Below are 72,089 nucleotides of genomic sequence, written 5' to 3' on the forward strand. Positions count from 1 at the left end.
TTTCTCACAACATGTTATTGATTTGTTTACGTTATTTCATATGATCCAAACTTTATCTTTTTTATTTCTTGAATAGTCTTCGTACAAATTTGAAACTTCAATGGATTTATTTAACAAAGAATTGCTAATAGAGAGAGAGAGAGAGAGAGAGAGAGAGAGAGAGAGAGAGAGAGAGAGAGAGAGAGAGAGAATTCTACACCAAATAAAACAAATAAAACAAATATTGAGAGAGAGACAACGAGATTATAGAGAAAAACCATATAGAAAGCAAAAAAATAATATAGGTAAGATTGAATTGTTGGCATATATATACTTGATTATTTGTCATGGGGTGATGAAGAACTTTAATTAGTTATGGAAGTGTGCTATTTTTTGTTTGAGAAGGTGAGGGAACTGAAGGAGTTTAAGTGTTTAACACTACTTTAACGTGATTTTATGGTTTCCAATTTGCCAATGTAAAAACGTTTATCCAACAGTTAAAAATAAATAAAAAACAATAGTGGGTTTTGGTTTTAATTTTTCTCTTTATTTCAATGGCTGGATTATATTGTGGGGGGCCTTAGGCTACGGGGCCCTAAGCGGAGGCCTACTTTGCTATATGGTTGAGTCGGCCCTGAAAGGCCTATGGTCATTAGCTGCTATCACGTGCCTGGTATTTATTTGGAATGCAAGGAACAAGGTTTTATATGACAATGGTCCGCTAAATGCGGGGAATGTTAGAGCGCAAACAAAAAAGTCCCTTTTGAGAGCTCATCAGAGAACAAAATATGGATAACACCATAGCTGCTTTGGTAACCCTACATGCCTTAGGGCTACAGCCTAAAATCAGAAGAGCACCAAGAAAGAAACATTGAATGCTACTGGTCAGCACCACCAGTGAGGCAGTGAATATTGTCGAAGTCAATGCAGATAGATGTGCACTAGGAAATCCTGGTCCGGCTGGATGGGGTGTTCTGCTTAGAACACACTTTGGAGAAGTGGTATGTACTGGCATTAGGGGGCTTGGTGTAACTACTTGCTATGTCGCTGAGTCAAAAGCAATAGTAGAAGGCATAAACAAGGCTATTGATCAGTTGGGTTGGACGATGAATATAATCTGACTCCACTACAGCAGTAAAAGCGTTCCAAACCAACAACGTGCATTGTAGGGTTCAGGCAGATTGGAAGAGGATCGAGACTAAAGCTACCATCACCTTCATGTACAAGTACGTGGAGGGAAGTGAATTTGGGGTAGACACATGTGCTAAAATTGGAGCTTCTTTACCTAATGGTGTGACGCAATGGTGGGGTGACAGACCAAGTTTTTTGCATCGAGTAGAGAATCAGTGCTTTACTTATTTTAGATTTAATTCTTAATGATATAAGAGAGGATCCTAGATATGATCAAGGTCCTTATGAAAGAAACTAACTGTAAAAAAAATTCACTTTTTGCTATTTTTTTTATACCAATTACCCTTTAGCAAAAAAACAAACAAAGAAGATTATTGAAAAAAAAAAAAAAGAATTGAAAAAAAAGAAAAAGAATGTGGTGGGGTCTTTCCTAGGTTAGAGTTGTAAATAAGTTTTGTTGCTTTCAACATTTTGTCTCTCAGAGACATCCGACATCTTGATAGCACGGCCATGTAAATATATAGTGTTTGGAATTGGTTTAATTTTCTTTCCTTTACCTTTTGCTCTACACTTTTGTGGTTGAATACTTGAATGGGTAGCAATTATCACTACATATACCTGATACATCAAAACTTCTGTGGGGAGTTGAAACCACCATTGCGATGATTCCTACTTGCTCAAAATAATTTCCAAATTAGTGAAATGTGCTTGACATTTTTATTTCCAGTTTTGTTAACCAAGAAATACTCTAATGATGTGAATTAGCAGTGTTGGTTTGAAACCTCACCAGTGTGGTTTGTCTGGTATTCTGGTGAAAGACGGGTATGATCCTACATTCTCAGTTATAAACAAATTACTCCAACCGAAGAAAAGCGTGAACAAGGAGGCCCTGTTTTGCTCTTATATACAGTGGCTTGAGAGTAGGAACTCTTGAGTTTCTTGAAACACATGATTTGCAATGCATGTAAGATTCCAACTTGGATTAGTGAGCAGTTCACTTTCCCTAGAGATGGTTGAAGTGTTGCATGTGTTTCATGGAGAAACTCTACCTGCCAATTGCTGTGATGAAATTTATTCCATACTCAATGCAAGCTGTCAAACAAGGATTCCAAGATCTTGGTGTGCCCCCCGTTGAATCAGCTCGCAAGCTTTTATAGTCAAGTGTACTACGGCTGGAGGTATGTTCCATTAATTGTTTATTATTTTCTTGCCTTCTTTTTGTGGTATCAAAATTGGTTTTATGCTTTTATTTCGCATCCTACAATCTCATCGACATGGTATACCTTGATGTACTGAGTAAAATAACCTTAAATCTACTTGTATGCACAGGTCGAGTTCCTTTCCTTTTAATTGATAAGCTATTGAGAATTGTACTTCTTTGATTGCAAAAAAAAAAAAAAATAGTAGTTCTTAGTTGCTTGCAAAAGAAAAAAAAAGGCAACTTATAGCAATATGCTACATTTTTTTTTTTTTTTTTTGACAAACTATCTACTATATTAACTTTTTACGTACTTAATAGGCCATTCGTTTGGAATACATGGTAGGATAGAGCACAAAATCCTACCAAGGAATACTATCCTTCTTCTTTGTAATACTTTTTGTGGGCATGCTAAGCCGTTTGTTTGTAGAATAAATTCTATACGGGGTTAGGGAGTTTATATTAAATTGTCCTACCATAAAAAATAAACGTATAAGCAGAATGGTTGCCAATGTCTGTAATGTTGTTTCACCCCATATGAAATGAAGATTTAGTTGAGTAGTAGGATTAGGCATTTGGAGGATGGTGCATGTAGTTCACCTTCATTTTGTTGCTGACTGCGTGAATCATATTACTATTGTAATAAAGCAAGGTGTGTAGCACATTTCCAGACCTTGTTGTTCCAAGTTGAACCGTTGAGAGGTATGTGGCTTGAGACAATGATAACTCCTTTCCTAGTGTAAATAGTCCGTGGTAAAAATTCGGTGTTCAAGTGTAATTTCTTCTCATTTCACAACACACAAGAATAACATTTAGGCACAATTAAAAGCCATGAAAGTGTTACATCATTTTTTATTTCTTTGTTCATGCATTCATTTGAATAATTACTGTGATGTCACTTTCTTACATATATTGCACTTGCCACCCAAAAGATTTCTTTCTTCAAGGGTTGATGAAAATTTTACCACCACTTCCCAAAGAAGAGGAAGAGAAACCACTGCCTTATTGCTTTGGCCACAGAAGAGGAAGAACAAGAATCTGGTTTCATCAACGCTTTATTCAATTTGATTCATATGTATACCTTTAACTGAGTGACTCTTATTTCGGATATTATTTTCGCTCTGGTTTTCTCCAGGATCTTTTGTCAATAGCCACTTTTGCCGAACAATGTACAACATGAAGTATGAGAGCGCTTCATCAAAGGTGAGTATCTTAATTATGTTATATATATATATGTGTGTGTGTGTGTGTGTGTGTGTGTGTGTGTGTGTGTGTGTGTGTTTTTTTCAATGTAAGAATTATTCTATGGGGAAAATCTACCTCAGTCATGAAGTCAATGACAGGTGTGACTTTCTTTCTGATTTTTTTTTTATACTTCATTAACCTCTATCTTCCCATTATTGTGATTATCCAACTTATATCATGTCCATCATTGTAACGAGGTATTGTGAAGGGAAGAGCTAACATGCCAGTGCTAAGATTTTCATTATATATAGTAGCTAGAGCCTATGATGGTCTCACCTAGAAAATACTTAGGTAGCCGGGGATTCATTTATCTTGCTCATTTTTTAAAATTATTATGTTTCTCGAGAGCACTAATATATAAGAATATTTGGTGCTAGAATTGCTGAATTCTCAGAATATTTGGTGGCCTTTGCCTGCCTAAATGCTAATTTACGGAGACTTTCAAGACGATATATGAGAGAATAATGAATGATATATGAGTACTTATCCTTTAGACAATAATTTATGATGTACGCTGAATTTTGAGATACCATTCTTAGTTTTCAATCACATTACTGGAGCTTTCTTCAGTTAAATCAAGCTCCTTGGGCTATTAAAAGCAAGAAAGCGAGCAAGAAGCACTTAACACTGAAATGGCTAGCCTTCACATCTAGGTCAATCATCTCCCACCATTTTCTCTCATTTTGAAAAAGGACGACGCTTCTATTGCAAGATTTATCAACTCTCTCCATGTTGTAAAGACGTAGTCGAAGTGTTTGAAACTTAACTACCATTACGCTCTCATCTAGCTCTCAATGCGAATTGCTAGATTTTGAAGCGTGTTTTTGTAAAGCGTTGGGACAAGTTCTTGATGTATATGGACAATGCAACATATCAGCTGATCCATCATCACTTGAGGGGTAGATGGTTACGAGTAGATGGTTGTAACATATAAGCTATTATGGTAGAGGACAAGTCAGAATGACCTACTTCTTTTTGTTATTGGTGTACTTTAATTTTTATATTGATGTAATATCCTATGTAGATTGAGTATGCCACTGTGCCTCATATGCCACTGCAACTACTCCATTTTGGATGAATGATTAACAAACCAAATGACTAAGCTTTAGAGGTTATGTCCCATTCTTCCAAGTCAATACCTACGGTTGTATATTACCTATTTACCTAAGGTTTGTATACTGATTTCAGTGAATGACGTTACAGAGATGCTTTTGATGCACTAACGTTTTATCTTTGTCATCTGCAACGTGCACTTGCTAGGATGAGAGGCTCAAAGTTCGTGTGATTTGGAGATAAACTTATTAGTTTATTGCTTACATATGTCTATGAAATCAAATAGAATTGGAGTTTCCTTTAAGTCAAATTTTAAACGGCATAATGTGAATTGTAAGTATGCTCGCCCAAATCAATAATGAGAGTGTTTGGAATTTCATAGTGGAGATACTATGGAACTTTATTGTGCTTTTATAGAATGCAACATGGAAATATGCAAGGGGATGTTGGGAATGACACCGCTATTGCGAATTGGAGGAGAGTATGGGCACTTTCCCATATTCTAACACTCAACTCTTCCATCATTCTTTTTACAATTGGCAACATTCAAGATTTTTAGAAGGACAAAGTTCATAGTTGGCGCATGATAATTTTGGTAATCGATCTTTATAATTATAGGAATTGTAATAATAATTAGTGCACTAGAGATTCTAGTTCATGCCTGGATTGCCCATAATATTAATATTGATTTTGGGAGTGCAAGGTATGCCATTCTTGGCTACTCAATAGTTAAGTCCATCTTTGACTTCACATTTTCAATTGGAGTTAGATATTTAATTAGTAGTCTCAATCCAAACATTGAACTTAGGAGACTTGAGAGTAGTTTCTCTACTTTCACTCCATCTTTCAATTTTATGTCGTATTGCATTTGTAACCAATAAAGGTTATATGTATCTCCTCATAGATCTTGGAGCAAACCTAAATCTTTATTTGGGATTTATAATTTCCCATAAAGATTACACACCTTTTTAGGAACTAATGGGGTCATATTTGGTGGTTTTAATTGCTACTATATGGGGTTGCATATTCATGGAGACTCATGTCAATGCTTTGTTTCAAGTAGTACGTGTAGATTGAAGTGTTTTGCAGTGTTGGAAAAATTTACGTTTTTTAGTTTAGTGTGGTGCTATTTGGGAGAGTGTTTGGAATTTCATAGTGGAGATACTATGGAACTTCATTGTGTTTTTATGGAATGCAACACGGAAATATGCGGGGGGATGTTAGGAATAACACCGCTATTGCGAATTGGAGGAGAGTATGGGCACTTTCCTATATTCTAACACTCAACTCTTTTGTTATTCTTTTTACAATTGGCAACATTCAAGATTTTTAGAAGGACAAAGTTCATGGTTGGTGCATGATAATTTTGGTAATCGATCTTTATAATTATAGGAATTGTAATAATAATTAGTGCACTAGAGATTCTAGTTCATGCTTGGATTGCCCATAATATTAATATTGATTTTGGGAGTACAAGGTATGTCATTCTTGGCTACTCAATAGTTAAGTCCATGGTTGACTTAACATTTTCAATTGGAGTTAGGTCTTTAATTAGTAGTCTCAATCCAAACATTGAACTTAGGAGACTTGAGAGTAGTTTCTTTACCTTTCACTCCATCTTTCAATTTTATGTCTTATTGCATTTGTAACCAATAAAGGTTATATGTATCTCCTCATATAAAGGTTATATGTATCTCCTCATAGCTCTTGGAGCAAAACTAAATCTTTATTTGGGATTTATAATCTCCCATAAAGATTACACTCCCTTTTGGAAACTAATGAGGTCATATTTGGTGGTTTTAATTGCTACTATATGGGGTTACATATTCATGGAGACTCATGCCAATGATTTGGTTCAAGTAGTATGTGTAGATTGAAGTGTTTTGCAATGTTGGGAAAGTTTAAGTTTTTTTAGTTTAGTGTGGTGCTATTTGGGAGAGTGTTTAGAATTTTATAGTGGAGATACTATGGAGCTTCATTATGTTTTTATGGTATGCAACATGGAAATATGGGGGTTGATAAGTGCTCAAAAAGTGCAATTTAACCCTCGATTATGTCTCTTGTTTAGCCATCTTAGTAGACTAATAGTGTTTATAAGTTATGTTTTATGATTCTACAGGTCAAAGAGAGAGTTTTGTAGAATATTAGAGAAAAAGGGGTAAAATGGAGTAATTCGGAGCATTAAGGATCACATGGGAAGCCCGTGGACAATCATGGAGAAGGCCAAGGAATTGGAGCTATTAAAGATGCGACTTGGACCTATTTTAAAGCCTATTTGGAAGCCCAAGGCCAAAGGATTCGTTGCTTGGACCAAAGCCCGCAAAAGAGGATAGAAGGATAGAGCAGAAGAGACAAAATAGGCTTACGCGTCTGGGACGCATGGATCGAGCGTCCAGACGCATTAATTGCATCTGAGATGCATGAATCGACACTATAGCCAATTCCTTCTCAATTTTGGAGACGAAGTTGGACTCTGAAGAAGTCTATTTGTATTAGGAAACAAATGACGGTTTGGAATGCTTCTAGAGCTCATTGTAACCTCTATAAATAGAGGACCTAAGTGCCTCATGTAATTTGCTAATTCACTTATATTATTGTCTCCAGAACTTGAGGCAGAGAGAGATTAATAATAAAATATCGGTTTTAACTAGCTGAGTCTTAATAAATTAGTCTTTCTACTCTTATGTTCTTCAACTCTTCTTCTTCTCGTTTTTCGTATTCTTCCTTCTTTATGGAAGGCTAATTTTCTCCTTCAAGGGAGAAGATGAAGCCGGTGCTTAAGGTTTAATGATTCTTTTGGTTCATGGTGTTCTTCAATCAGGTTAGTTCTTTATGTTTTTAGTTATTAGTTCCATTGCCTAGACCAGGCGATGGAAGTATAGATTAAGGTTTTTATTTATTGCAATCAAATATCATGCTAGTTTAGGGTTTTATTTATTGCAATTGAATATTTGCTAGTAACATGTTTTTATTTATTGCAATCGAATATCATGCTAGAATAGGGTTTTATTTATTGTAATTGAATATTATACTATTATTCTCTACTTTTCTTCTAGTTGTGTAGTGTTTTAGAGGAAGGGAAGTATTCCTTGTGTTTGCCTTAGATGGTGATTCATTGAATAGCTGCCCAAACTCACATAAAAGGAAAGAAGATACTAGTAACATGAACATAGGAACAACCTTAAGTAGAGTTATTAGTTAACGATGTTTAGATCGAAGAGGCATCGACTTTCGCTCGATTACCTAATTGTAGTCTACTTGTGAGAACAACCATGAAGCAAAAGGTCATTGAATCAAAAGTATTGGTGGATTCTAATCTTTTGAATTCTCTTTCTTATAAATTCTCAATAGTTTAGTTTAGTTTAGCATTAGAATCTAAAATATATAATAATAGTTTTTAATCCCTCAAACCCCCTTTCCAGTCCTGTCCTTCATATAAACATACACTTAAAAGTGGAACGATACCCTACTCATCCTTTACTTATTGAGGGATAATTAGGTTTTGATACGCTTCTATTTTGTTCAACGACCATCATCTATCTACATCATCTATATACCATCTCACACACAAAAAAGAGGCAAGGTCAAATGGCGCCGCTGCCGTTTTAAGTTGTTTATGTTTAACGTTTTCTTTCAAGATTAGAACTTTGGATCTTGAGGTAATTTTAGCCGCATCATCCATCCTTTTAAGAAAGAGAGAAGCCTGAAGGACATCTCAAAGACAAGATCTACCATCCAGGTTAGTCAAATCTTCATTCTTTTTATTTCATTCTTAGTATAGTTGCATCGTAGTTTAGTTTTATTGCTTTCTTAGTATAGTTGTATCATAGTTTAGTTTTATTGCTTTCTTAGTATATTTGCATCATAGTTTAGTTTTATTGCTTTTTTAGTATAGTTGCATCATAGTTTAGTTTTATTGCTTTCTAGTATAATTGCATTTAGGGCCTTTTCAACAATTGAAGTTGTAAGCCAACACAGTGAAATATCAAACTCTAGTGTTTCTTGTCTGAATCTTGACAAACGGATTATCGTCTGTGGGACGTGGTACTTAAGTAATCCAAGTGATTCCCCATAACCTTAGAAGAGACAGCTTTAGACAACGGGCGAGATACTAGCTGCAAAGCCCAACCCAGTTGAAGGAAAGTAGTTTTGCATATTAGTATAATTTAGAATAGTTGCATATTAGTTTAATTGCATTCAAGCATAGTAGGATAGTTTTCATCATCTTCATATAGCAAGAATACTAGATAGGATTGATACAATGGCCGCACGTAATGATGGAGGTGTTATGGACATCAATAATCCTGAAGATATCCCACCCATGCAAGCACAGCAGAGGAAGAAGCTGAGAGCGATTTCTATTCGCCAATCATTGGAGACCCACCCAGCAGTATTGTTTTTCCAGAGATAGAATCTAACCAATTTGAGCTTAGAGCATCAGTAATCTCTATGCTTCCAAAGTTCAATAGTTCAAACAATGTTCAGCCATATGTTCACATGAACAAATTTCTATCAGTCCTCAGAACTTTCAAGAACCAGAATATCAAAGATGAGAGTATCAAGTTGATTCTTTTTCCGCTCTCACTAGAAGGTAAAGCCTCTGAATGGTTAACTGCACAACCGATCAATTCAATCAACAACTGGGAGAAGTTGAGAACAAAGTTTATGAACAAGTTCTACCCACCCCAGAAGACAGATGTCATGCAGTAAGCCATCAGCAATTTCAAAGGGAAGGTGACTGAAGAATATCATCAAAGCTGGGAGAAAGTCAATAATCTGCTAGTCTCATGTCTACATCATGGATAAGACAAGAGCACACTGGCTCATTTTTTCTATCGATGACTCTCGATGATGAACAAGCAGATGATACAGTCAATGCACAAAGGCAAGTTTACATCGATGGATAGAGAGGAAGCTTACAACTTTCTCGAGAATTTAGCTGAAGAAACACAATAGTGGACTACTAGCAACGAGGATGTCGCTAGCATGGAGGGGGAGCCAAAGCAATTTGGTTACCAAGCATATGAACAATCATATCAATAACTGAAGTCTACATTGGCCAGCCTGGCCACCAGCATTGAAACTTTGAGTAAGAAATTCAATCAGTTCTCCATGAATCCCTCCAAGATCAACAAGTCTCAAGCTAAATCTCTCCCAATCATACAAGCTAGCCAATACTGCGAAGTTTGTTCGGACACTTCCCATGCAACTCTAGAATGTCCTGGTTACTATCAACATGCATCAGTTGGAAAGTACAATATAAACTCATTTCAGAGGCCTAACCAAGGTGGTATTAACTTTCAAGGTAATTATTGGAGACAGAACGCTGGACCCCTAGGTTCTCAAGATCAAAGTTATATTTTACAGACAAGTCAAGATTCACAGTTGGTTCCTCAACAACAATTATACTCTCAGCAGAATTCCAATACAAGTGGAGAGTTAGTGCCTGATTCTAGGAGAAATTATGCCACACCTGCCAACCTGGAGAATGCAATTACTTTGTTATCACAGAAAAATCAAAAGTTTGAAAGTGTTCTAGAGCTTCTTGCACAGTCTTAGCTCAATCTTCAGCAATCTCAGGCAAGTCAATGTTCTAGAATGGAGTCTCTAGAGGCCAAGGTCGACCAACTCACTACTGCTTTGTCTGTAAAGGCACAAGCCACTCAACCAAGCTTATTGGAACCGATATTGAGGAGCGAAGATGTATGCCACATTGGGATAACTTCTAATACTTATCACCTCCATGATCAGGTTAGCTCAGTTACTACTCTCTAATCAGGATTGAAAATAGACAACAAGGTTGACTTACCTTCTCATGATGACATTGCTACAGAGCAATCGGTCAAGATTTCAAATGAAGTTCGAAAGGAAGTAGGAGAAATCCTTTCAACTCCCATTTGTCAAGATAACCAAGACAAGATATGCAAGAATGCCTAAGAGAAAGAAGAGCAGACACATGCTGATGTGTTTGTACCAAAGGCACATTTTCCTATGTTTTTTGCTCAAAGCAAAAAGGACAAACAATTTTTAGAGATGAAGGAGGAATTTGAGAAAGATAACATCAATATCCCATTTCTCAAAGCGATCAAGCAGTTGCCATCATATGCCAAATTCTTGAAAGATGCATGCAACATAAAGAGAAGTACTCATGTTCCAAAGCGAGCGTTTCTAGCTGGACAAACAACATCTATTATCCATCAGTAAGCTCCAGTCAAGCTCAAAGATCCAGGAAGTCCTACAATATCATGCAAGATATGAGAAAAATTCACGGGTAATGCTCTTTTAGACCTTGGTGCTAGTGTTAATCTCTTGCCACATCATGTGTACCAAGCATTGGGCCTGGAGAACCTAAAGCCTACACAAGTCAAATTGAAGTTAGCTGACCGCTCTACCAAGATTCCCAGAGGCATAGTTGAGGATGTTCTTGTTCAAGTAGCCGATTTCTACTATCCAGTGGATTTCATTGTGATAGACACCCAAGAGGCCTTTGATAAAATTCCAATTATTCTAGGCCGACCTTTTCTCGCTATCGCAAAAGCTTTGATAAATTGTCACAACAGTGAAATGAATATCAACTTTGGTAAGATGTCAATGGACATAAATATCTTTCACCTGTTGCATAAAGATTGTGATGACGCCAAAGGTGAAGAGGTGTACTTCCTTGATAGCATGATACAAGAATTCCTCCCATTCGAAGATACAATTGAAAGTGCTCAATCTACAGAAAATTGTGATGAACCTGAGAACCCCACCACAGAGGCGTTGCTAGCCATGTTCTTGGAATCTCTGCAGAAAATTCAGGATTTAAGTGAGCATAATGGAAAATTGGTAGAGAGAGTCATCACCTTGAGAAGATGAACTCTACATTTCGGGATGAACAACGGACTTACGCCCGAAAAAATCGGGTTACTAGAGAATCGGCTTAAAAAGAAGTTTTGGAAAAACAACAAAATCTAGAAACTGAAATGAGTCTTCTGAAGCAGAAAGTGGACCATATTGATAAGAAGCATTGCACTGTTGAAGCCTCTTCTACATCATCATTGTCTGAACGAGAGAAGTATATGAACCAGTCTACCGCCCACCTTGAACGCAGTCAGCCAGACATCCATTATCATCACTGTGGTGGTAAATGGCACATCAGATACTATTGTCCTATTAAAAAGAAAGATTTTCGTCAATCTTCTACACAGAGGAATCACAAGGCCTATCACACAATCATCAGACCTGAAATAGTTCAAGATAGAGAAGCAACTTCACTAGCAACCTTTCCAGCATATCAAGGAGTATTTTTGACAACCTACAAGGTGAGACATCCTCGTCCTCCAAACATTCGTCAGATTTGGGTAAGAAAATCTTATCTCCTCACTCCAAATTGATAATGCATGATATATAGTCTTAGGGATCTGACTTAAAAAGACCTAAAAAAAAAAAAAAAAAAAAAAAAAAAATCTTGGTAAAAGGAAGTGTTCTTATTTTTGGGATTAATTTTGATATTAGGCATCAATGGTAACATCTTCCCTTTTTCTCATTCATTTCATTTACTTAATTTCTATACATTGAGGACAATGCATATGTTAAGTTGGGGGAGAGTGTACTTGAGAAATGAATTTCGAAAATTAGTTTTCAAAAATAAAAATATTTTTGTTTCTATATCAATAGCATGAGAAAAATGAATTTTAATGATGAGTCTGGGATATAGATTCTATACTGCTTAGTGTTGAGTTTGATAGATAGTTGATATTATTGATTTCATTACCGATTAGACTATTTATTATGCTCGGACATAGTTCTTGTTGATAGAATTCTTTATCAAGGCACCACCACCATAATACTTGGTCAGTTTTGTGTACTTTTGCTGGAAGAGAGATTTAAACCTCTAGTAAACTGGAAGTAGAATTTTTAGACTTAGCTCGTGAGACTTGAGCTTTATACCCATTCTTTAGAGAGTTCTTACGAAAAATCCGAGTCTTAGTGACTCAACATATTTCAGTTCTTTATGTCGTTGTAATATAGTCTCATTATTTGTTGATTTGGTTAATCACGAAGTGACATCAACTGGGGAGATAGCCATTAGGTCTTGTAGTCTATTCAAAACAGAGTATCATACTAATAAGTCAAGTAGTGAACCCATTCAACCTTTATCCCACCTAGTAGGACCATCATGTTAAACCCTTTTGAGCCTTACAATAAGCCATTTTCTTTCATAAAACCCTTTACCCTTTACCCTTTACCCTTTACCCAACTCCAGACAAGGAGTATAGCCAAAATCTTTATCAGCCATACCTATATATTTCTGAGAATACGAGGGGCACAAAGACAAAGAAATAGCACAAAAGGAAGATTACAAGGAAATACCATATAGATACAATGAAGAACATCATTCTGTTCTAAGTGAAAGAAGTTAGTGGAAAACAAGCATATCCAGTACTAATCAAGGATATACCACAGAGCTAAAAAAAAAAAAATAGTTGAACAGAATGGATGGAAAAGCTAAGACAAAGGAATAATTTTCTCTGCAATACAGAATTTGAAGAAATCTTCTAAAGAATGAAGCAAAACCCTTAGTGTTTTTTAGAAACAACATTTGAATCATTTTTACCTTTCCTTCATAAACCAATACCTAAGCCAAGTTACAACCCATGACTTATCACTACAGTATGGTACAAAGTCTAAAATAGGTGAGAGGATGCTAAAGTGAAGGACCCGACACTTCATATGTGATTGACATTCTTTCCATGAGACTACTTTCATCCAAAAGTCCATTTTTCAAGGTAATATGTGGGATGTTCGTATTCATTATTCTTTTCCCCACATACATGAGGTAAAATAGTAGACCATCTTCTGAGAGATTCTTTTCTGAGAGTATGACCAGTGAAGATTGAAAGTCGAGATTATCTATCCAAAGGCAAATTAGGGATTCCGTTTCTTGGATAGGAGAGTATAGGAGATTGACTGAGTACACACATAAGCCTTGATTGAGAATTTTGTCAATTTTTACTATCTCCCATCATAATCTATGAGTCTTTGCAGTAATGGAGACCGTCTATTGGAGTAAGCACTAAGTGGGTAAGGAATTTCTCTCTCTGAAAAATACTATCATTCTTGAACATGCTATTGATTGATTTTGTGGGTATATCACCTGAAAACCCTCACGAGACTATAACTCGTCCTTTTTGGGGAACTTAAAGGTTTAAAGCCTTATTGCATATGGTAAATGCAATCGCTATGCCTGCGAAAGTGAGTTAGGATTTTATTTTTGTTATTAGGATGTGATTTTAATCACTTATCTATTTTTTTATCATATTTGCTAAGAGACTAGCAAAAGGCTAGTTGGTAGTTGTGATAAGTGCTCAAAAAGTGCAATTAAACTCTCGATTATGCCTCTTGTTTAGTCATCTTAGTCGACTAATAGTGTTTGTAAGTTATGTTTTATGATTCTACAGGTCAAAGAGAGAGTTTTGTGGAATATAAGAGAAAAAGGGGTAAAACGGAGCAATTCGGAGTATTAAGGATCACATGAGAAACCCGTGGACAATCATAAAGAAGGCCAAGGAATTGGAGCTATTAAAGATGCGACTTGGACCTATTTTAAAGCCTATTTGGAAGCCCAAGGCCAAAGGATTCGTTGCTTGGACCAAAGCCCGCAAAAGAGGATAGAAGGATAGAGCAGAAAAGACAAAATAGGCTTACGCTGCGTCTGGGGCCGATGGATCGAAAGCGTCCCGACGCATTAATTGCGTCGAGGCGATGAATAGTCGTCGGGGCATGAATCGACTAATTGTAGCCAATTCCTTCTCGGTTTTGGAGACGAAGTTGGACTCTGAAAGAAGTCTATTTGTATTAGGAAACAAATGACGGTTTGGAATGCTTCTAGAGCTCATTGTAACCTCTATAAATAGAGGACCTAAATGCCTCATGTAATTTGCCAATTCACTTATATTCTTGTCTCCAGAACTTGAGGCAGAGATAGATTAATAATAAAATATCGGTTTTAACTAGCTGAGTCTTAATAAATTAGTCTTTCTAGTCTTATGTTCTTCAACTTTTCTTCTTCTCATTCTTCGTGTTCTTCTTTCTTTATGGAAGGCTAATCTTCTCCTTCAAAGGAGAAGATGAAGCCGGTGCTTAAGGTTTAATGATTCTTCTGGTTCATAGTGTTCTTCAATCAAGTTAGTTCTTTATGTTTTTAGTTATTAGTTCCATTGCCCAGACTAGGCGATGGAAGTATAGATTAAGGTTTTTATTTATTGCAATCGAATATCATGCTAGTTTAGGGTTTTATTTATTGCAATTGAATATTTGCTAGTGACATGCTTTTATTTATTGTAATCAAATATCATGCTAGAATAGGGTTTTATTTATTGTAATTGAATATTATACTATTATTCTCTACTTTTCTTCTAGTTGTGTAGTGTTTTAGAGTAAGGGAAGTATTCCTTGTGTTTGTCTTAGATGGTGATTCATTGAATATCTGCCCAAACTCACATAAAAGGAAAGAAGATACTAGTAACATAAACATAGGAATAACCTTAAGTAGAGTTATTCGTTAACGATGTTTCGTCCAAGAGGGCATCGGCACTCGCTCGATTACCTAATTGTAGTCTACTTGTGAGAACAACTATGAAGCAAAAGGTCATTGAATCAAAAGTATTGGTGGATTCTAATATCTTGAATTCTCTTTCTTATAAATTCTCAATAGTTTAGTTTAGTTTAATTTAGCATTAGAATCTAAAATATAATAATAGTTTTTAATCCCTCAAACCCCCTTTCCAGTCATGTCCTTCATATAAATATACACTTAAAAGTGGAACGATACCCTACTCATCCTTTACTTATTGAGGGATAATTAGGTTTTGATATGCTTCTATTTTGTTCAACGACCATCATCTATCTACATCATCCATATACCATCTCACACACAAAAAAGAGGCAACGTCAGGGGTGTTGGGAATGACACCGCTATGTGAATTGAAGGAAAGTATGGGCACTTGCCCATATTCTAACACTCAACTCTTCCATCATTCTTTTTACAATTGGCAACATTCAAGAGTTTTAGAAGGACACATTTCATGGTTGGCGCATGATAATTTTGGTAATTGATCTTTATAATTATAGGAATTGTAATAATAATTAGTACACTAGAGATTCTAGTTCATGTTTGGATTGCCCATAATATTAATATTGATTTTGGGAGTGCAAGGTATGTCATGCTTAGCTACTCAATAGTTAAGTCCATGGTTGACTTAACATTTTCAATTGGAGTTAGGTCTTTAATTAGTAGTCTCAATCCAAACATTGAACTTAGGAGACTTGAGAGTAGTTTCTTTACTTTCACTCCATCTTTCAATTTTATGTCTTATTGCATTTGTAACCAATAAAGGTTATATGTATCTCTTCATAGCTCTTGGAGCAAACCTAAATCTTTATTTGGGATTTTTAATCTCCCATAAATATTACACTCCTTTTTGGGAACTAATGGGGTCATATTTGGTGGTTTTAATTGCTACTATATGGGGTTGCATATTCATGGAGACTCATGCCAATGCTTTGGTTCAAGTATAGTACGTGTAGATTGAAGTGTTTTGCAATGTTGGGAAAGTTTATGTTTTTTTAGTTTAGTTGTTTTGTTGTAGAGGTGAAAACTAGGAGTGGTACTAGTTAATGGTATTTTAAATGTAATGTTATGTGACAATATAATTCATGATAAGAATTTAATGAGAAGGATTTAATGTTTTCAAGTAGTGTTTGCCATTGTTTTTTATACTGTATTATTTTGCATTCTGAAACTAAAGCCTTGACTTGCCAACTTACATCACCAACAAAAACAGTACATCTAGAGCATTTTTAAGATTTTAGATCCATAGATTTCAGTTAGAAGCGAGAAACAATATGTGGTAATAGTGACTAGTGATATTATTATCTACATGATATCAATATGATAGGTATTTTAAAGATTACAACTATAAATTTAAATTTGACATAATGACCTAAAAATAAAACGTACTTTGCTGTTTATTACATTAAATGCAATGTATTTTTTGGGGGGAATTAGCGATACCCCCCACATGCGATACCCCTTACATTTGAAAATCATTTGTGATACCCCCCAAATTTTCAACTTCCATCAGTCAACAGTTAGTTGACTGAGTCAAACCGTTAGAAAAAAAAAAAAACCTAATTAAATAGTGGAGGTTACCAAAATATCCCTCCACTAAAAGAAAAACAAACAAAAAAAAAGGAAAAAGACTGGTCGTGAGTTTACTACTATTGAAAAATTGACCTAATTAAGTAGTGGAGGGGTATTTTGGTAACCTCCACTATTTAATTAGGTCGTATTTTTTTTAACAAACAAAAAAAAAAAGGAAAAAGAGTGGTCGTGATCGAGTTTACTGCTATTGAAAAATCGACCTAATTAAATAGTGGAGAGGTATTTTGGTAACCTCCACTATTTTCTGAGGTGATAAAAAAAAGGGTATTTGAGTTTGTGTCTAAGTTTCAAGATCATGGTGATCAAAATGCCGATTTTCAAAGCTAAGCAAAAGATGTTGATTAATGTGTTTTGGTTTCAAAACAATCAATGTTCATACATCAACATAATATATGATCAATAAGAACATATATTGGAGTATGAACAATCATTGTTTATACCTCAACATGAGTTATGAACAATCATTGTTCATACCTCAACATATTGTATGAGATACATTAACCTATTTGGGTATGAATAATAAATGTTCATACATCAACATATATAAGATATAAGCACTCATTGTTCATAGCAAAACGACTGAAAGGGTAAAATTGGAAAATATTTATTTCAAATCTGGACTATTTGTCCTTACAAGTTATTTTCATTCAAAAATTGGTCTTTCGGGTTATTTACACCAAAAAATTGTCTGATTAAAACAAAAAACTGATTCTGTGAATCATTTTCACTCCCTAATGGGCCTTGGGACCAATTTTTTGTTTGGTGCAAACACAAAATCTGCCATTCCACACTTACTTCCTTCCTGACCCAATCTGTACTAGGACAACTAATTCTATCAGGTTTTGGTCAGGGGCTTTGGTCCGACCCATATTTGGCATCTGTCACTTACTCACTCCCAAAGTTTAATCCCTTCCTAAACCATTCTGTAACACTCCCATTCGTCATTGTACGAACTGCGAAGTGCGTCATTATTGAGAAATCGGGTTCGATATGTTGGTTAAATTGGCACGCTGAACATTTGAATATGGACATGATGCTTAACACAACTAAGTAACTAAGTTTGAGATGCGTTCGACATTAGGTTGGGTATTAGTTACGACAGATTTGAAGAGGACCATTTATCGTCAACACAATTAGCTAGCCAAATCAATATATCTAGGATCATTTAATAAAAGTCCGGAAAAGTATGAAGGAAGGCGTCTTGTGGTCGTAATTCATGAAAGCAATCAGGTCATGAGGGAGGATACGGTGAGAGATTATATGAATGACATGACACCGTCACCAATTTTTTTGAAATTAGCTCCGCAGTCCCTAGCTCAAAGAAAAAAAAAATTGCTAAGTTAGTTCCTAGCTCAATTGTATGCTCAGATGCCCTTCATATTAGATTTAAGGACTTGTTTCCATTGTGGCTTGAACCTCCACAATAACCACCGTAGGGAGACCAAGCCAATTCATCCCTCCAGTCGATTGCTACTTTTTGTTGCACACTACCTAAACTAGATTTAAGACCACTATCAACATCCGCCTACCTTTTTTTTGTACACTGTTTCAGGATGAATAAAAAAGTTTCATTAACGAAAAATAGATATAAAGTGTAGAGCCTCCACGTTCAATGTTCTCCTAGGGAATCATGAAGCCCTTAAGCCCTAATAGTAGATGCAGCAATTGAGTGGACCATTGAAAGCCATCTCATGCACATCAGAACGATATACGCATTAAGCCTAAACTTGCTCATTACAAAATATTGAGGTCTAGAATATTTACATACAGGCAACCTGGTTGTAACGTCTAAATTTCAACTACGCAGGTTTGATCACTTGACATAAAAGGGGAGGATGCATACTTGACAAACAGTGTTAAGGCATATTCAATACAGATCGAGTATTGTGGAAGATCAAACTGTCAAACAATATCAGACATTCACAACAAAAATTTGGAATAGTATCTGTGTTATTGAGCAAGAAAAACTCAAGCGATCTAAATTTGTCATTTTTTTAAATTCAAATTCTTAGGAAATCATACGGAAAAAGAAACAGTGATTGAAATGCCTTTGAAGAAAGAAAATGCACGGTAGAATTGGATTGAGGTTATGCCTGCTAATTCCAAAAGTTTTCCGCATAACCTCAAAAGGGATTCTCATAAATAATTCAGAAAATAGTGAAAGAATAAATCAACAAACAAAAAAATCATTATTCCCATTTAATTGAGCTTACTTGACAGATAATCCCACAAAGAATTGGATTTCAATTTCGCTAAACAACTGAAGAGGGGTCTGAAAGAGATGAAGACAAATCTATGAATTAAAATATAACAGTGTCTCACCTCTTCCATAGCGTGTGATGGAGTGATGGATGCGAAGAGATTGCAGAGTGAGCAAACAAAAAATAGTTGGGTTTCAATGACAAGAATGGTTGGGCAAGACGAGAAGAAAATAATATTTGGGTTCCATCCCTTCACATTCTCTCTCTAGACTTTTCATTTTCTTTAACATCTAATTAAATTACCCAATTATTATTAATTAAATGTCATTTATGGTGGTGTATACAATTCAAAATGGCGTGGATTTGGTTTTTTAATTCACCACCACATGAAAGGACCGATTACTCCTATTCAAAGGTGTTAAACAACACTTTAATTTAAGGACAATATCGGTACCAAGAATTTACAAAGGCGTAAAAAAACCAAGTAGCCATCGTTAATAAATATCTAGGTATTTGATTTAATTATTCATCTAGGGGTATTATGTGTAAGGAAAATATTGGATGAATTTAATAGGCAGGATCATTATAGGAGATACTACTAATTGAGATAACAAAAAAGGGAAGTGTGGGACCAACCACCCCCCTAACTTTTGGATTTTGTTTATGATGTAGAGCATCCAAGAGTGCTAATGGGGTTCTAATAGAGGTGTGTTGTAGTGCTCAACAAGTGCGGCTGGGCTTTTTTGGAACTGGGCTTTGGTGGGTTTCTGTTGGGTTTTTGTGAGACTGGGCTTCAATTGCAATTTTTTGAAAATCAACGCCGTATCGACTAGGCTTTTCCTTGCCGTACAGCTAGGGCAATATACTAGCTAGTACACTACAAAGCATCGACAAAAGTAAAAACAATATATGAATGCCAAATTATAACAGAACCTTCTGTCCTTTCCTATATCTTAGGGTGTTAACATATCTTCTAGATTTTTAGTTTCTAGACATTATGAATAAATACATAAAGTAACAACAGTCATAAACTTTAAGTTATGAGAGAAAACCTAGAACAGTCATAAATACAATGAATGCCATGTTTTTTCCTAATGAAACTCAGCTATTTCAAACACACGTACATTCCCATCCATCGAACCAGAGACAAGGAATTCCCCATTTGAAGAAACGGACAAAGATGCAATGTTATGCAAGTGCCCATTGAATATCTTCCCACAATTCCCAGATATACTATCCCATACCAATACTTTCCCATCTACACACCCCGTAGCTATGTACTGAGATTTACCCAACCATGCAAGGCAACTTACACCAACCTGATATCAACAAATGGGATTATGCTTTTAGGACAAAAAAGTTATGTCTACAACAAGCCAGGTCTACCATTACATTAGGGCTGTCAAAGGGTCGGACTTGAGCATGACTCACCTACGTCCAAGTCACGTCCAAATTATATTATATTTAGAAGGTCCAAGTCCCCGTCTAGGTCCTGTTGGACATGATCGGATTCGGGCCTAGCCTAGGTTGTGGCACTACAACACTAATCCATCGAGCCTCCTAACATTTTATGTATACTAGTAGTTACAAATTTAATAATACTTATTTGAAAAACTAAAAAAATAACCTTAGTTTTCGGGCCGGGCCATTATCGGGTCGGACGGGAGTATGTCCATAACTGGCCCAATAGTCTTATCGGACAACATTTAAGTTCTAAGTCCCTATCTTATCAGTCCGGATTCAATCGGGCTTCAGGCCCAGCCCGGCCCATTGACAGCCCTACATTACATGGTATTATGTTTACCAAATCTGACTTGACTTGGAAAACATATACTAATATGTCCATCTTCATTACCTTTCATTTTCATTAGACAAAATATATTTCAACATTGTTACACAATTATCTAAAGAAACAAGAATATGGGAGGAAACGACAAGCAATTTGAGAAACCAACACACAACACACCTCATGAACACATGTAAAACGAGCTACAAAATTTTGCATATCCCAAATGATAAGATTCTCATCCAGGGATCCAGTTGCCAGCAAAGGTACACTGCAAAGCAATACATTAATGAGAAACAAAAATAAAACACAAGCAAAATTTAAAACAAGATCAATGGGAATTTTGGATAACATAAAATAACAGGTCTAATTAATTATAAAGTGGGCAGAGAAAATAATATTCCATAATAAAAAGATTATCCTTGTTAAAACCATCACCATAACCCATATCCTCATTAACACCAGAACCTTCCTTTTTTTTTCCAAAAACTTTTAGGGGTTTCCACTCCATTAGGATTTGAAGGTTTACCACGGTAGAAGTCGAAATCCTTCACCAAAACTTTCCAAATACACGTCCAATCAAAAGGCATTCAGTAACGGTCCCTAAATTAAGTAGGAACGTAATATAATTCTCTTAAGGACCTAATTGACACAAAAGGCAATTGAAACACTAGATACCATGTTATTTGCATGAACAAATCTAGAAATCTCAAACCATCTAAATTGGAATAATAGTTCGCTGAACTTGACAAAAATTTTAAAAATGGTACCAGCATTTTTTTTGGCCCAACAATACCATGAACAAACTCCAAATCACTAATTTAAGAACCCCAAGTTTTCCTTCGTACGATTGAAAGAAAGAGTTTTCACTTGCCATTTTCTTGGGACAAATCACAAATGGGTAATGTCTTGACACATATTTAGAATTGTCCAACATATATTTAGAATTGGAGGGGCTTAAACCAATTTTATTGGGTAGTTTCAATTCTTGAAAGAAACTAAATTATTATTGGTGGCTTGAAAGAAACTAAGTTATAATTGGTGGTGGTGGAATTTGTGGTGGTAGTAAAAGATAGATGAGGAAGATAAGAAACCACCATAGGATTCACTCTATTGGGACGGATTAGATGAACACGTGTCTACAACCTTTAGTGTGATGGACAAAAACTTGTTGACAATTTAGAAATAAAATGCCAACTCTTGCCTAGGTTAAATTAACAAGCCTGAATTGTCCAAATGTACCAAATCGTAAAAAATTGAAAATTCATGGAACTAGTAGGCCAAAATAAAAAGTGCGGGTAGCCGGGTACCATTTTGAAAACTTTCAGTGAGTTTAGCGCTTTTTCAAACATTGTACGTGCCGCAGGTGAACTTTGCAAAAAAAAAAATCAAAGTAATTACTAATTTCACTATGTAGGTCCATAGACTATAATACAGCACTAAAATTGTGTCACTCCCGAGTCAAACCACAAAATGCAAGGTTAATAACTATCCTATAATCCTATCAATCGAGTTGTTAAGAACCATGGTTCACAAGTAACTTTGCAGAATTGTTGATTCACATGGTAGGACATGTCTTCATAGTCAAGGCATTATCCCCGCCCCGTCCCATTCAAGTCATATGTGCGTAATTTTCTGTGTATTTATGAAAGAAAAGTAACTCTAGGGAAAGAACGTACTATTTTTCTAAAAAAAATCAATTTTTCAATGAAAATGTAATACTTTACGTGTTCAAAGTTTTTTCCTTCTCGAATAAATGCCTAGTGACCTAATAATTAAGATTAAATTGCTTAGGCCTTAGTTATGATTAACAAAATAATGGTTTGGGAAAAAAAAGTTTAGAATTTATCCAAGTACCGCACCTGAAGGGGATTCCTGGCACTGCCACTGACTGCCAATACCTTGGTGAAAGCCCAACACACATGACAGAACCCGAGTGAGTAAGCAGGGAACTAATTACCTATATCGAGATAAAATTGAACGATCAGCTTCCAGTCAATGTCATCTAAAAAGACAAGCTTCAATACTTTCAGTTACTATGAAACAAGATATGAAATCATCAGTATAAAAACATTGGTTGAAAGAGAGATGTTCATTGCACTTAATTATACTTTCAAAGCATAGTGGTAAAAATGAAAAAGGAAAAACATAGTGAGTAATAGACTAATAGACACAGGTTCAAGCTCAAAGAAGAAACTAACACAGTATTCTTAGCACAATAATTCTCAATGTTGAAGATGTTACTCTCATTATTTGATCAGACACTACCAGCACCACATTATGAAAAATAACACGAGGCTATGTAGAGCTTTGCCATGGCCATAGAGTCGTTTCTCACCAGGGTGTTCCCTTCAAGTTTCAAAATATTGATTGCACACCTATCACTAGAACCATTTAACTTGCTCTAGCCCAAAGGCCTACCTATTTCAATGAACACCACAAAAAAAATCCAGACTTTAATGGTTTTTAGTTTGCGGCTGAGGTTGAATGCTATGGTTTGTCTAAGTCATGGCTAAGATACACTTTCATGCCTCAACAATTGTGTTAATCACCAAAAGTTTAGGGGAATAATTAACAACCTACCAATAATTGGGATTTAACACGCTTCTTTCGAAATTGAACTCTCCTGATTTTTAAGAAATCATACTAGCGATTTAATTGGCAAATATTAATCGAGTCTTAGAAATAACAATAATGTAAAAAATAAGAAACTATATAGTATAAAAGTTAAGGATTTTAATTTGAGGATTATCCATCCATAATTTCATCAAAATATTTTTTTACAAATATAAAAAAAAATTAGGAAAACTAATATCTAGCATTTCTTTTAGGTCCATAACTTAGAACATGTATTAAACTCAATGAGCTACTATATGTGTGAAACTTTTAATTGATAGACTTGACTCAACAAGCTACTAGTTACTATATGTGGGAAACTTTTAATTTTATGAAGCGAAGAACGTATGCATCAAACTAGACCGTGAAGGAAAAAACATTTCAAAACACAGAATTGTGGCAAGATATTCGATATATTAATACTAGAAAGAAGATTAACATAGATAGAGTTTTTTTTTTTTTTTTTTTTTTTTTCAAAATGACTTGAGAGATTGCACCATCCATAAAAATCGATTAGGGTAGACAAGCAACTTAAACACATTCAGTTAGAAGAACAGATATTCCATTTCTACATAATACATGTAATAGTACTTAAAAATATTTCACCTGAGGCACTTGCCCCAGGTCACCACTGTGGGACTGTGTGATCTGCCCCTGACATGGAGCATCCAACATTATCAATACTCCTCAAAGTCAATACAACAGTCTTGGTGGTTTGCACATAGACCCAATTCACTATGGTCCAGGGGCTCAGGCACCCAACAATAGTAAAACAAGAGGTGAAAAGAAAGCCCGATAGGTGAGAAAGGGAGAGATACATACCTTCCCAGTTGCAATGTGCACCATGTGGACAGAACTATCCTCTGACCGCGTGATAGCAAGGTTGGAGTCATAACTTATTGTCAAACACGTGATTGCCTCGGTATGATACGGATAACCTAGAACAAAACATAAGAACAAGTAACTGTCAGAAAAACCAATGCATCAAGGGTGTATAAGGAGGGAAGAATAAAAAAGGATCAGAAAAAGATAATAACAGCAAAACCAAAGTAACAAGGTGTCAAATGTGCAAAAGCACAACCCACACGTTTCACTGAGTTTTATGTGTATATTTTGAAATCAAAGCACATCACAGTTCACAAAGGAGCAAGGTTGAATTCAATTGAGGACAACCATATATACAATGGTAAACGTATTCACACGAACTGAAATTTGTGTACACAACAGCAAGTAATTGATGTTTGTGCAAGAGCACAAACCCACACATTTCATCAACTTTTTATGTACAGATTGAGAAATCAGAGCTTATCACAATTCATGTGTGAGAAATGTTGCATTCAGTCGAGGGCAGACATGTATATAATGCTAAACTTATTCACAGGAACAGACATTTGTCTACACAACAGCAAGTAGTTGAAGCTTGTCTACTCTGCATTGCAAGTTCGGACTGCAAAGTCTACTTTGCAGTGCCAATACATGTAAAGGATGTTGCCAAATGGCATCGCGGGACTTAAAGTTTCGTACTTTCATAAATTTACCAGAAAACCAGATGTAAAGTGTAGAAAGTACTGGACCTATACCTCACCCATCTACTTTTGAATATTTTCTTAGTATAAATCTTTCACATATAAACTGTGCTAAACTTTATATGATTTTAGGGCTTAACTTCTTATTTATTATAAAAATTAAGGAACTAATGGTAAATCGCTTCCAATAAGAGAGAATTATTTTATTTACTACTAAAAAGAAAAGACACAATAAGAACGCAGGATACACACCCTTCACAACATGAATTTTGGACCCCGTTTTAGGGTTCCATATCCTCAATGATGTATCATTAGAAGTGGTACAAATTGTTTTCCATGCAGAAACGAAACCAAGTATACCAAGTTAACAAAACTGAAAACATAGAGGCAAAAACAAGGATATAAGGAGAAATGTAACAGTAAGTACTTACCATCGGGAGTAAAATCTCCACAAGTTACACTGCCTTCATGACCGAAAAAAATATTCAGATGTGTGGCTTTGTCAGCATTCCACAACGAAACTGTGGAATCTTCCGAACTGGCCAAAACCAAATTTCCTCTTGGATGCCACCTAACCCACTAAGAAGATAAAAAGTTCAAATTTCAGCTCTCATATTCAAACTACCTTAAACATCCAATATTATTTGAGACTTCACCTCGACACCGTCACTAGGACCTGCAAGTGTGCACTTATGGCTACCAGAATATGCATCCCATACTTGAACAAGCCCATCAAAACTTCCAGAAGCAAGCAATTTCCCATCAGCACTGAAGGCTAAACTGGTAATGGAGTTTGAATGACCTGCATAAAACAAGATGGAGGTTTACAAAAAAAAACCCCAAAACCTCCAAAGAATGAAATGGCAATCAAGGAAATCTTTGGATGACTTGTATCCAAGGATATACCTAGAAGCTCGTGAGACTGATTTCCCTGACCAATGCTCCACAGAAACGCCATATCATCTTCACTTGTAGGACTGCATGCAACTGTCAGGATTGGATCTGTGCCCATACAAACAGTAAGCAAAAAGTCAAAAACAAAAACCTTTTTTTTTTTGTCAAAATTGAAAGAAGGAGATAGTATCTACACATTCATATTGATGGATGAATCAACATACAAACAATGGTGACACTCATATAACAAGTTTATTCATCTAAAAATAGCGGGGAAGGGGGAAACACAAACAAACGTCTAACAAGTTGTTTGTATTCTGTAAACTACCATGTGGACTCCACTAAAACGCGACTCATGTCAATTGCAATCAATTATCAACTCTGAAAATGTTGATTCTCAAAAAAGTAATATATTACGAAAAACAAAACAAAGAATTGAAAAGGTATGATAGTCTCTACCCTTATGGCCATTGAATAAGTGAAAAGAATCATCAGGATTATCTGCATCTTCCGAAAAGTGGTCACCATCATCATCATGATCAACATCATCATTGGAACTTGGAAGGACAATCTTCTGTAATATCAAGTCATGCATTATTGAGTGTAAGAGCTAAAGAAATATAAAATAAAAATATAATGAAAAATAACTGACCGGCCGTCATCATTAACGTCGTATACACTGAGGATGTCTTCTTCATCAAAGAACACTTCCCTCAACTCATTATTATTCATATCTCTCTCCTCACTCATATCTATCCTCTCCAACCTTCGGGCATCAAAATCCACATCATGATTCATTACATATTCGATCACACATCACAAAAGCTCCTTCAAATGGGAAACTAATTTTACGAAAAAGGTTATATACAGTCAGAAGAAAGCATTCTTCTAGTTGGGGACAGCCATTTTATATACTGTCAAATTTTATTCACATGAATCCAAGTTTGCCTAGACAACCCCAAGTAAAGGAAGTTTGTCTACTTACAAATTACAAGTAATGAAATAGGAACACCGGGTCATTCGGCCCACCAGTGCCCCCAAAACTCCTGATTCTTCGTGAATCAAGATTTCAACAAGAGTTTATAACAGTTCTGTAAGTCACTATAAGCTGAATAAATTGTTCGTGGACTGATTCACGAATGCTCAACTATGACCATATAGCACCAGTTAACTGCATAGTTCTAATCATCTACCAAAATTACAACCACTTCTCGTTACATTTGTTTAGAGATCACGGTCAGCAAACACAGAACATCGAGTTAGATAACAACCAGAGTAGAAAGAATAAAGATTTCAGTTTCAGAGAAATGCAACTGTGGCCACACGTGAGGCCACAGAATATGAAGCAACAGTACAATGGTAACTGAAAGGAAGCACGAAGATGTTTTTGGTTGAGATTGTCCACTTCTTCCACCAGTTCAGCTGCCACGCAGCTACGTGCAGTTATTACCTACAGGATAGAGAAGTGGAATCAAGGATTGGCTAGGCGGGCAACAGAAATCTTGATCCTAATAATTTTCAGCAACAGGTCAGAATAGAGTATGAGACTGCTATGTGAAATTGTGGCAGCACCTCCTAATATGCTTTAAATATCAACTACAATATCAAACTTTTCAGAAGCTAAGATTTAATAACAAATGACCATATCAGTTACCGTGCTATAAAGTTTTAGTATTTAGTATTTATTATGATAAGATGTTTTAACATTTCATGTACATGGCATATATTTAATATTTATGAGGATAAGATGTGTTAGCATTTCATGTACATAGCATCAGTTACTCATAAGATAGAATGCAACATACTTTTCATCAGTCAATATTGTTATCCATACATTTAAGTGAAGAAGTTGTATGACAAAGGAATTTTATGGATCAGACGCCACGATTTCAAAACCAATCAAAACAGTTCGGTAGGTTTTGTCTGATAGGGTCGGTTTTTTGCACACCTCTAATTCCTACTACACGGAATTTCCCAATGACCCAATCCACCCTAAAGAGTAAGATAAAACCAAAATGTGAAGTTTCATTTTGAAAATAAGAGAAACACCTCAAATCCACGAGCATAATAATAAGTACTAAACAATAAATAACTCAGAGAAGAATTTTTTTTTTTTTTGCTTGGTACTCAGAGAAGAAAAGACCCAATAGGAGAGGATGAAGTTTTTTCAGATGAAGGACCCATCTGAGAAGCTAAAGTACATGCACCTAATACCTATTCTCTCATTAAGTTGGCCTCTAAACCACAATGTGAAGGTTTATTGAACTGGCTCTGGCTCGGCTCTCTATGTGTAACTGTGCAAATGAGACTCAAATTTCCTTCTAAATGCTTTAAAGTCGTCCACAAATGCTACATTTTACACTCAATGCAAAAGAATAATAAAAAGTATATAGTAACTGAATTGTCATTTCAAAACCATTATTAAAAAAAGTTTGGGATACAAGAAAAACATTTTTAGAAGAATAAACACACAAACACTAAGTAAAAAAGAGAGAAAGTAAATCCTTGATATAAAAGGAAAGAGACATTTCTTTTTTGAGAAAACACAAAGTATTTTAAAACAAATTGAAGAAAGCTAAACAATATAGAATCATTGTTTCAAGAGCAGACTATATTTTTGGCTTAAAAAACCCATTTTCAAAATCATTGTTTCATGCTCACTGTAAGAAGTTAAAATTAGAAACCAAGAAACATTGAAAAGGTGCTATCGACTAATTGAGAGAATTTTGACGAGTAAGTCTCACTTGATATAAAAGAACTTCCTTGACATAGTAAAGTTGATTGCCAAGTGAATTTGCTCCACGTCCCTTCCGCAATGAATCCTCAGAAAAAATTCACAGGCGTGGAGAATAATACCTTGGCAATATTTTCCTACAATATGGAAGTTTTTTACTGCCAAGTAAAACATACTCGCGAATATCCCCCTTACAGTTCAAGACACCCTAAAGAGTGAGGAAAAGTAAAATTATATACCACAAGTATACCTCCTTACAGTCTAAGACACCCAATAAAAAAGTCAAAAAATCCATCAAATGACAAACGTCGTATACCTGAAGTTATACGAAATAAAGTTAATAATTTATGTCAAAATGAGTTGTGAAGCTAACATAGCACATAAAACACAGCTCAGCTAATGTACATTTGATAGTCTCAAAAGCAATTCGTGCCAGTATCATGGGCTTCTGATGATTTGTAAAAATTCCCATAAATCTACAACATATATAGTTGATCATGACAAAAAATTCAGAGTTGATATATACACTGGATAAGGAAAATTAAAGTTAAGCTAAACAGAAGAGAAACTCATCGTACCACTGAATGTCTTATTAGCACCACCGACAGCCAAACTGCCACATTTCGGCATCTGCATATTGGCCAAGAATCACACAACACAATATACCTCTCCTATTTCACGAAACATTGAGTTTTCATGTTAACTTTGATAAGAAAAAACAGTGAGAATTTATTATTTTTTCAAGAAGAGTTGTTTCAAAACTATAAAAAATGGGTTCGGGAGTGGGGTTTCATTCGAGTGACACGGGTACTCAGCATCTGTTTCTGGTATCAAACTTATTAAATACGTAATAAACACGATGTGGGACTAAAACATGTTTTTTTTTTATAAAACCGAAAAATAATTTCAAATAAAAAATATGGTTTTGAAGAATATTGAACAGCCAGTCTCTTCACCCTGATTATTTTACATCCTGATTCGGTGTTTGTTCATTTTTCCATCTGCACGCACAGTGTCATCTTCCTTTTGATATAGGCATTAGCTACAATAGAGATATTGGTTGAATCATAATCTGCATTTTTCCCACGTTTAAAAATGTCATTTTCATCAAAAGGAAGAATGGTTTGGATAACAGAGAGACCAATAGAATATTTATATTGAAATGATGGAGAAACAAAATCCTAATTCACATATTAATTCGTCTTTTGCAAAAATCAAGACAATGTAGGCATCTTGGGAGTAGGGACTATGTTTCCTATTCTTAAGATATAGCTTTTCTATTGGTATCATGTAGGCCCTAACTAGCTAGGTATATACACTTCCAGGTTTACTCATAAGTTCCTCGTGGCTACCGTGTTCTACAGCCTTTCCATGCTGCAATACGCATATCATATCCACGTCACGTATTGTTGATAACCTGTGTGTGATGATGATAGTTGTTCGACCTTTCATTAGCTTATCAAGCGCCTCTTGTACTGTCATTTCTGAGGCTGAATCCAATGCACTGGTAGCTTCATCTAAAAGAAGAATTGCCGGGTATTTTAATATTTCCCGAGCTATTGCCACCCTTTGTTTCTGACCACCTGACAGCTGCACTCCCCGCTCGCCGACTTGAGTATGGTACCCCTCTGGCATTCTACTGATGAAGTCATGCGCATTTGCTGCCTTGGCAGCCCTAATTACCTCTATTTCTGAAGCACCATCCTTCCCATACTGTATATTTTCATAAACTGTAGTGGAAAATAAAGCTGGCTCTTGTTGAACTAACCCAATCTTCAGCCTCAGTGATCTCAAGTTTAAGCATCTAATAACACGCCCATCAATCAGAATGGAACCTGAGGTAGGGTCATAAAACCTCATCATTAACGCAATCACTGAACTCTTTCCAGAGCCACTTGGCCCAACTAATGCACGGTTACTACCGGCAGACACTCGCAGATTCAAGTCCTTGAATACGGAAACATCAGGCGTCATGGGGTAGCTGAAACTCACATTCCTGAACTCTACATCACCCTCAATCTCTGTAATCCCTTCAGATGTTGAATCATTTGGATCTATTGCTGTTCTTCTTTCAAGAATACTGAAAACTGGTCGAAGTGCTTGTGATCCTTTCAGGATGTTAGGTGCCAAAGCAAGTGTCTCTGCTATTGAAAGAGCAGTGATCACCAACACCATGAAGGATTTTATGATATCTCCAAAGTTTGAATACTGCTTCTTAATAATAATTGATGCATACCATAAGCTGAGTGCATAGGAGCATAATCCAAGGAGTTGTGATGCACCATACCCAATGCCAGTTTATTTGGCTCATCAAGTTTAGAGGTGAACTGGGATACAATGCGTGCCTCAGCCCAAATGCAGCAACAGTACGAATGTTGGTGATTGCCTCACGGGCAGGAAGTAGCACGGGAGTAAGCTTGAGTGTAGTCTCCACTCTCCACCAAATCCCTGAAGAAATAATTGCTTCAATTACAGAAAGGACAGAACATGAGAATAGGGTACTACACATAGCTGTAGATGTGGGATGCAAGCAGATTTTCTCGCCCACCATTTGAGTGGTCAAACGTAGGGAATGATGTCAGAATTAATTTCATAATGACCGATTATCTTAGAGGAAGTGTATATGCAAGAATTTAAAATATTTTTATGAATGAAGACTACAGATAACGATCTGCCTAACCCCACTAGCTCTGTAGCTAAATGAGAAAGAAGCAAAACAACACGCAGACTATCCTTATCAATAGACAATGAAGTACTTCAGACCAACCTCATGTTGGAATCTTCATGTGTATTTCAAATACTTGTGTGTTGTTTAGTCCCACATTGGTGAACCACCACTAGGTAGTGAGGTATTTGAGGTGAACATCTAACATAAGGGCGTGCCCTTAGGGTACAAAAGCTTTTGTGTTAGGAGGGAGGACTCATCCAAAGCCACACACGCCCCCCGCCCCCGTGACCGAAGTAATGGTAATCGGGTGGGGCTGTCTATAGAAGGGATCATATAGAGAACCATTGAATCCGAAGTAGAGAGAGCCAGAAATCGTCCTGCTGCTACTGTCTCCATAAACCATAAACCAAAGTATTCAACCCTTTTCAGAAAGAGAGAGAACCATTGAATCCTGTGAGGAAGACGCCATGTTGCCTGCCTTTCGCGCCATTGGAAGGGGAAGAAATCTTTCCTTAGGACGACTAATCCGGCGCGCTTGGTTATTACCTGTTATTCTGTCCTTGTCTTCTATTGTTTTCTTTTATCTGCATACAACAATCTTAAGGAAAGAACACCTGTTGACACCACATGAAGATATTTATAAACTTAATTCCAATGCATTTCCATATGAAGACCAAAAAGGATAAAGAACAAAGAGGCGCAACAAAAATCCTTATTGACAAGTCAGCTGTTATGTAGTGGTTGTTTTTAGCTATTATCATAAATATCTTAATTTTAAGACAACTTTAGACTTCTTAAAGATAGGTTCACTATTTGTCATATTTTTTAGACCAGTTGAACTAAGCACAGTGATTAAGTAGCAAGCGAAAGTTCTTAAATGTTAAGAGAATTAAAAACGTCAGAAAGAAAATGTAATAATCCAGGAGGGGTGAAAACCTGAAAACATGGAGAGACGAACACGAGTAGTAAGCTGCTCTCCCGTCAAGGTATAGAAGTAATGATGTAACATATAAATAGGTACTGACGCTACAGCCACTCCAATAAATACAAGAGAGACCACCGTCAATGTAAGAGTAAAACGCATCCAGTACATACATGATTCCAAGAGCAAATAGAGGAGCTTCCATTCTTGCCAGAACAGCACCAACTGACCCAATTAATGTAAAGGGCCACTCTGGCGAGTTCAGTTAGATCAGTTTCCAAATTGAAGGTGCTGGCATAGAGCTGCACGAGTCCTTATGTTGGTTGCTCATCTGAATCTCTTTTGTGCCAATTGAGTTAATCTTTTGCGTGTCATGAATTTGACTGTTGAATGTTTCTGAAAGCAATGAACTTCTAGAATCACTAATATTCTGGCTCGGGTTATTGTTATTTGATGTTACCTGAAGACTCACTAGAATAGCATACTCTCCCTTCTTATCGGACATCAATTCCAAATGGTTACCACTTTCAACAACCCGTCCATTCTTCAAGACGACAATTGTATCAACATCACGAATTGTGGACAATCTGTGTGCAACAATGATTGTGGTCAGGTTTGACATGATTGAAACAAGTGCCTGCTGGACAACTTGTTCAGCTTCTCATCCAGAAGTAGAATCCTTGGATTTCTCAATACTTCCCTTGCAATGGTGATTCTCTGTTCCTTAATTCAAAAGAAAAGGAAAAAATAGAAAAGGAGAATAAGAAGGAAGAGGAACACTTGGACTAAGAAATCACATTCTATCAATTGAGAACAAACAAAATCAATAAGCATTCAATAGATGTACACCAATACATATATTATGTCTTAAAGTTTCTGAATGAGACCTGTAGGGGAGTGATATTCTCTATCCAGCACGCGCTTAACATGGTGGAACTAATACACCGACCTATGGTCTCAGGTCGCATCCATGAGCCAACATCGCGCCCGCGGGGACGGTCGCAACATCATCGCGAACTTCGCCGAGGCGATGACCGCACCCCTATCCATAAAGCAATCATGACCGGTGTGTACTTGCATCACTCATCCCGGATCGGTCGGTGGTCCGCGGACGCCGCAAGCTACTTGCCCAGACTGCCACTCCTCATCATCACAGCAGACCTATGTAGATATTTCTCACGTGCTCCCATGATCCACACCCCACGGTGACATCCTTTGCGTGGAGGGTTAGGATACACTTTCAATCTCTATAAATACCTCTCCTATGAACTACGCCCGGACTGATTCTACTCGACCCCGGGAACCCGAGTAAGATCGTGGCGATTAAGCTCTCAAAAGCGAACTTCGGTCTCACCCATCCATCCATACCGGTCCCCCGACCGCTTTTGTAAGGAATATCACATCACACCTTTACATTGGCGCCGTGTGTGGGGATGATTACTTGAGAAACCAAACCACTTTACAATCAGTAGCCAAAAATCAAAACAAAAGATTCTCAAGCCCACGAAGCATGGCAAGCCTCGAAGCTCAATTCCACACTTTGGCAAGCTAGCTAGGAACAATGAATGAACAAATTGCCCAACTCAGGCAAGAAAACGTCACATTACGTGCACAAGTTGATACACAGAGCTCACTAGGCGGGTCGGCATCGAGGCGGCGTCATCAACGTCGGTCAACCGATCACCGAGCTAAACCAACGGCTCGACAAGAATGCGGTCAAGAAAGATTCCACCCGGATAGTGCGAGAAAAAATCGCCGAAAACCTATCGCGCGTCTCCATTTCTTTGGCTTTGAAGTACTTCACAAGGTCTCCCCTCGGACTTTGTCCAACCACGCGGTTCCCATGATATGGCGGTCGACATGCCCGGGCCCGATATAGCACGATATGCTCAAAGCCTTGCACTCTACAGCGCCCGAGTTCGACCATCTCCGTCACGGGCTCTTTCCAAAGAAGCTTAAAAGGGCGGCCCATTCGATTGGTTCTTCTCCCTCGAGCGGACTCCATAAGAAGCTTTGAACAACTTACCGACTGTTCGCGAGCCAAGACGTTACCAATGCATAACCGAAAGAAGGGTGATCTCAATTCACTCTTCCATTTCGCTCTGGCAAGGAGGAAACCTACATACTCTTCTTAAGCCGGTTCAAAACGAACTCTTGGACATGGAAAGCGGCCTCAAGGAATCATTTGCCGCGTGGCTTTCCACAACCGCCGCCGCGACCCCAACACCGACCTAACCAAGTCGCTCTTGAAAGACCAACCCGAAACGTTGGCCGAGCTGTACGCTCGAGTGGATAAATACATCAAGCTGCAAGAGGCTTTGCTAAAGCAGAAACGAGAAGAAGAAGAAGAAACAGAAGAGGGAGAGGTTTACGAAGTAGCATCATCCTCTAGGAAACGACCCCGACAACAAGGGCAACCCTCCAGACCCAAACCAAGAAATGATCGGGAATTCGCCGTGCTCACCAGATCTCCTAGTTACATACTAGAAAAGATCAAGCGAGCTGCATTCTACCGACCAGAGATAAAGGCGACCAACGGTCGCCCGGACCAACCCTACTGCGCTTTTCACCGCCCCAATTGCCCGCGAGACCGGCGTATCTTTGGGGGCTCAAACATTATTTGCGGGGATCCGGTCGGCCGGCACATCAAGCGATACACCAATATACCGGACGGCGACTGCGCCACAAAACCGATGGCCGCCCGAATCACGCAGCAGCCCCAGTCCCCACCCCGAAGAGCGTTTACGAGGCTTCAAAGCCGCCACCAGCGGAGGGGCGTTCGAGAACGCGCGTCCGTCAAGATCGCCGCCAACCGTCAAGGGGGCGCGAGCACGACAGAACCATCCACATGATCACACTCCAAGACGATTCCGTCTCAAGTTCGCGCGAAAAAAGAAGACGCGTCGGTGCCCTCCATGAAGTGTACAACTTCTCTTCACAAGCCGCACCCGCGCCATGCAGCTCAAGGCGTAGAACAGGAGACATCACCTTCTCAGAGGCCGACCTCAACAAGGTCTGCCTCCCGCATAACGACGCACTCGTGGTCCACGTCAAAATCGGTGGCCCGGACCGTCAAAGAAGTTTTGATCGATCCTGGTAGCTCTTGTGATATTTTGTTCTACCACACGATCCAAGAGATGAACCTGCCAAAGTCGGTCTTCATAGACCCCATCGCACCCCTCTTCGGATTCAACGGCTCCAGAGCCGATCCAATAGGCGACATCATACTCCCAGTCTCAGTGGGTTCCCGTGAAGACAAGGTCAGCTTCAACACGCGGTTCGGCCTAGACCTAGACAACCAAGTCATCCTATAACGCCATTCTAGGGCGGCGGTGGATACACCGGATCTGCGAGCGGTACCATCTACATTGCATCAAGTGATCCGCTTTCTGGTCCAAGGAATGATGGAGCTCGAAACAACCGGCTTCGAGGCCCATCATTGTAACGGATCATCGCGGCAAGCAAGATCGGCGAACCCCCATCACCATCGATAACGAACCCACTAGCTATCTGATGGCCAAAGATTTAGTAGGCGAGGTGAGAGCTAAGCAACAAAACGAGCGGCGGGGGGCTCCAACAAGAGTTTCCATTCACCAGCCCCGATCTCGACCACTACCAAAGCAGCAGACGTACCAGCAGTGCAAACCCATCAGGTCGCCCCAGTGGCGAATGCCACGTACAAACAAAGTCTCGATTTCGCACCACCAGCTCCCATACAACCGGGGGAGTCGCAGCGAACTACCACAGTTCCTGTTGTCCGCGGCAAGCGGTAATCACTTCGACCACGTTGTCGTAACCCACGAAGACGCGTCCCAGTTCCTACGGCCACCCCAACCAACTATCAGACCAGCCCGACATTACCAAAGTGCAATCATCCGAGAGCCGAGCGCCATGCAGCCAGCACCGACTCAAGACAAGCAGCAAGTGAACCTGGGAACCGAAGACGACCATAAACTCGTCTATGTGGGAGCCAACCTCGACCCCACACTTAAGGCTCAACTTGTAAATTTTCTCTCGATGAATAAAGATGTGTTCGCTTGGTCGTATATCGACGTGCCTGGGATAGATCCTAGCGTTGCATGCCACCGTTTAAACGTCAACCACGGTGCCAAACCGGTTTCGGCGATCTAGAAGATTGTCATTACGCTTTCAAAAAGCAATCAACGACGAGGTAGATAAGCTCAAACAAGTAGGTTTCATCCGGAAGGTCGACTACCCAGAGTGGGTCGCAAACATAGTGGCAGTCCCGAAAAAGAATGGTACAGTCCGTTTGTGCGTCGACTTCACCAACGTCAATCAAGAAACTCCAAAAGACAGCTTCCCCCTACCAAGAATCGACCAACTAGTCGACCAGACTTGTGGGCACGAGCTGCTATCATTCATGGACGCGTATAGTGGGTACAATCAGATACCACTAGCTGAAGAAGATCAGGAGAAGACATCGTTCATCACTGAGCAAGGAATTTATTGTTACAACGTTCTCCCGTTCGGACTAAAGAACGCAGGAGCGACCTATCAGCGGCTAGTAACTAACATGTTCCAGGACATGTTAGGCGATACCATGGAGGTCTACATAGACGATATGGTTGTCAAAAGCAAAAAAGCAGCTGACCACCTCACTCACCTCGAGCAAGCGTTCTCTAGACTACGACGAACCGGAATGAAGCTGAACCCAGAGAAGTGCCTTTTTGGAGCATCCTCCGGAAAATTTCTCGGATATCAGGTCTCGCAACGAGGCATCGAAGCAAATCCAGACCAAATTCGGGCGTTCATCGACATGCCCGACCCGCAAACAAAGAAACAGATACAAAAGTTGTCAGGTATGGTCGCTGCACTCAACAGATTTATATCAAGAGCATCAGACAAATGCCGACCGTTCTTACAGATACTAAAGAAAGGCGAGCAATTCTCACGGAACGATCAATGCCACCAAGCATTAAGCCACCGCAAGGAGTACCTCCAACACCTCCGTCCCTAGCTAAACCAACAGACGGAGAAACTCACGGGGCTCTATCCGGCGGTATCCGATTTAAGCCATCGGTTCGGTCCTATTCAGGGCGAGCACAATTCAAAAAACCGATCTACTTCACAAAACAAAGATACTCACTCAGTAGAAGAACTACTCTTACATAGAAAGAGCGGTCCTTGCTTTATTATACTCGGCAAGAAAATTCAGACCGTATTTCCAGGCCCATCCAATCAAAGTACTTAGCGATCTCCCTTTGAAGAGGATTCTTCACAAAGAAAACAAGACTACTAGGATGGCAATATGGGCCGAAGAGCTGGGCGAGCACCACATGGACTTCGTCCCACGCATATCGCAGAAGGGTCAGGTCGTTGCAGACTTCCTAGCAGATTTCCCAGTCGACGACCCTAATTGGGAGGCTGAAACAGAGGTCGCACCCCAAAGCGAGCATGCAAAGCGATCAAATCTCTCTCTACGTCGATGGTTCCAGCAACCCTGGAGGCAGTGGTATGGGAATCGTTTTAGTCTCCCCCGAGGGAGCTATGGTAGAAGAAGGCGGTTAAGTATAGACTTCCATAGCCCAACAACGCGATCTGAAGCACTAATAATGGGAATCGTCTGGCGCGATCCATTTCGGAGTAAAGGAGATCCAAATCTTTAGTGACTCGCATGGTGGTGGTTCGCCCGGTTGTAAAAAGTACACTACCAGCGAAGGTAACCTCTCCAAATACCTTCAAGTTGTTAACGATTTGCTTCCGTCATTTAGCAGAGCGACGATACACCATTTTTTGCGTGACGAGAACCGTCACGCAGATAGCTTGGCATATCTAGCCACTCAGACACCAAACTGTGTCCCTAGACAACTGATTATCGAAGTAGTCGATCGACCAGCCTTACCAAGCGGACCAAGTCTTGACAATTAGCGACTGTTCCCACTCTCTGAAGGATCGACGAGCCAAACACGGATCGCGACCTATTATCAATTACATCGATGCGGCACACCCCGGATGAGCGCACAAAGCCAAAAGGTTCCACACCAAGCATGTAGCTATTGTTTGGTGAGCGGCGGACTATTCCGCAAATCCAGCGGGGACCTCATCCGAGATGTATCGATCGAGCAAGGCCCGGCTAATTTTTTTTGAAATTCCGCGAAGGCGAGTCGGCAACCATCTTTGGAGGTCGATCATTAGCCCACAAAGCGATCTCCCAAGGGTACTTCGGCCTCATTATGCAGATTGATGCTAAAGCGTATGTCCTCAAGTGTGTCAAATGCCAAACATTTGGTCACAACATCATCATGACCAGCTTTCGCGAATTGATTAACATCGCGAGCCCTTGGCGTTCCACATGTGGGGCATGGACATTATGGGACCATTAGTCCCTGAGAAACCACACCGCTTCCGCTTCGTCCTTGTTGCCCTGGACTACTTCACTAAGTGGGTTGAAGCAATTCCATTAGCACCGTCAAAGAATCACACGTCGAAATTTCATTTGGACTCATATCATCACCGGTTTGGCTTACCACATACACGGTGATGGACAATAACTCCAGTTCAAGGGAAAAACGATCAAAGAGTTTACGGCCAAATGGAAGATCGTTCATGCATTCTCTACACCCGCGATGCGCTCAAAGCAATGGACAAGCGAGGCCGACAACAAAGCCGTTCGGAGAATTTGAAGAAGAAAATTGAAAAAAGAACAAGAGCCGGTGGCCAAATCAGTTTGGAGAACATACTATGGGCTCATCGCGACTACTGGCTTCGCTCAAGCACCGGGCGAGTCACCATTTTCCTGTGCTATAGCACGAAGCCGTCATCCCCACCGGTGACAATCCGACAACCCGATCTGAACTTGTCGAATCGGGCCTTAATGACTCGGTTCTAGCTCGAGAGATCGACCTCCTCGAGGAGCGGCGACCTAGCGACCATCGGGTCGCGACCTACCAACAGGTCCTTAAGAGATCTTACAACAAATGAGTACATCTACGGTCTTTTCAACCGGGGGATCTCGTTTTGAAGAAAACTCAAGATGACACTAAGCTAGCACCAACGTGAGAAGGCCCTTACATAGTGGAACGCGTCGTTGGCAACGGCGCATATTGGATTAAAACCCAAGAAGGAAAGTTGCTGCCACGACCATGGAACACATACTTGCTAAAGCAATTTTACCAATAGTTGTATTACGCATTGTAATTCCTGTTCCCAGGCACTACAAAGTTCATATGAAAGAAACTCAAGATTGTTATCATAAATGGCGGACCTACTCACATCTCCAAACCATACCTCTCACACAGCAAGCTCCATACCTAAACACGCTCTCATGCGAGCAGGACGCTCTCAGGAGCTTACAGGCTTATCGCCTCTCCGAGTCTCGCTAAGTTGAGGACCTATACTTCTAGGATCAGCTCAGCGAGAACGCTCTCAGGAGCACCACGCCCTCAGGGGCTAGACACGCTCTCATACGAGCAGAACGCTCTCAGGAGCAGAACGCCCTCAGGGGCTAAACACGCTCTCATGCGAGCAGGACGCTCTCAGGAGCTTACAGGCTTATCGCCTCTCCGAGTCTCGCTAAGTTGAGGACCTATACTTCTAGGATCAGCTCAGCGAGAACGCTCTCAGGAGCACCACGCCCTCAGAGGCTAGACACGCTCTCATCTGGCGAGCGCCTCGGGGGCTAAACACGCCTCTCATCGCGGCGGGGGCGCTCTCGGGGAGCTTACAGGCTTATTGCCTCTCCGAGTCTCGCTAAGTTGAGGACCTATACTCCTAGGATCAGCTCGGCGAACGCCTCGGGGAGCACCACCCTCTCGAGGCTAGACACGCTCTCATCGGCGCGAAACGCTCTCGGGGCGAACATCGGGGGCTAAAAACGCCTCATGTGGCGGGGCGCTCTCGGGGAGCTTACAGGCTTATCGCCTCTCCCAAGTCTCGCTAAGTTGAGGACCTATACTTCTAGGATCACTTCGGCGAGCGAACGCTCGAGGAGCACCACGCCCTCAGGGGCTAGACACGCTCTCATCGAAAGCGAGCGCTCTCAGGAGCAGAACGCCCTCAGGGGCTAAACACGCTCTCATGCGAGCAGGACGCTCTCAGGAGCTTACAGGCTTATCGCCTCTCCGAGTCTCGCTAAGTTGAGGACCTATACTTCTAGGATCAGCTCAGCGAGAACGCTCTCAGGAGCACCACGCCCTCAGGGGCTAGACACGCTCTCATCTGGCGGGGCGGCTCTCGGGGAGCTTACGGGGCTTATCGCCTCTCCGAGTCTCGCTAAGTTGGGGACCTATACTTCTAGGATCAACTAAGCGAGAACGCTCTCAGGAGCATTACGCCCTCAGCGGCTAAAACAAACTCTCATACGAGCAGGACGTTCTCAGGAGCTTACAGGCTCATAGCCTCTTTGATCCTCACTAGACGAGGACCGATACTCCTAGGGTTAACCAAAGAAGAACGCTCCCAGTGAGCAACATAACCCACGAACTCGCAGGGGCACGGTCCCCTTTCGTCCAAAAAGATCAAACACTTACATGTCGTTCTTGCGCATTATCATACCGAACAACATATAGCGAGAATACATCTCCGGAAGCAAAATCCGTGAAGATGAGAATCAAAGCCATGAACAATCAGACCAAAAAGTATATAGCATTAATCAAGTACTCACCAAAAGGAACACACATTTCGGATCCAGTGAAATCAGCTCTAAAGCACCGACCTGCTGGGTCTACCCCCGAAAAATCCAGTCGGCTACCAATTACAAAACCAAAGTTAACGAATCGCCCACTTTCGTGGAAACCCGGTTCTCAAATTCAAAAGAAGCGAAACTGCTTTCGGCAAGCCAAAACGCCAGCTCTAGTGTTTAACCCTCGTAGGGGCAAAGAAGACCACACTTAGTTAAGTATCAAACCTGACAAAACAAATTCTCACGGAAAGGCCAGAATCGGCATCCGCGGGCGGCGACCACATGTTTATCCTCGGGGCGGCGGTTGAGGGAACATGCTGGCGGCTCATGAGAACAACACGCATACCGGCCTCTCGAGCCCCATCTGCCTTCTTTAAGGCGACCGGTATTTCTCGTCCAGCTTGGCGTACTCACTACAGGCAGTGGTATACGCGTTCTGAGCCTTACGGGCAACCCTCGGCATTGTTGCCAGCGTGCTTTCGGTGACTTCCGCGATCTCCACTTGCAGATCAGCCATAGACGCAGCAAGTTTCGCATTTTCATCAGCAACAGCACGACATCTCTCCGACATAGTCTCCAACCTTTTCTTGTCAGCCACCCGAGCAGCTCGCAGACATCCCAGCTCGACTCGGGCATCAACATCAGTATTAGAGCGTTGCACAACACTCTTCAACTTATCATAACCAGCAAGAAACTATAAGTACGGAAAGACAATGAAAATCAATCAAAGCGGAGACTAAAAAGTTAACAAACAAACGTACTCACCAAACAGCTCCGCCATGTCCATGGTCCCCGGGGCGTATCCATATCTTCGTCCTCGACCTCAACTTTGTCCCGTCCGAAAGCCGCGATACCCCTCGGGGAGACTAGTCGCTATAGGCGAGAGTGGAAGCTGCGATCGGGCGCTTTTACAAAGCGCCTCTTCCCGTCTTCCGGCGTAGAAGAACTTCACTCCCACGTCCCCAGCGTGAGAGTCGCGAGCTCCCACTAGCGGCGTGGCCCCCCCCTCTCCAGTCGTCTACCCTTTTCGGCAGCCCGGGGCGCCGTCCTCGATGGGGCGACGATCACAATACCTCCTCGATTGAAACCCGCGACCTCCGGGCCGTTTAGCTTTTTTGGACCCCGACGCTACCACCTTCCTCTTGCCACGGTCCTCGTGCACATGAGGATGAAACTCCATTTCCTCCATCGGTGAGGAGAACTCTCTCGTGGCGCCTTCTCCCCTAACAAAGGGGGTAACACCGAGCCATAGAAAAACTAAAGCCTGAGGAACAAAACAAAGCCAATGAGGGAGAGATAGCATCCAACATCACGATCAAAAAAAAATGAAAGAGCAAACATACGAGAAGATGACCAAAGAAAGCAAGCAAGTTCGGAGGAGAAAAGAGGCGACAGAAGGGAAGTCCAAATGCCGTCGCTCTCCCGAGCGGTTTATATTTATGCAAGGTGAAGCGTCTCTTCCGAGGCAACTCATTATGGCATCGAGGCGCCAAACGCCAATCCAATCAGCAACCATCATCATTTCATATTTCCGCGGACCGTTTATATCCGCTGCGTGCCAAGCCGCGCCTTGTAATGGAGGTGACCAGCGCTCCGCGGGACATTCGGCCCGTACCAATACCGGGTAACTAGAGAATCGCCGTGACCAATGCGCGCATAAAGCAGTTCAAAGAGTGGCGCAGGTCCACCAACCTAGAACGCTCTAATAACCTACCACAATAGCAAGCCCAAAGGCACACAAACCAAACAGGCATACGATCACGCGGGGAAGAGAGACAAAAGCCAATAGTATGCGTCCTTAATATAAAAGCGATTGACAAATTGAAGACCCGCGGTTCGACCTCGGTTAAGCGGATAGCCGAAATTTCTTTGGGTCTACCGAAATCCAGCCCACTAAACATCGGTATCATAAAACAAGTAAAGGAAAAGGCGAAACTGCCGGGCAACCCCGGAAAACAGCTCTATTGTTTTAGGCGAGAGGCGCTACAAAAACAAAAAACCCGGACATTGACGCTCAAATAACATCGCCGAAGCCTTCAACAAGAGGGGCCGGTCGGCGCAGGGAACGGCTTCGGATCACCGGAGGCGCCACCACTCCTTCCGGTTAAGCGTCCACCCGGACCACCAACAACGGGGAGGCGATCGGCAACCACCTCACCTTCGGGGCGCGGGAGCGACCGTAGGGACCGCCTACCGACCTCGAGTGAATCGACCTGTCGGTCTATTGTAGGTCCATGAGCTGGCTCCTCGGGCAGGTCGCCGTATCTCGCCTCCAGTTCTTCTATTTCAGCACGGATAGCAAGATAGGCCTCTCTCGCCTCCACCGCAGTAGCTTTACAACGTTCAGCAAACGTATTAGCAGCAACAGCCTTTTTCTTCAGATCAGCGACCTCATGCCTCATTGATCGCCCTCGTTCACGGTGGCGTCCTCTCGGAGATAAGCGTGACCCGGTTCGCCTTCAGAGTATCCAGCTCCACCTTCTCCGTTTGAGCTATCGCTTTCGGAGATCGAGACCCTCGAGCCTCGAGGACTTCGACCTCCGACTTCTCCATTTCAAATAAACGGTCACGGTATCTTCAATTTCGATACCCGGCAACCAGTACTGCGGCGGCTTCGCACATAGTACCACAAACAAGCGATAAGCAACGATTAATATAATAAGTAATAGCACAAACAGTAACAACGTGACCACTTACCAGACAAATCGCCTTATCCACCCCTCTCAGATTCGACTCCGGCTCCTTGGCATCAAGGTCCTTCCTATCACCATCAAGCGTCATCCCTCCAACAAGCAAAAGCTATGGGTGCGGACTTGTAGCTGCAGTCCGACCTCTTCACATAGCGCTTCTTCCCAGTCACCTCATCAATGTACATCAGGTTGCGCTCTAGATCGTCCTTGCCAGTACTGGACTGCTCCTTACCAGCATCTCTTGAGCCAACCTTCCCCTTCATCTTGCCTGAGGCATCTCCAACAACCCGGGGTCGAGCGACCTCCGGGGCAGCCTCCGGAGCAACCTCCGGGCCGTCCTCAACTAGGACGCTGAAGTCGGGCATCGGCCTCGACCTCGGGTTGCGAGCTGCCCTCCCACCCGTTCGCACCTCACCACCCTGTGCGTTCTGGGCCACCCTCGCAGTCTTAGCAGGTCGGTACTCCGGAATGTCGGAGGGAGCGTCCTCCACATCAAAAGGAGCATCCTCCCGACCCTTCCCCGATCCAGACCCGGAGGCCCGGCACCCAGAGGGGGGTTGCTTCACCCGATGCGGCGGCCCGGTTTCTATCCTCTCGGTCACGGATCACTCCCACGCTTCTCCATAACACGTTCCTTGGACGCTCCCTTACCACGAGCCCTTGTTTTCTGAGCTTCCCTTCTCTTCCGAACGGCAGGCCCTCCACGCTCCTTAAAGAATCCGGCGACCTCTGGCAACTTCGCCCTTTTCTCAGCCCGAGTCAGCCTAGCGAAGCTCTCGATCACTGCTCGGTTCGTCTCCTGTGCAGGACGGTTATCTGTACAAAAGACAAAATAACAAATGTTAGATCAATACAGGATCAGTCGATATCAGCGTGAAACCTAAGAAAACGTCTTGGTACCCACGATAAAAATCCACGCGTTTTCCTGTCCCACACTAAACCCGCTTTCGCCGCGGTAGTTACCGACTAACATGAACGGTCTTTTATCCCAAGACTTCGTTACTCACTCCATCGAGCGGGCGGCAGTAGCTTCGGGTTTGCAAGCTAAAGTTATATGCCCTAGATCGCTTCAAAGTGAAGTGCTCAATAATATCAGCGACTTCGATCTGGTATTCACCGCTGGCGTTCAACAGGTCGAACACCTTCAACAACCGCCACGTGTTACCCACGAACTGCACAGGCGCTTTGCCACAACGGTTCAAAAATTCGCAAACCAACTTCGAAAATGGTATCGTCATATATAAGCCCTCGGCTTTGCCCTCTCACAGACGATCACCCCGTGGTGCGGTGGGACGTACCTATCGCTAAAGACCAAATCGCCTCGCTCAGGCTCGTGGATCTCCAAACCGTCCACGTTTATACCATATCTCTTCCTTAGATATGGAAACGCCCTCAAAGCGTGTTTATCCACAGCCCTAGGCGGCAGCTCGCTCGAAGGCGACCTCTCACCGCGTCCTGAAGTGCTAACGTCAGCAACCACAGGAGCAGATCGAGCATCGCCTTCCTCACTCACAGCCTCATCCCCATCATCCTCACCCAGCATACCAACTGATTCGTCTGTCTCCTCCTCATCTTCCCAACCGAGGGAAACTTCACGAACCTCGTTCGAACGAGTGTCATCGGAATCCGACATCTTTCTCCTTTAAGCTTAACAAATCTAGCTACTAGTATCTAACAGAGTACCCTAACAACTCTAGCACAGAAGCTTAGCACCAAACAAGGGAAATGGGTTCAAAAATGGCAGAGAACTAACCTGAAGATTGATGCGCTAATGAAGTTCTCTCTACCAGACGAAGCAGCCAAATGAAGTCTCAGTCAAGCAAGTAAAATTTTTGAACAACCGCCCCTCCAATTTCCAAGGCATTATGATTACACCCTAGCCCTAGCCGCCCACGACTTCCAAACAACTGTCTTGTCTTTTCACATCCCGAAAAAAGCGGTCGCCCGCGTTTTCTTCTCTGCAAGAATCTTTCGGATCATCGCGTCTTTGCACACGCGTCACACGATCGCACCAACTAGCTCACGCGGTTAACACTAGCTGTTCTACACTGATCGTGGCAGATTCCCACCTATCACATAGTACGCGCGTGCCACCGTTCTCTCTCAGCAGGTCGTTATCACAACCTACTGAGAGGGGGCTGTGTAGGGGAGTGATATTCTCTATCCAGCACGCGCTTAACATGGTGGAACTAATACACCGACCTATGGTCTCAAGTCGCATCCATGAGCCAACATCGGACCCGCGGGGCGGATCGCAACATCATCGCGAACTTCGCCCGGGCGGTGACCACGGACCCTATCCATAAGCAATCATGACTGAAGGTGTACTTGCACTCATCCCGATCGGCGGTCATCCGGTCACGCCCGAAGCTACTTGCCCGGTGCCACTCCTCATCATCACAAAGAGGACCTATGTAGATATTTCTCCGCGTGCTCCCATGATCCACACCCCACGTTGGTGACATCCTTTGCACGCGTGGAGGGTTAGGATACACTTTCAATCTCTATAAATACCTCTCCTATGAACTCGCCCGGACTGATTCTACTCGACCCGGGAACCCGTAGTAAGATCGTGGCGATTAAGCTCTCAAAGCCGAACTCGGTCTCACCCATCCATCCATACCAGTCCCCCAGAGACTGTTTGTAAGGGAATATCACATCACACCTTTACAAGACCCATACAAGTTACTGGTATTAAGAGGGCACTGAGTGGAACATATACCAACCTGGGTTTATAACCGTCAGGCAAAGATTGTCAATTATTAGAATATCTCTGTATATTTAGTTTCTAAGTTCACGTATATTTCCTTTTGTATAGTTTCCAATTACTAGATTCTTGGTGAGGAAGTCTTTCCATGTTGTTGGTAATTCTGCCTAGTGAGCAAGTCTTGTCTCTTATATATAGAATGATGTTTCAGTCTCTCTTCAATCAGAGGAAGACAAACAATCGTGTTCTTCTTTATTTTCATATACATACTCTTTATTTTACATCAATAATCTGCTCCATGCTAGCATCCTCTTTACCATATACAATATTTCCAGCTATTGTGGTCGCAAACAATGTTGGTTCTTGGCTAACAAGACCCGCACCCCACCATGTTTTCTACATCACGAACATATGAAAATGCCAGTTTGTCACAGTAGGGTCTTTCAAAAGGAGAAAAGGGAAGTAGTCATCACCTATTGTTTTCATCAATGGAAACGTCTTCCATTGGATTGGTGCATTTTGATACATGGCCATAAGGGGTAAATTAAAAGCCCAGATGTCATTTTGGGCAACTCCTAAGTCGAATCTTCAAGTTCGTGATATATGTGTGATATTGTGTACAATTATCACTGGTATAATACCAATAATCGAGGATATGAGGATCAATGTGTTTTTTGTTGTTAACCGTATGTCAGGGCCAGCTTACACCTACCTCGGCTAATCCCAGGGCCATGGCTGGAACTACCTCGGCTAATCCCAGGGCCATGGTTGGAAATTCTACAGTGTACTTTTTGTTATTTTTTGTTTTGAAGAAAGCCATATCAAGATCTTTACGAGGATCCAGGTGATGACAGTAATTGGATTAGCAGCAACAGTACTAATCCCCACCTTAGTTTCATAGACACTACCATAACTACTACTCTCTACTAACTTGGAACCCTACAAGGGTTTTTCCAAAGACTAAGGTGGTAAATATGTCTGATAACTTTAGTTTTTCTGGATGATAAATCATATAATTGGAGGGGCTAGAGGGAGTCATATGTGATGTGAGCCATATAATTGGTTGTGCTAGTGTTCTTGTTTTGTCATTGATTCCAAAATCTTGAGATTAATTGTTATCACTTGTGATCTTTAATTCTCAACATAAGTGCCCGAATTCATTTAGATGGTTGTAGATTCTAATTTTTGTTGATGTGGTTAATTATCAATTATCTTGTTCAATTTATTAACCCCCCCCCCACCCACCCACCCACTTTAAATTAAATTAAATTTGTAAATGTTATATATTTACATATTTACGCACAATTTTATATTAGTTTGTCCGTTTATTTTATTTGTTTGATCTAGTTAGTGTGTTTTCGGTGATTTTGAAGAAATTAAAATTAAGTTGATTAAATGTGTCAAAACTAACGAAAATGTATGAGTACGAGATTTGGTTGGCAGTGACTTTAGTTTGTTCACTGGAGGTCAGAAAAACAGAATTATTTGGATCAGATATGTTTTGAGTTATTAGTTTGGGCTTTGTAATATTGGGCCGAAATAAAAGAATGAATGCAAATGGGCTTATGTCATGAAGCAAGTGAAAAATTAATCAAACCCCATAAACGAAGCTTTTGATATTGGAACCGACGTGACCAGCAAAAGTAAGTTTTAATACCCATGTATACTTCAGTTCTCAGGATGCGTTTAGTTTGCGGGTAGAAGATACGTTCAGAGCAATTATAATGGAGGGTATATAAGCTGCTAAATACAAGTATAGCACCCCAACTACAAAAATGTCATTTCAATGGGGCAGCTAAAAGAGTTTTAAATTTGGAAAGAGTAAAAAACCCAGCCAAAGTTAAAATCTTCGCTAGCAGTTGTTATAATAAGTTCGGGAGAAACTATGTCGTCCGTCTAAAAAAAATTCAACTTAAGTTACAAAATAATGGATGGACGGCAAAAAATATGTCGTCCGTATCATTTAGCACTTCAAAGCTAAAAAGTCTATGTAGCACCTTTTAGCATCCCAATTTAACATCTCTCCATTGAACTTGCTCTTATTATGGGATGTACAAATTGACATGTTACATACATAGAAGATGCGTGGCAAAGAATATGTATCAAAGGCGAGGAGTAGCGACCTAGCCAGTTTGGATCTAATTCTACTTAGGGCGTGCTTGTTAAATTTTCCCACTTGAGGGGCAAATATGTAATGGGAAAATATTTTCCCACTTCAAAATTTACTGGCAAATATATTGATTTGCCGCTGCTTGTTTCGTCAATGGCAAACGATTGGCAAATTTCATTTGTCAGATTTTCCTCTGCTTGATAACACAAATTTGGCAAACCCAACATTCGGCAAATCTACTGTTAAATGAATTCAACCCTAGTTTTCCTTCATTAGCTTCTCTCACTCTCTCTCTATGTGAAGTGAAAGTTAGCCGCCTCAACTCTCTCTCCTTGGATTTTACTGTGATTGAATTAACATATTTCGCAAGGAGATTTGGTTCATCTCTTTCTTCAATCAAGGTGAGAAATTATCCAGGTTTCACTCATTTTTTTCTTCATTTGAAAAGTTATGTTTCTTTTGTATTTTATTCTTTGCTGTTTTTGAATGAATTTGTTGTTCTTGGTTGATTAATTGATAGAGTTGTATTTTGTCGAGAGAAGAGTTTCTCTTTAGTGTGTGTTCTTATTTGATCAATTGTTTACTGTCTACTGTTGGAACTTGTCTCTTTGTTGATATATTACTGACCAAAAACAAACAAAAATGTCGTTTTCCAATAGTATACAAACCTAATCTAACGTTGGACTATTTTTTATTATTATTATTTTTTAATTTGAATGAGTGTCGACAATTTTGTTCCCTCATTTGATTTGTTTTAAGGGTTTATTGTAGATTCCAGACTTCTTGGACAATTATTTTAGTTCACATTTAACTTTTTTTTTCTCGTAGTTATGGCAAATCGTCAGCATACCCGTTGGTCTCCCACGATGGATAAGATCCTAATTGAATTGTTGTTGGATCATACTGTAAATGGTATGGGCAGAACATCAAATAATGGATGGGAGAGTGAGACCTTGTCCATGATGACTAGGGAGTTGAATCAACGATTGAACTCGTCAGTTGGGGATGGTAATGTACGTTCTAGGATGAAAACGTTGAAGAGAGATTACATAGCTGTCAAAGAACTTCTCGAGAGTACTGAGTTTGGTTTTTCATACAACCAACAAACCAAGTGTATTGACGTTGATCGTCAAGCATGGGATGCGTATTTCAGGGTAATTTACTTGACTATCTTGTAACAAATTATTACTATGTTTATAACCATAGCGTGCTTGTTAGAAATTGTTTATTGTTATAGGCACATCCCGCAGCGAGACACCTAAAAGGGAGGATGTTTACCTATTTTGCTGAAGCTTGTGTAATTTTTGGGAATGACTACTCACTTCATACTCAGAATGTTTGTGAAAACTTTGGGCGGTTGTTGGTGACACTCCACAAGCCGCGAAAGTGTACTTGGTGAAAGCTTTGGTGGTACACAAGTTGAGAGTGCTAAAAACGTTGGTGGACTTGGTGAACCTTCTGGTGTGGTTGATGATACTACCCCCTCCCTCCCTTCAGTGGAGTATTCATTCCCTGCAGTGGAGTATTCATGGCAGTAGACTTCATATTTGTTGAAGTGTGTGTTGTTGTGTGTGAAGTGTAGGTGAGTGTGTGTAGTGTGCTGCTGTGTGTGAAGTGTGTGTGCTGCTGCTGTGTGAAGTGTAGGCGAGTGTGTGTGGTGTCTTCTTGTGTGTGTGTGTAGGCGAAAGTGTGTGGTGTGTCTTCTGTGTGTGTGAAGTGTGTCTTTGCTGCTTTTTGTGTGAAGTGTGTAGGCGAGTGTGTGTGGTGTGCTGCTGTGTGTGAAGTGTGTGCTGCTGCTGTGTGAAGTGTAGGCGAGTGTGTGTGGTGTGCTGCTGTGTGTGAAGTGTGTGCTGATGCTGTGTGAAGTGTAGGCGAGTGTGTGTGGTGTGCTGCAGTGTGTGAAGTGTGTCTGATCTTTGTGTGAAGTGTAGGCGAGTGTGTGTGGGTGTCTTTGCAGTGTGTGAAGTGTGTCGATCTTTGTGTGAAGTGTAGGCGAGTGTGTGTGTGTGTCTTCTGTGTGTTTTGACAATCGAAGCGAAGAGGAGACTTTGGATTAGAGGTAAAGATGACCAACTAAAACTGATAAAGTGAGAGTGTTGATGGGCGAACTACTCACTCTGTTGAGCACCACAAATAGTCTGAAGAATCTTTTGTAATATTAATTTGCTCCATCAACCCGCCCTTTGTAATTGATTTGTCATCCTAGGAGGCTGCTTGTTCGTTGTGTGACTTCTGGGTTCTGAATAAACTAGCGCAGGCTCACACATCTATATCGCTTTATGGAGATCTCTCAAGTGGCCATATTTGGGTTCATTTAAGTGGGTGAGTGACATGGAAAATATTTGACCTATTGACCATTGTTCGACCCTATCAAGTAACTATGTTACGTTATATTGATTTGCATAGTTACGTGTATGTTTTATTTTTAATTTTCTGCTAAAGATGTCAATGTTTTAATGATGTTTAAATAATCTCACTTTAAAACCAGGTTTGTTAGTCACTGCACCAGTTTTAAATGGAATATTTGCACCATATCTTACCATTCTAACGTCGAGTACTACTTGAACTTGGCGGCAGCAGCAAAGCCCTCTGCCGAGAGACACAAATGCACAATAAACCCCATTGAGGCATTGACCCTGAAAACATCACAACCACCCTGATTTCATTGTGCAAGTATAGGCCGGGAACTTGAATTTGGCTTTGTACCAATGAACAATCCATAGGTTTTGGATTGCAGCTTCTGCTCTTACCAGCTGAAGTTTGAAAAGTACATTTTGCTTAAATGATTTTAGGGGTACCAAGCAGGCCTTTACAAAGTTTTGATCACTATAAAATGGCTTTAAACTATATGAGCGAACAACAACTCCTTCAGATATTAAAAATCTGACAAGAATTTTCATCTTTAAGCTTCGGCCACTATGTGATTACTAAATAACTGACTGCCTTCAAAAGAAACTGACTGTGAGATACGGCACTCCTCAAGACTCGACCATCATGGGCGGAACCTTCCCATCCAGCAAGTACATAAGTAAACTTCATGTCAAATGTACAGGCAACCAATACATTTTGGCTGACGACACCCTTTCTATTACGATATCTACCCTGGTCTTCCAAATCTACTTTGGTAGCAATGTGAGTACCATCAATAGCACCCACAACGTCCTAAAACCAAAAATGGTTATTAACGGCAATTTTATAAGTCAAAGTTTAATAGAATGGACATCAACATGCTTCTATATCTCTCTAACCTGAAAATACTTATGCCATTCTTTTGTTTCCGAGCACTGCTTAGGAGAGTTTGCAACGGTAGCATTATTGACCACTTCTCTATATAACCTCAAAACCACTTGCAATACCACATGGAAATAACGATGAACTGTTTCACATGAGCGGAAAAATTGCAACTCAATATTTCGTTGTCGCATGTCATGCCCGATTGTGTACAAGAAATACGCGACTTGCTCCTCGACTGATAGATACCGGCTGTCATTAAGACCAAGTCCGCGCAAACGGAGGCAGAAGCGACGAAACATTTCTTTATTCATCCTCAACATGTTATGACAATAGCGGTCACTGTCCATATAAAACCTCCTCAACACAACACTCCGTTGTAGATCCATATTCCTACGCGGAGCCCTAGGTACGGGTGCCTGTATAGCTCTAACAACCCTACGCCTAGTCATATATATCCTATACCACCAATCGTAGTATGCCATCACAGCTTGAGCAATAACAACAACCACCAAAGTCGCGGCTGCCCTACGCTCACGTGTAGTTCTCCTCATTCTACACAAATTCATAAAATGTAATAATAAATAACAACTAAAATATCCACAAAGTCGAGATACAAATACATATATACTAAATGACTAGCAATAATATAAAGTCATTCTGAACAAAGTGACCCCATCAAGAAGATCAAGAAAAAAGACTTCAACAAACCATCAGAGAGTCAAACCTCCGAACCCCAATATCTCATCTTTTCGTCATAGAACTTCTATGACTCGAAGATTGAAACACTTAAAGCCTATTAAACTTGATCTTCTACAGTGTAAGCCAGAACCAATTCTTTTAAGTTGGACTATTGGTGTAATTTTTTATGGTGATGATGACAGTTCGAAATTCGATGGTGTGTGAGAAACACAAAGTTGTGCTAACATATCTATGGTATTCCACCCGCTTTATGTGACAGACGTGGCAAGAGTTCCCATTAAAATATTTAATGGACCATAAAAGGTTCTTGTAGCCACCAAATAATTACAGTCTCAGATGTCTAGTATACAAGTAACACTGGAGTTTCTAATGTTTTCCTCAATTATAAAAGTCTCAAATAGTCAAATTGCTCTCAACACAATAGGAAACAATCACCGACATCGTGCAAGTGAAAGTACAGACAAGCCTCATAGTGTTTACAACTTCTGTAAATTTAGTCAAAACAGTAGAATGTGGTACCAATTATCCTGCCTTGACCTGCACTTGGCCAAGCAGACTTCAAATATAGTCTATCAAAAGCTGTTGGAGATCTTAATTGGCCAACAGGCTGTTGGACACTTTAAACCAACAAGTCGTTGGACCGAATAGGCGGTTGAAATTTTATCATATGATCAATTTCCTTTTTAAGTCCGCATTTGAAGTGTTTAACAATGTTTATTGTTTGTTCCATTTTAACTAAGCATACACGCACATGAAGCGTGACATTCTGATTTTAAATTGCAGCATGCATTGTTGTTTTAGCAGGTTTTCTCTATGAGCTTTAAGTCTCTATTTCGCCCAAAGACATAAACTTATGTTTCTTCGGATAACGGGACAAGGCAACAGGGTCGAGTAATGAGCGCATCATTGTTCGATAAAAGTAATGCAAAACTCAAGTTATGATAAATTACTAAAATTAAACCAACAGTTTTTTACTCTTAAAAGATCAGTTAAATATATGAAAATAATTAGGTACTAGTATCTGATATCTCGAATACTATGAAAGTATGAAATATCACTTGGTACCAAGCAACCGGTTAGCTGTTGCGCTTTCAAAGTAGAAGAGTGGTCTCTTAGAAGTGGTAGTGTAAGAAGCGCGTTATCCTCTTTGTCTTGAAAGAAAGTGAGTAAGCGTATACGTTAGGTAAGTAAGCAGCGTAATAAGCCGGCCTTTTAAGAAAGAAAGTCTCCAATGGAACTAGAAAGAAAAACAAGTAATCGAACTTGTCCACATCGCACAAGAGAAACCTAAGCACCCACATTACTGTATGCCTGGCCCGAAGCTTACCAACCCCGGAAGGTAATCAACATGGAGACATAACCAGCTCTAGAGAAACCAAAGCAATGTCTATCATCAAGTCCCATAGGATTTGAATTATAACATGATTCCAGGTAGTTAAAATATTATATCTACAGATCAGACAATTTTTTCTTTCTTCTGGCCATATTTGAGATTATTTTGGTTGTTTAAGGTCTTATCTTGGGTGGGATCGTTAGAAATTGTTGATGCTCACTAGCAAAGTCTCAAAGGGGAAAGTAGGAGATATCATTGTACTATCCTTAATAAGTATCCTATGCATCAGGTTGAAATAACGTAGATATTGCAGGGCAATGCATATATAATTGCAATTAGAAGTGGGTTTCCCCATACATGCGCATGTGTTTGACATGTCAACAGATCGGTCATGAAAATGGAAATTAGAAATGATATTTATTAGTTTAAGTTAGAGTAGTGCTTTTACACTTGAAAGTTGAAGGTAGCTGGCACACTAAATACTCTAGGAATATGTCGTGTAACATGTCAGGCATATCTGACATCTGCTTAGCTGTTACTGATAATGGTTTATGTGTCGATATCATCCTCAATTAGTTTTCAAAAAATATCATACCTTCTTTCAACATTTTACTATTTACTTCTCCAAGACGTTGCATATCTCAACCTTCCAAGTGTATCTTACATGCCCATTTAAAACTCATTGGGCTAAATATCAACTATTAACATATAGCTTCTTGTTTCCTTGCCATCCATTTTCAATAACACTTGATTGAATCTTATGTTCGACCGAGAGGAGCAGTTATCTATGTAATTACGGTATTTGTTGGTCGTTGTTCCGGTCGAGCACTCTCTTTTCTGGTCGATAAAAAAGCATCAACATTACATCTGTGGAAAATCGACGTGGTGCCTAAAAGGTGTCCGACTAAAAGATTCGTTCTCTCTTTATCATAACAAGACTATCTATTTCCTTCCCATATTTAGATTTGATGTGTATTCGTTTTCAACATTATTTCTCCTAATCATATATTCTCGCTTCTCATGTATGTTATCATCAAAGTGTTTTAACAAACCACAGACACAGAAGTTGAGATGATAACAGGACACAATTAATCAAGTCCGAATCAAAATAAACAAATAATTAACAGCTAAAAATCAAAAACAAAATAGTCAACACCCAACAAGCAGATCAACAGCAAGAAAAAAAATATATATCAAGCTATAATAATTAGTAAAAATGACCTCAATGCTTTCTTTGGTCAAACAGATCGGCAGATTCAGGAACACCACCAATATTTCTTCCAATCTTCTTACAAACCGTGTGAATCTCTACACAAACTTTGAAATCACAGTTATTAAAATTGATTTTTTCTGAAAAATTTCAAAAGAGAAAGAGGAAAAGAGAGTTGCGGCTAACCTGAGAGAGAGTGAGTGTGAGAGAAGAGAGTGAGTACGAGAGATTGCGACCTAGGGTTGATTCAATTTGGCAAATGAAGTGGGAAAATTTTGGGCGATTTTCCTCTGGCAAAATATATCCATCTCGGAGATGGATAAATTTTTCCCGCTTGAAGTGGGAAAATTGGGTCACGTGATGTGTTTGCCGGCAAATGAGAAAAGGATTTGCCAAGTCCTAAAATGGTACCAAGCAGGGGAAAATGCACTGTTAAGTGGGAAAATCTGGATTTGCCAGCGGGAAAATGGGTTAACAAGCACGCCCTTAGTGGCTGGCTCTGAGGCTATCCATAAAGGCATAAATGCATCTAGTGTCAGGTGATCGTGCTTGGAGGATTAAGACGGCTTATGTAATTCAGCGATTGATAACAATTATCTAGTTCATTGATGCGTACTCAAAGCAACCTGCTGAAAAAAAAGTGTGATCAGGTTCAAGATTAACATAATAAATGTAATAGATATTCCAACACAAATATGTTAGTTCTAGAACCTATTCGGATGTAGTGATGTACACATCTTGGAAATAACGAGTCAGCAAGGAAAACAAGTATTACGACAGAAATTTAGAGACTGAAGCTACCCAGATGTGCCATTTGTAGGTTATCCAATGAGTTCTCTTGCCATGAATATTGATAGGGTTAACTAGTATTACCTCTCATTAGATGAGCCAATTAGGATTTCTCCCTTACTAGATGATTTCTCCTTTACTAGATGGGGAAATTAGGGTCTTCCTCTAAGTACACAAAAAAAAAAAAAAAAAAATCAACTTGGGTTGACCGTGTTTTTTTTGTGTATATTTGGAGAAAAGACGCTAATTTCCCATCTATTGGGGGGGGGGGATAATGTTCGTTAACCCATATTGATATACTTGATAGGAGAGCTTGTAGCACTTGATGGTTCTCACTTCCCACCAGGGCCAATTGCTTCTCTGAGTGCTTCCTAAAGATACTCTATAGTCGAACTCTTCGATCTAATCTCAACCATGCTCTCTGCTTCCAATCATAGCCAGAGTATTATGTATTTCTACTATCTCCATTATTATGTGCTAGAAGTTGCCACACTAATTTCTTCACCTTAATATGTTTTCCTCTCTCTCAATTTCCCATTATATGTTTTATTTGTTTATCGTTAATGGTATTATTTTGATATAAATCGAGGCATAGATAGAATCCTAAATTACAATCAGAAAAAGAATAGATAGAATCCTAAATAGCAAGGCAATAAACTTCAAAATTTTCACATGCCCTTAATAGTATGATAAAACAAAACAATCAAAACAATAGTATGATAATTAGTGGATCATCTATAAAAGGGAAATAAGTAAATGAAACTCTCATCATCAAGATTAGAGAGTAAACATATTATTCATAACAAACTAGTATCCTAAAGAGACATCTCCCCGACATTCAAATTGACTATGTATCCTGCGTCCACATATCCCCATGTAGCAACTTTCATATATTAAGACTGAAGCCATAACCATAGTACAAGTTATCCATAACGGAGTTCTCTTGTTCTTGTAGAGAATATAGATCACTAAACACGCCAATAATATCAATAGGAAAATAGGATAAACTGTAAGAAGATGGTATTTTGTTGCGGATAAGTAGCATCCACGTTCTCCATGCATCTCGAGATTGTACATGTTGGGCTGAATATTCCTGTAATCTCTCCTGTTAGCGCAGCTTCAGCAACAAAGGGGAAAAAGAAGATGGTAAAACTCGATCAGTAAGACCTACGAAAGTTGACGTAGTAGTTGCAAAAGGGGAACAAAACTACATCTCCTTATTTAACTCAAACAGGTTAACCGACCCAAATTTGGATCAAACACAGGTCTGCCATAGTTACTTACTTGCTATCACAGTCTGTACACTTCCATCATGCCAAATCCTACTGGAAGAAGGATGTACCAGTACTACTAATTGTTTCTAAAGTTGATCGGTAGCTTTAGTCCTAATCATATTTGGAATCTCTCACCCTCAAAATTTTGAAAATATCTAGTAAAAGCTTACAAAGTTGCAACAAAAGTTGGACACTTGGTGATGGTACATGATCATGCATAGCACAACTAACTAAATTTGAGATGCTTCCTACATTAGACCATCAAGACAAATCTGAAGTGGAGGATGTTAGGAATATACAACTTAATTGTACTTACTCTTTACCAATTACCAAACTATACAAACCTTTTGTCTTGTAAGTGTCTTGTACTTCTTAATTAAATCCGAGCCTAGTGTAGATACACTATGTCCTTAAGACAGATTTTCCCCCTCACGGTGCTTGAAGGTTGATGGGAAACTATCTCCCAAGATAGAACGGATTTCCTTCTATAGAAAGCTAGCACTTCAATTCTATAGACTCAAATGAACCTGACATAGTATTTGACTAAGAACAGAGGGAAAAGAGAAAGATCAGAACTCTGTGTGATCTGGTGTATTTTTCTCTCCAAATTCATCCACTATTTACAGGTGAGTGGTGTCTTTTCGAAACAACACAGTGACTCTTGGGAAAAAGTAAGCAACTCTTTGAAAAGTCACATGTTTCGAAAGGACACACCATTTTCAAAGATATATAGCATTTTTTGAACCGGTGCCTATTTCGAAAGGTTGCACCTTTTCGGCATGATGCAATGTTTCAAACCAAAGGCACATTTCGAAAAGGTCGCACCTTTTCGCATAATGCACTGTTTCAAACAAATGCATCATTTTGAAAAGGTTTTTCTCACATTACGCATTTGTTTCAGAAAAACCCATTTCATCTTAAGTGGGGTAACTTGGGAGACAAACTACTCATTCATATTTAAATGGATTTGAGCAAATCATTTTTCTAACAATCCCCACATGAATGAAAATTTGGCTTCTTCTATCATAAACATTGGATTTCGTTTTTTACAAATGAAAAGATACCGTCGAGTCAAGTAGCATGGGAGGCCTTGAACTTGCCTTAGTGAAAGACGATCGGATTTAATTGGACGATCGGTAGACTTCAATTAATGTCCTTGAACCTGTCGGCCGTTTGTATAAACCTAGACAATCATCTTCACGCCAGCATCGCCTCGAATCTTGTTGGTTCTCACGTTTGTGTTCATTTTGGCCTTGAACACTTCTTGGTTTCGAGATAGTGCTTTTGAGACATTTGTCTTTAAAATTCTCATAGAAGCGGCCCCACTTCGCACTAACATAGGTGATTTCTATAAAAAGTATCCTGCAATACTTCACTTGGATAACATAACTTTCCAAGATATAGTAAATCATTAAAAGCTTGACTTATCCTGGTTCTCGCGGCAGATATGCACTGTCTTATATAGGAATGGGTTAGAGTATAATATTACTCCCCAGTGCTAACTGAGTCACAAACATAATTCAGTTGGCCCATTGAACCTAGATCTTGGGATCTCCAGTCAACTAGGTTGGTTTTTCCATTATGATGACTCTTGGTTGATTATCTCAAAAGCTTTAAGCCCATTCCCCTTGATAATCTTTCTCCTTGCTCTCTTGTTAAACCTTTTGTAAGCGGATCCGCAATGTTATCTTTTGACCTTACATTGTTGATTGAGATAACTCCATTTGAGAGCAATTGTCTAACGGTATTATGTCTACGACGTATATGTCGAGACTTCCCGTTATACATGCTACTCTGTGCTCTACCAATAGCAGATTGGCTGTCATCACGATGTATACACACACCGCATTTAGCCCGATTTGGAATATCCTCTAAGAAGTTTGAAGTCACTTAAACCGCTACAGCCTCTCGATCAACGCTGATGAATTCTGATTCCATATATAGTGGACCTTGCTATGTACGTTTGCTATAAGGATTTCTTTGAAATTTATGCATCTCTCCTAGAGCAAAACACCACATTTGATGTCTTTTGAGTAATGCTTCAACAAATTTCTAATTTTGAATTGATTAATTCAAGAAGATACATGATCCCCCACATTTTTTTAATTTCTCATGACAAAGTCAATAAATTAGAAAACCATTTAGATATATGTTTTTCAAGTGAGGCGTCTTGTTAAAGAATGTCACATATCATTCATATAGTGTCGAAACACTTCTAAGACCTCAATTTTGCTTACAAGTATGCTTACAGAACAATATCTTAAACAATCTTCTTTATTGGCACTCTTTGGCGCAATAGTAAAATGCATACATCTTACAAATAATACAATATTTTTAGAACCCTTTAGCACTAGCCATTCCTAACATCTGGAATGAAGCAAGGATTCTCGGAATCTTGGATCCTAATTCTCTCCAAGTGTGGCATTACCACCACCTTGTTTGCTTTCAAGAAGTCCATTCCAAGAATGACTTGAAAATGGTCTAAGCGAGCTACCATCAGGTCCACCTTTCCTCGCCAGTTGTGCATCTTAATGTCAACTTCCAAAGCGAGTCCTTTCACCGGTTCGGCTTCTTGGTTCAAGCCTCTCATAGAGCCTGTACATTTTGCGAGTTTCAATCCAATAGCCTCGGATACATACTTAGAGATTAACGTATGAGTTGAACCAGTATCCACCATTGCTAGTAGACACCCGTAGTTGTTGAGTTCCACTTCTACGAACATAAGGTCGTCATCGGGGACCAAAATGTTCATACCATTCAACGAACTAGTAGGTCTAACAAATGAAATAGGAACAGCATGAATAGGAGAACCTGGTGGTGTTGTCATTTCTATTCTAAAATAGAAACACACCTTCGTTATTTCCTTAAACCAAAAAAAGAAAACAAAACAAAAACAAATTCTGTTCGGTAAAGAAGAAGAAGAAAAAAAAATATGTCTTAAGTTGTTAGGAATTTACAACTTAATTGTACTTACTCTTTACCAATTACCAAACTATACAAACCTTTTGTCTTGTAAGTGTCTTGTACTTCTTAATTAAATCCGAGCCTAGTATAGATACACTATGTCCTTAAGACAGATTTTCTCCCTCACGGTGCTTGAAGGTTAATGGGAAACTATCTCCCAAGATAGAACGGATTTCCTTCTATAGAAAGCTAGCACTTCAATTCTATAGACTCAGCGAACACAACATAGTATTTGACTAAGAACAGAGGGAAAAGAGAAAGATCAGAACTCTGTGTGATCTGGTGTATTTTTCTCTCCAAATTCATCCATTATTTATAGGTGAGTGGTGCCTTTTCGAAATAACACAGTGACTCTTGGGAAAAAGTAAACAACTCTTTGAAAAGTCACATGTTTGAAAGGACACACCATTTTCGGCATATAAGATCGTTTGAACCGGTGCCTATTTCGAAAAGGTTGCACCTTTTCGGCATGATCTTCGTTTCAAACCATTGACATTTCGAAAGGTCGCACCTTTTCGGCATAATCTTACCGTTTCAAACAAATCGTCATTTTGAAAAGGTTTTTCTCACATTACGTCTTGTTTTGAAAAACCCATTTCATCTTAAGTGGGGTAACTTGGGAGACAAACTACTCATTCATATTTAAATGGATTTGAGCAAATCATTTTTCTAACAGAGGATTGATCGTCACACGTACCTATCATCCAAATCGGTATATTTATAGACGTTTAAACACAGAGTATAAACTAAACGGTCTTGTAGTAATACATAAGACACAACACTGGTGACACTGGCCAATTGGTCATGAGGTAGGATCCGTTGAGAGATGATGAAGGATACCATCATCAAAATTTTGACAATAGCTGTACAGATCATAGCTAAATCGTATGCTATTCCTGTTAGATTTACCGAACTGTCTCCATTGCGACTTGAACCTCCACAATAACCGCCGTACAGCAGCCAATCCGTCCCACCAGTTAATCGCCTTTTTTTGTTGTACACGGCCGAGACTAACAACATTCCCTTCACCTGTGAGTCTCCTTTCCCATGTCATGAATACGATCCTCTTCATACTTCCCATACTCAGAGGTTCCCACACTCAGCTTCTCACACATACAGTTGCTTTAAGTTATATAGCTAACTCGAAAGAATATGATACCAGAGCTACATATATATTACTACCACTATTATTTTTTTTATGGTTATTACTACCCCTATAAATGTTCACTATAACTGGTGATATTGGTAGTCAATTTTCAATTGTTTGGTGGGAGAAAAAGACATAAGAATCTCAACTTTGCTTGGTTGACGACTTGACATTCTCCACTATACAATATTCCAAGTAGAAAGGATATTATGTTGAACCAAGCGAGTGAAAGAACAAATATATGTTTATAGCGAGTGGAGCGAAGAGTTCTCCACACCACCTCCTTACCGCCATATAGCACACATGCTTATGCATAGAGCTTCAAGGTTCATAATCAGAGTTTAGAAGAGTAGCACTAAGTGAAAGCTCCATGTTAAGTAACATCAGTAGTGGCGAAGAAATTCTGAAAGGTCTTTATTTCCACAATAGATATATGTGAAGTTACTTTCAAAAAGCAACTAAGCACAAGTGGAACAAAAGTAAGATGAAATATCTCTTCCTGCCATACTTCTCTGTTCTGCAAACGTAGTTTTCATTGGACCATGATTTCTAACTTTGTTCTAGATTTCTTTTTGTCTGGGATAAGCCGATGAAGACATTGGAACTCATTTTATTAATTGAGAACTGAAAGATAGAGTTTAAAGCGTGGGACTTCGTACAGAACTTCATGAGCAGAGGCACAAAATAAGTACTTTTACCATTTGATTAGCTTTAAGAAAAAAAAATTCAACAAATGTCAAGAAGAAAGGAAATCACAATTGATATAAGCATAGCAAAGAAACTATCTTACACAACTATATTGCCTGAGCTGTCTCTCTGCTCTCAAGATTAGAGTACTATCTGAACTGACATTAACAGGAACCGTCAATCTCGACTATGTAGGGGCATAGATTCTGCAAGTCCATCTTCTCACGGACTAATTGTATTCTCCATTAAATTGGCACCTTGAATATGAATGGCATAAAGGCACCAGATCCTTTCAGCAAGTTCACCTAGGCAAATGACACGTCACTGCCTGTTATAATCTCATGATCTTAAATTCCTTTCATGAGTCATGACACTCCTTTTTCATGTGTATTTTCCTTAAGAGACATGGAGGTCTCCGCTTTTCCTTGTCTTCAATACTAATAGTGTTGTTCTGCTGACATTCAACCTCATAAATTGACAAGTGAAGCTCATGTAATTGTAAGATTTTGATTGAATGCAGGTAGGGGACGTGTGAATCAAATAAAACCTTAAGTGAAAGACAAAACAGAATGCCTTCCTCATTCCCCTCTTGAATATCGACCTGAACCCAGCCCTCAAAACGCTTTTAATTTCTTGAAATACACTTATTCTAGCTATGGTTTCCTTTAGTGTTTCCTATAAACTTACAATCTATGTGCTTCTTCCCATCCTTAATACAGCTGCAGCATCTGCAATAGAAAATAGTTAATTCCTTAATACAAGAGAGAGCAGAGAGCTATGGAACACACATACATAATAAAAAAGTATGCAAATGCAAAACCTGATTTTGGATGAATCACCTTTAAATTGTGTCTCTATCTCGAGCATATACAATCTGAATAAGGGACACCTGAAAAAAATGATTGATTTGATTCATTACGTATCATCACTCATGGAGTCAAATGCATGTTTGACGAATGCCTATGTACATATTCCTTCCATATTATAAGACATCCTTCTTTGTTTTGTGTCTCCACTTAACACATAGAATCAAAATGCCAACTAAGTCATTCATTGAAGTACTTAACTGAGTGGGAGTAATGTAAAACATGAAATTTCCCTATTGTTCTGTTGAAAGTATGTGGACCAACATTTGACATTTGTTGAGAATCACATTCTTCTTCTCTTAATTTTCTCCTCTCTTCTTTGCTCTCTATATCAAACCTCAAAATCACCACACGACCCCTAATATGCAACTATAAGAAACAACTGGAACTCAACATTTTACCATCTTTAAAATATAAAGAATTTGATATTCACTGACTTTTTTTGTTACACAGTATCTCAGCCAGAGTTACTAACACATTACCATATATTTCTTTCCACAGTTACTTTGTCTAGCTTATTCAGAGATAGCACCATAGACAATCTGGTAGGTTTCATGTCAAACTGCACTACAGATTGAAAAAACACTAGTAATTTAACTTCAAACCAATGCTTCCGACTTATACTCTTTATATCAGCAATTATGGATGAGCACAGAAACTAAGAAAGAGAGTGACAATTTCTACCCCACTTAGATGCGGGCTTGCAGAGAATTGTGCCTCACAGATAAATTATGCAAAAATAAAGCAGTATAAATGTACAGGTTTGTGTGTGTGTGTTGGGGAGGGGAGGGGAGGAGGGGGTCCGCCGTACCCTCACGCACACACGCATAACAGAGAGAGAGAGAGAGAGAGAGTAATACCATAAAGGGATTGCAATTGCTGCAAGGATTGGTGATACTTTCCACAATTGGTTAAGTTGGTTGGACAACAACGCGATCAAATATCCAACAATGCCATGTCCCTAATCCACAAAACAAAAAATAATGTGGAATCTAGCAGCTCAAACCGAATTACCAGAAGGGATTATATGATGGCAAAGAAAGATGAGGATCTGGTTGCGCAGAGACAAAGCCTCATTTACACTACACAGCTGCATGCTGTACTAATCAGACTTTCACATACATGGACATTACTTTTATTTTCAGAGAAACTCTAATATATAAAATTTGTTTGACTAGCTTCTCAATGCTTAAACTATGCTAACTTCGTGACATACTGATGTGTACCACTTTTCCCAATATTTCCTCATGATATGGTCCCTTCAAGAATGGGACCCCAAGAAAGGAAATATTCAATAAATAAGCTGCGTCCATGAATGATATCCAAAATAAGTTAGTGATTATCGATATGCAAATTTAGTGTGCTCAAATGGAAAGTAATAGAAGACAATAACTAAAAACAATATTGGCAACCAGGATTTTATGATGGAATTCAAAATATATTTCCGAAAATTATGAATCACCTTGTTTGGCAACCTTTTCTGCACTGGAATGGAAACCTCAAATCTCCAAAATCAAGGAATTGTAAGTTTCTATAGGGGGCAAAAACTTGAGATTTCCATATATTCAGGAATTTTAACTACTTGAAATTGTAAGTTTTGGAATTATATTTTCAATTCCAATTCCAAAGGAAAACTTCCAAACAGACCCTAAATGGTAATTCAGAAATCTCAAAATAAACCTATAGAAAGAAAACAATGAAGTTCCAATTATTTAAAATAGGAAACGAAAAAAAGTATGCAACTATTTATTCAATATGCTGGAGACAATTTCGTTCCTCTATTCACCATGAAACTGAATATGAAACTTTCCTCTATTCATCATGAAACTGAAATGAAAGTTTGAAGTGGATAATGTTTAGAATATAGGGGGAGTATACTGTAAATCCAATTTTACCCTTTTACCTGTTCAGAATGTAGAAGCTGAGGCCTTCCATGAGGCAACTTCTGCACTTCTTGATACTGAGCTGAGATAGGTAGGAAACAATGAGAAACTGACAGGAAGTGTTCAATTAAGCGATTCCATCTACTTGAGACACTACCTATTAGAAAGATCTCCTGTTGCAAATTATATGCCGATAAATCCCTATAATGAACAGAGATAAAAGCAAAAACTATTTACTCAAAAACCCAGTCCATATTTTCCAAGATCAATCTCATGGCTAGAGTTAATATTTACTCAATTTTAGATCTCCTGTTACACTTTTTCCTTGTATCGTAATTCATCTTCAAAACAACAGTAAATGTAAAAAGACTAGATTCAACACGAGTCTCTCTTGTTGTATCATTTCTGTGAAGGTACTACTGATGTGCTCACGCTATGCGCGGGTTCATTACGTTGTGAAAAGGGAGAAAAAGTCAATTGAGTGAACTCCATGTTCAAGGACACGCACAAATTATAATGGATGTTAAGGAATTTCTATTTGAGTGCTCAAGAATTAAAATGAATTGAGATCCCAAGATTTCAAAATTAATCGGGATTCCATTGTCCTGTACACCTTTTTGTTTTTGAGTTGGAGGAGAGGGGCTAATCTAAAATTAGTTAATTACTAAGTGACTCATCTTGTGATGCACTTTCTTTAGAAACTAATTATATACCAGCTGAAATTTCAATGATGCACACGAAGAAAGGAGACTAATATATGTGAGGATAAATTCCGGTTACCTCACAATCCCTGTACACCACTTCAAAGCAAAGTGCACACCTGAAGAAGAAGAAGAAGCGTGCATAGGTATCACACCCCAACTTTCTAGAAAAATTAAAAACTGATATTCAATCATCTGAAACCAGGGTGAAACAAAACCCACTAACATATTATCAACTACGATATTAAAATATGAGATCAAATTAAAACTGAAAGAACAACGCTTCATTTACAAATAAATTTTTTTACTAACCAACTCTATTACATCTGTTTCAATTCAAAACCGCATACTTTTAAAAAAACTTAAACCGTAAGACTCCAAGAGCAAATCCAAGTCACGTGTCTTCATCCACTGCACTCCACCATCTATATTCTCAAGAACACACCCACGTTGCAAAACAAAGCAAACATGGGTCAGCAAATTGAATTTGCTGGTATGAATAGACTAACAACAAAATATATATAATAATCTTTCAAATGAATAAATATAATATTACCAACCATTTCAACTTGGAAGACAATATAGTTCCGTTTTTCTAAAACGGCGTGTAGTTTCTTCCAAAGTAAGATTTCACCCCTAATATAAAATTTCAAGAATCTCATATAACAGTACTCATTATTCCCACTTTTCAAAATAGCTCACAACATAAATACTACTTACATTCCATTTATTAAATGCACATATGATAACCTAATTAACTATGAGTTTGGTATACCTTACCTTTAAGCCAACACGTCGTCTTAGGGTAGGATATTTACGCCCCTCGCTTGAGAAAAGATTAATAGATCCTACCCTCCCAAAAAACGAGTTAGACATCACAATAAAATGATTTATCTCAGCCAGTCAAATTTTCATTCATAATCAAACCTCATTTAAGACATTGAAGTCTAATTAATTCAACATAGTTCGTCCCGTATATTCGGGGAATACCACTTATCATAATACCTATATCAAAGGTAGTCATTCATATGACATCATTACGTCATAAAATTTTTGAGTGCATAACTATAGATCTCAGACTATCACAAGTCATTAATATTTTCTTAATAACATATCAAGTTATAGTCATTTCGCAGTCACGTAGAAATCACAATCATTTACTAATATTATTCACAGTCACACTTCACATCCATAACATCACACAATTCATATACTTTTACTTAAAAATCACTCGTCTACTAATGAGAACGGAGAAATATCACACCCAAGGAGTACATTCATCCCTTGTGAGTATCAACTCATACAAATCACGTATATATTTCTCATAAGAAATCATATACATCATATGCAATAACTCAGTCACACATAAAATCAATACTTTTACTTTGCTTATTAATTATCTTGTTGACTCATTTAATTATTCAAAGACATAGCCCAACCTTTAGTTCCTACTCCACGATTTGCACTACACACATTTGCCAAATCATACATATCCGTGTGCCTCACTCACACCGTGTGTCTCAAGCGGATATCGCCTCCAGGAAACATACTTTCATCTTGTAAACTCATAACTTGTGAGTCACAGCCATCTCTGGGCTTTTCATACACATAATCACAAAGCCTCCTTTGGGCATAACAAAATATCAGGTCATTCATGACACATTCAATGAATACCTTGGGTCATTCCCGCCACATTCAAGGAATATCCATCATAATACTAACGGGTCATTCATGGCACATTCAATGAATGCCCTGAGTCATTCCCGCTACATTCAAGGAATACCCAAACCTACATTCCCGTACATTCAAGGAATACGACCAACCTGCAAGGCGAATACCTTAGTTCCTCTCTAGGGCAGTCCAAACTATTGGGTCATTTATGGCACATTCAATGAATACCCGGGTCATTCATGGCACATTCAATGAATACCCATCTATCACATGACATCACAAGTCATAATATCTCATTACCAAATCCTGAGGCATGGAGAGTTCTAAAGATGTGGGCGACACATTAAAACATTATTATCACTTATAATTATACTAGCATTACTCATGTCAAAACAGACCACACATGCAGAGAGTCATTTTCGCGCGTCAAGGCAAATCAAGCACTTAAATATCATTGAATGTAAACAGACTTATAATCAAACAAATACAATTTACATAACCACACTCATATACACAATATCGTAAACAAATAGTTCATTAGCCCAAATTCAAGTCCACACACACTAATGTCCAAAACAGATCCACATATACTAAAGTCTATATTTATAACTTCTATCTCACGCATACATATTTATGTAGTCTCAAAACAACAGTAATTTCTAACACAATCACATAGTTATCACACAAACTAATATATATATTATAGATATAGTGTAGTGTAGTGGCTGCACTTTTGCTCAAAGCTGCTTACGTATCCAAATCTTTCAAGATTGGAATCAAGCCTTCGTAGTTCTTACCAGCCACATAATCAATGTTATTGTTTTTCCTACATTCATCCAAATGACATGTAACTTAATATTTAGAAACTAAGGTATGTAGATATACTTTTTCATGTAGAACTCGAAGTCCCAACCTCAGCCCATCTAGAAAAAAACTTAGGTTGAAAACGGTAAAAATCCTAATTTTTAGCAAACTAGATTTCTAACGGACTATCTTCCGAATGACACAACTCTTTCCACAGGTGTCCAAATGCATCGAGGCTTTTTGTGTTGCAAATCTGACACACAGAACTTACTTTCTCATGCTTTACAAAAATACTCAATCACATTCTAAATGTGCCAAAACTAGGCTCGAACACATTGCGCAGAAACTGATTTCTGATGCACTATTTTCTGCCAGTCAAACTTCCAAACACCATAATTAATTCCACAGATCTCGGAATACGATAAGGCCAATTGGAATAGAAAGAAGACTTTCAAATCTTACTTTTTTATGTTTTATAAAAATTCTAACTCTCACCCTAACTATTTTAAAACTGGACTTGAACACAGTGCGCAGAAACTAATTTCTGACGCACTGTTGTATGTCAACCAAACTTCCAGACCTTATATCTATCACCACAGACCTCGGAATGCGACGAGGCCAATTGGGTTGGAAAGCAGACACATAAAACTTATTTTTTCATGTTTTGACGAGAGTTTGAATCTGACTCTAACTATGTGAAAACTCGATTCCAAACCAGACATAGATCGGATTTCTGCAGTCAGAAAATTCTCACATGCTAACTTACGAACACCTCGAAATGCAATGAGGTCAATTGGGTTGAAAAGCAGACTTCCAGATCTTACTTTTTCGTGTTTTCTAAAAAAACTAGTTCAAACTCTAACTAAACCAAAATTGAGCTTGAAATCAGACTAGCGCCAACCTTTCTTAAAATTTCAGCAAATCTATTCTTACCTTCAATAATTATTTTCACATCAGCTATAGCTATACCGAACTTTTACATACTCATAAGAATCAAAGATTCAAATATATATTAAGGGCTTCCAAATAATCAATGCCCTACAGACCACCAACAACAATACAAGCAACCCATATATACCAGAGTGTAGAGAGAATCCATGTCAGACCAGAAGTAAAACTATACTCACATGTAATCAATTCCTTGGATCTATACGGACACACTTTTTCTTGGATTTTATAACTGTTTTGTACTTTTGTAGAATCTATATTGTGACAGTCCATTTATGTCAGAGAGCATTTAAACTATAACAAAAAATAGTGACTCCATGAAGAAGGAATTGAATTGCTTGATAAAACTTTCAAGTCTATAAACACATAACTAGAATAAACAATTATTGTCAATCAACTGTATATATGAAGTTAGTCGACTCACTCGTGATACGCTCTTGTTGCCAGCAAATCCCCCAGCAAGAAACATCCATTTCTTCTTTGAGTAAAACTCTCTCTCTCTCCACTCAAACACTCTCTCCCAGTAAACACTCCTTTTCCTTTTCTCTTGTATGTCTCTCTCTGTTCTTTTTTTTTTTTTTCCTTTCTTCAAAAACCAGAAAAAAACCAACAAAATGAGAGTTCGGTTGTAACCAAACCCCTCTAACTCTCCCACGTTTTTATCTTATCTTATTTTATCTTTATCCTTTTCTTTTCTTTTTAATATTATTATATATTTTTTAAACCCTAATAAATAGGGAAAACAAAGAAAATAAACGGGGTGTTATAATAGGAGACCTAAACGAGATTAGGGTGGGAACAAACTGGGGAGGAATCACTACCTATCCTCTTATTTGTAGTTCAGTGGTAGAGCCTTGGCCTTTAATATAGGCAGTGATCATCCTTCCTATTTAGTTGAGGATCATTACAAATCAAGAAGTTTCTTTCAAAGAAAATATAGTATCGGACCTAATTGCCTACTTGAGCTGCTAGACTTCCATTGAGAGCCTGGTCGATGAGGAATAAGTCGGAGATTCTAGTTTCTAGACACCTTCTACTACCTTAAGATTGTGTCAACCTAGTAGTGGATCTGTTTCAGCACTCACTGACTCAGTCCCAGTTCCTGCTAGGTTAGAATAATTGACCATCTCTACTGCCAGGTACATGGAGTCACTCGGACCACTTTCCGGTGTATTCAAATAATTATCCACCCTTAAGGGCATCTCCAATGGGGGGTGTAAAATTACATCTCCACCTAGGCTCAACGTAGGTGTCATTAGGATTTTACACCTCTAATTGTATAATATTATATAGCTTATAAATATCCACACTCTATACTCCCCAATAGAGAAGTGTAAAAAAAATTAGATTTTAAACTCGGACGTCACTTTAAGTGACGTCCCTCTTTAATTTAAACTGGGACGTCCAAGTTAAAAAATTACTTTAGAATTAGAAAGTGACGTCCGAAAATTATTTCACTCAGACGTCAGTTCGAGTGTCGCCCGAGCTTTTTATTAACTAATAGCGAGAGGGGGAATTCCCCACCCTCTCTATTAGCTAATACATTATTACCTACGGTATAACACCCCCATTGGAGAGAGTTTTTTTTATGTTTGGGGTGTAAAATTTTCACTCTATACGATTTACACCCCATTAGAGATGCCCTAAGAAAGTTTATTCCTATATCCTCAAAGAGCATAAATGTCAAAGCATCAAGCACCATATGAAGATGAAAAACAAATAACATGTCTTCCCCATTGACTGAAATGCTAATACTACATTTTTGTATGCTTCGAAAACCACTCTAGAAAGTGAGAATTCAAAAGAGAATTTCAGGGCCATTGATTATAAACACAATTAAAGCAGAGGATATAGTGAGACACATAGTGACACTGCAAACAAATTGCAGAGCTTAAAAATTAAAGTACAACTTGTGAAAGTAACCAAGTACGATTACATTAAATCACATTCATTCTTCACATTTACCGTAGCAACAAAAATAGGATGGATATAGTTGTCAAGGACAAAAACCCACAAAAGAAAACAAATATATACCTCAACTTTCTACATCTTGTAAAACCCATCTCCCTCTTTCAAAATCTGCAAGCCCAATCTGGCGTTTGTATGCATGTACCATCTCAGGGATTGTCACTTGATACTTAGTGACATACTTCTCTATGAATTTCTCCTCATTTAATGTCAACGCTGAAGTGACTGAACCTGCATTCACTCTTCATATCAAACCGTTTGAGTACAGAATTTCCAGCACATTACGCCTAGGAATGATCCTTTTCTCAAGACTAAGATTTTTCACAATATCCAACAGTTTAAAATTTTGTTTTACAGTGAAAAACTCGACCCTGTTTTGCATATTCTCTTTTGAAAGTAGGAAAATACAGGGTTGCCTCTTAAACATTGAAAGACTCTCCACATGAGAAAATCCCAGGCTAAATACATACCTTTTCGAGGGACAGGTAACAGCCACATCCAAGAAACTGGTTTTGAGTAGTGGGGCTATTTTGAAACAAAGATTTTTTTTTTTTTTTTTTTTTTTTCTAATAATAATCGGCAGTAGAGAGGGGTGTTAGATATTTCTTAACATGAATCCTAAGATCGTGAACTACATAATAATCACATGTAGGATTAATCAAAAAACAATTTAAATGTTACCTCTAGACATCCTGATGCAGAGAGCTTGTCGATCCTACTGTTTGATGTTGTTATTGATTGAATGCTTTAATCGCCAAAGAATAGATCTGTTTCTCTCCCCTTGCCTACAAATCTTAATGTGTTGAATTTTGTGAAGTGAAGTTTTTGTGATGAACAAAAGCTTTTATTTATAGGTGGAGAGAGGACCGATTCTACCAATTAGGATTTCCTTTATTTCAGCCGTCCATCAAGGCAGAGGATATTGCACAATCTTGTGCAAGATAGAAACCAATATTTAGCATATATCCTAAAATATTGGATTTCCTATAATGACCATATTTAGGGGAAGGAAAGAAAATATAAATTCCTTACAGTCTCCCACTTGGTCGATAGGAAGATCCATTAGTGATTTTATTTTAGGAATCATAAGGCGCGCATTATATGCTAAACACTTCTTTAGTTGGTTATCATAAGTGTCGTGGCTAATTCGGTTGTCAATGGGAGTCATGGCGTGCACACATTATTTTGTAACATGCTTATTTCCATGTACTACGTCATTTACAACTTTGATAGTTAGACCGTAATAGGAGATTTATGTAATGGTCTCATAATGTCTTTGTTTAAAGACTATTTCTGTTATCATTCATCCAAACATAAATGTGTGCACAATGGAAAACAGAAATAGCAGATGTAGAATTGCTTTAAGAGCTCAATAAATGTCAAATACAATTACATAAATAAAAGCAGAAAATATTAATTAAGAACTATCTTCAAGACCCATGCTTTCAGTATGTCCCTGAAATGTCTTTGGAGGTAGTCCTTTCGTGAATATGTTTGCGACCATGTAATCTGTACGTATAGACTCAATGACAATTTTCTTTAATTTAACATCTTGCTTCAGTGATAGATATTTAAGGTCCATGTGTTTGGCTCCCTTAGATA

General features: G+C 39.1%; 1 protein-coding gene, 3 long non-coding RNA genes and 1 pseudogene across 9 annotated transcripts; 1 reads left to right on the plus strand and 4 right to left on the minus strand.

Annotated features, from left to right (window-relative positions):
* Positions 1 to 19,904: 19,904 nt before the first annotated feature.
* LOC147523490 (putative WD repeat-containing protein C25H1.08c) lies at positions 19,905 to 27,901 on the minus strand. The gene is made up of 9 exons (XM_086598838.1): positions 26,490 to 27,901; positions 26,297 to 26,338; positions 25,850 to 25,945; positions 25,600 to 25,745; positions 25,375 to 25,522; positions 24,240 to 24,355; positions 22,664 to 22,761; positions 20,982 to 21,072; positions 19,905 to 20,334 (listed from the first exon to the last, which is right to left on the minus strand). The coding sequence occupies exons 1-9, from the start codon at positions 26,533 to 26,535 to the stop codon at positions 20,107 to 20,109; spliced, it is 1,011 nt and encodes a 336-aa protein (XP_086454964.1). The 5' UTR covers positions 26,536 to 27,901; the 3' UTR covers positions 19,905 to 20,106.
* A 1,799-nt stretch (positions 27,902 to 29,700) lies between these two features.
* LOC147523491 (ABC transporter B family member 14 pseudogene) lies at positions 29,701 to 47,099 on the minus strand (annotated as a pseudogene). Its single transcript, XR_015216108.1, has 3 exons — positions 46,169 to 47,099; positions 32,176 to 33,048; positions 29,701 to 31,019 (listed from the first exon to the last, which is right to left on the minus strand). The product of XR_015216108.1 is annotated as an ABC transporter B family member 14 pseudogene (transcript).
* A 404-nt stretch (positions 47,100 to 47,503) lies between these two features.
* LOC147523492 (uncharacterized) lies at positions 47,504 to 49,964 on the plus strand. Its single transcript, XR_015196496.1, has 3 exons — positions 47,504 to 48,710; positions 49,138 to 49,463; positions 49,547 to 49,964. It is a non-coding gene; the product is annotated as an uncharacterized LOC147523492 (long non-coding RNA).
* A 6,359-nt stretch (positions 49,965 to 56,323) lies between these two features.
* Positions 56,324 to 57,128, minus strand: LOC147523493 (uncharacterized). The gene is made up of 2 exons (XR_015196498.1): positions 56,859 to 57,128; positions 56,324 to 56,691 (listed from the first exon to the last, which is right to left on the minus strand). It is a non-coding gene; the product is annotated as an uncharacterized LOC147523493 (long non-coding RNA).
* Positions 57,129 to 61,633: 4,505 nt separating this feature from the next.
* On the minus strand, positions 61,634 to 65,276 carry LOC147523494 (uncharacterized). Of its 5 annotated transcripts, none has more exons than XR_015216112.1 (5): positions 65,176 to 65,276; positions 64,416 to 64,477; positions 63,373 to 63,473; positions 62,486 to 62,535; positions 61,634 to 62,374 (listed from the first exon to the last, which is right to left on the minus strand). It is a non-coding gene; the product is annotated as an uncharacterized LOC147523494 (long non-coding RNA). The 5 variants fall into 5 exon arrangements; XR_015216110.1 differs by having other exon boundaries at positions 64,416 to 64,568; XR_015216111.1 differs by lacking the exon at positions 65,176 to 65,276 and adding an exon at positions 64,553 to 65,159.
* Between the last annotated feature and the right edge of the window lie 6,813 nt (positions 65,277 to 72,089).

The sequence above is a fragment of the Coptis chinensis genome, chromosome 1, assembly GCF_015680905.1.
Source record: "Coptis chinensis isolate HL-2020 chromosome 1, ASM1568090v1, whole genome shotgun sequence".
In the NCBI taxonomy this organism is placed as follows: Eukaryota; Viridiplantae; Streptophyta; class Magnoliopsida; order Ranunculales; family Ranunculaceae; genus Coptis; species Coptis chinensis.

Excerpts from the sequence above, each read along its gene's own strand:
- LOC147523490 (XM_086598838.1), bottom strand. The coding sequence starts at position 26,535 with ATGAAGAAGACATCCTCAGTGTATACGACGTTAATGATGACGGCCG. Across the intron at positions 26,339-26,489 it reads GACGTTAATGATGACGGCCG|ATAATCCTGATGATTCTTTT; the intron begins GTCAGTTATTTT and ends CGGAAGATGCAG. Across the intron at positions 25,946-26,296 it reads CTTATTCAATGGCCATAAGG|ATCCAATCCTGACAGTTGCA; the intron begins GTAGAGACTATC and ends GTATGGGCACAG.